This window comes from Eurytemora carolleeae, unplaced genomic scaffold (genome assembly GCF_000591075.1).
Source record: "Eurytemora carolleeae unplaced genomic scaffold, Eaff_2.0 scaffold1714, whole genome shotgun sequence".
Lineage (NCBI taxonomy): Eukaryota > Metazoa > Arthropoda > Copepoda > Calanoida > Temoridae > Eurytemora > Eurytemora carolleeae.
Window position 1 is genome coordinate 2,807 of NW_019397642.1, and position 50,862 is coordinate 53,668.

Here is a 50,862-nt window from a genome sequence, read left to right on the forward strand (position 1 = left end):
ACATCATTTGATTTATAGTTATAACGGAAAATCATCGTTTGTAAAGTGGAAGGCATAGAGTCTATGTGAAATGATCATTGGTCAATTATGAAACCAGCCTATTTCATAATTTGGTTTTCTTTTAACAATAATTTTAGATTTTTTATAAAATGATATTCCAGGGCCCAAAAAGTTATATAGCATAAGTATGTGAAGTACACCTGCAGTATGGAAACAGTACAACAAAATGGCCGTTTTACACTTTTTTCCATTAAATTCCTCTCTATATATTCTATTCTCTATGGATTTAACGAAAGGTTACCGTCAAAAGTTGAGTTTTTAGAATTGTACGATGCACACAACTATGGAGTGCAGGTGCATCTCGAAGAAAATCTTTTTATGGTTTGATATTTCAATAAACTTTCGACATATTCTTGATTGTTTTTATTTTTCTCCATTTGATATTCTTGAGACGTTTTATTTCCTGGTTTTCTTTTCTTCCTGACAGTTGCTGACAAAAGAAATTTCCTAGATTTTCAAGATTTATATATTTATTCGAGATTCTGGCATCATCTGAGGTGGGGGCAACAGTCCATCCCCCCCCCCCTGAGTAAAATCAGAGAGAGGTATTCCCCTCCCAATTTTTCAATATTTTTATTTTTTTAGAATCATCCAACCCCTTTTCTCTGTAGAGATTGAAAATTATACCCATCTTTATTTGAACCAGAAATATAAAGCTTAAATGACAAAAAGGCAAAAAAGTGACAAATATCTGTTAAAAAATTTCAAGCGCAAATTTTGTTCATTTTTATCCCTATGTATAAAAATTCCAGGGAAAGGTATAAATTTTGCGCTGTACCAAGATGGGATGAGAGGGGTAAAATGCATTCATTTTTTGCAACACATCATAGGGGGAAAGGGGGAAATTGGAATCTATGTCTTTTTTGGTTGTAAATTGTACTTTTCCTTGCAAATCAGGGGGAGGAGGGGGGTAAATTGAAGTATACAGGGGGAGGCTAAAGCAAAATTTCAGTGCTTCGCATGAATATTTCTTTTACCCCCAACTCCGAGTTAAATCTGCCCTTGTCTGACATCCAACATTGCAGGATCCGAACCAGTTTACAATGGTTTGCTGCCGCCGGTAAATAAACGATTCATTAGACATTTTCAAGCTGGGATTTAGTCGCCTAGCAAGGTAAATCACAACTAGAGAATGTTTTCTATCTTGAAAAACTGTTGACTTCGGACATTTTATTCATTTCCTCTCTCTACTACACTTCAACACACATCGTTGAGTCACTAATACATAGAAACCACAATCGAAAATAATCTATTTTCAGCAAGAAAAACTAGGATTTCATTTATCCAAGATCAGATGTTTATTGAGTACCGTTGTGAGTTGGACATGTATATTCTATATAAACTTTTGAACGTAGACAATTCATCCGTTAAAGAATAATAATATCACAATTTTAAAACCTACTTAAATTCATTTTATTTTTTAAACTTTACTTTGAGTTAGTGGCAAACACTCCTATTTATGTTTATATTTTTACAAAACATTTGTTCCATTTCTACAGTTATAAAACTCCATTCTTAGAAATATTTTATTCTTTCATCCCAGGTTGAAAGTGTGCTTTTAATGTTGTGAAAGAAAGGATTGAAAGAGTGAAAAGTTAGAAAAACTTTACGCAACATTTATCTCATAGCAAAGCTTTCAGTTGCTATATTTTTACAATAGAACATTGAAAAATATCTTGCGCTGCACCTATAAGAATGATTTGAATTATAATTATGTTAAAGAGCTGTACAGTATAATTTGTTTTAAACTTCTAATATTTCAATACGGTAATTTGTTTACTTTTGCTTTTATTTACCTTTGCAATATTTTTTTTCCTAAGAGAATTTTTCGTAAATTTTCATTTATAGGGTCAAAATTTGTCGAAGTGTAAGAAAAGCATCACGCACCTCTGCCCCTTTAGTAAAAGTAAATTCAGCCTATATGAAGCATAAAGTCTGATCGCGTCAAGCTTGTTGCACCGGCTAGTCCTGTTCATAGAGCTAGGTACAGTACAAACTGGGACCGGAAAAGTTGACCCGGCTCGGAAAATCAAATGTACTACGGCTGCCCGTGGCATGTTGTTTTAGATTAAACAATTTTGAAATTTGATCAACTTTTCCTTCAAAGGTCCACGACATCAATTTGCAAAGATATATATGTTGAAAATTAGAGTTTGGGACAAGAACTCATTTCCTTTCTTATTCAGTGGTCGACGTTTATATCAATACATTAAAGACGATTTTTCTATTTAAATTTTGATTTCTAACAAGCTTTTTTAAATTACAAGTTTACAATGAGAAGCCGTTAATTGACGGCTTTTCTTGGTTTCCATATGATTATGTGTATCCACTACCCTTTATTGGTTTCCTATCCATGCTGTTTGAAAGCTTGTTAGAAATCAAAAATTGAAATCGAAAGTCGTCTTCATTGTATTGATATAGGATGTAGGCTGTCCCACTGTTCATACATAGCTCAGCCGGAATAAATTTCATCACACAACTCTAAAAGTTGCATATCCAAGCTATATGTAACAAATGTAGCCTGGCAAAATCACAGTGCCACACTCCTTGATAATCACAATTTTCTGTCTAGAAAGCCCCGTTTTAAATGATATGTTGTGTATCTACTATCTAGGTGTTGTGGTCAAACAAGGAAAACTGTCTCAGTACAATATTTTCTGACTCGAGTATGTTTTTCATACTAATAATATAGATTATAGCCTGGGGGGAGAAAAAGAGAAATAATGAATATAATTATTTAGTATAATATGGTCTTGAGTTTTCTTTTGTTACAGACAACAGGTGTACTAATAAACTGTAATAAGACAGAAAAGTTAATAATTGCCATAAAAGAAAAAGCTAATATTTGGTATAAAAGGAAAAAAAATGTGGCTCATGTCCGCCTGCCTTCCCCCGGCCACTCCTGGTAATTAACTCTCTCATTAGGTTTTAATCAAGGAGTATGAAAAACAATGGAGGAGGGGTCGACCAGGTCCGCCTCACCATATTATTTTACATGACAGATAGACGGTACTCCATTTAAAAAAGAGATTTGTAAGAAAATAAAGGTCGTCTTTTTATTTGTTAAATATGGTTTTTTACTATACAAAAGTTAATAATACGGGTTTTTATTATGAAAAAATAACTCAGTGTATAATGTTGGTATTCCACAAAACATGACAGTAGCGATGCTATATCGTTTGCACTAATGTCCGATTGAACTAACGCACTTTTGCACTAAAGTCAGCTGATCAGTAACAAATGTGTTGACTTACTGAATATCCGGTTGGTAAGGTTAGTTTTTTATTGTTTAAGTATGACACACATTTTTCTTGCCCCCCCCTAAAAATGTTTAAGGGGGGGGCAAAAAAATTTTTCGCGCTTCGCGCGAAATATTTCCCCCTAGCCCCCCCCTAACCAAATGTCTAGTTGCGCGCCTGCACAGATTGTGTACATCACAAAAAGAAGGATAGACTGATTAACGCAAAGCAAATACATTTTCTGTGATGCAAACATACTGGCAACCTTTATGTAATTTATATAATGAAAGAAATCAAATTTATTTATTTTGTTGCACTAAAACCACATATTTAAAAAATAAATAGAAATGTTTGTTCAAATAAAGGACCGCCTGTTTAGCAGGTTTAATCATATGTTGAGTCGAACCTGGTCAATGACTTCTCCATTTTATTCTATACTCCTTGGTTTAAGGTTTTATTCTATACTCCTTGGTTTAAGGTTTTATTCTATACTCCTTGGTTTAAGGTTTTATTCTATACTCCTTGGTTTTAAGGTTTTATTCAATCCTAAAATCTACTTTTGCTAGGGATGCAAAAGTAGATGAAAACAATCTGGCTCCCTTAGCGAACATTCTTATTTGAATTGTATGAATAAATAGTTTCCCAAGGGTACCATATTCAACTTTTTAATTCTGTAAATAATTTTATTTACAAAAGCATGTTTTCCTTTGAAACATAAATTTGTTTGTTTTCATTTAGTTTTTCTTTTAACATTTTTAATAGATTCAACCAAATTTTCTTGTTTTTAATTCTTATTTCTAATATAATTTTTCTAGGTTTAAAAGTGTTTTTCCTGTGAGACCCCACAATTAAAAATATTCAGTTTTAAAATTTATTAAAAATGTATATCTTACTTGATCTTGCGTTACAGGGTTTGTGGCTAGAATTCATATTTTTCCTCAAACACTGCACATTGTTTATATCCTTGACTGATCCAGGAGGACACCTTATCTTTAATTAATGTCATTTTTTATAATTTTGTTTACAAGCTGTTTTATATTTTAAAAATCTTACTTTCCAGAAGTCACAGAAAATGAATATTTTTATTCTTTTGAACAACAAATTTTCTGGACTTAATTCAAGAAATGTGCAAAGTCAGCTATGCTGAGTTCACTCGGTTCATAATTTTGAACAAAATGTTTGTGTTTTATAAATTTTCTGTTTTTGCAAGATTCATTTAATGAAATCTACATATTAAAACACATTTTTCAGGAAAGCGCAGTAATCCACCATGCTTTAATTAACTGATAAATATATAAATTCTTGTAACTAAACAGAAATAGATTTCTGTAAAATGTATATCATTCGTTAACCCTAAACAGGATGGGGGGGGGGGCGTTTGGCGCCCCCTTTGTAGTTTCTTGTCCTATCACTCTCATTTTTGACACTATCACCATGAAAAAGCAATTTAGGACATTTTATTAATTTTTTTTTTAAAAAATAGGGTAGGGTACACGGCAGAAAAATGTCTGGTCTGTGCAAGGATGTAATGCAAGGAAAGTTATTTCAGAAAAATACACATCTTTTGTACTGCAGTGTACTGTCTCTGGGCGGTAATGTAAACACAAGACGGATGTCAAAGTCTAACATGGGATCCATCTTTCACATAAAAAAATCAATGAAATATTCTGGTCATAGGAAACTATTATGTGAATTATCAAAATTATCAAAATTTAATGCTTTTAACCTCCTCGAATACTGAACGAAAACTGATGCATCTATTCTTGTTTACAAATTCCGCCCAAAGAGAACTGGTTTCAATGTGTACGCAAAGTACACACGACCGCAATTAACTTTCCTTGTATTACACCCTTGGGTCTGTGAAAAAAGCTGAAACAGACCATAACTTTTTTGTTACTAAAGCTACAGATCAGATCTAAAAACTATTTTTTTAAAAAGCCTTTGAAAAATGCATGTAAAAACATATGTCACACTTTGATATTTATTTAAAACAAAAAATGTGATTTTTTTATTTTTTTGACTCTTTTATAGACATTTATTTCACCCCTTCCTAGCACCCAAACTATTAAAGTTATCGGTCTAATTTTTTTTCTATGAACTGGCCTTGAAAAATTGGGCTATAAAAATGCATTTCAACTCTATACCTATTCTCTAAGGCCTTTTTTCTAGGGGGGGGGGGGCAAACTCCCCCCCAGACTATACACAGATTCAGACCCCCAGCATTTATACGATTAAAGGTCAATGAAAGTTGTGATAGATATACACTCATATGTTTTAGAATCCTTACGGTTCTCTGGGGTCCAGTCCGGGACCCTTCAATGCCATTTTCTAAGTTGTTGGATCATTGAAAGACTCTGACTCACTTTATCATAGAAAAATGTGATGAAAATACGTATTGCATATAAAAGTTCTTAATAAAAGTTCTTTGATGTTGAATAGTAAATCTGTATACAGCCGTCATTGATAACAGTAACTTTGTACGATTGTACCAAATCAAATCTAAACTTGAGATAGATAGATATTTTAAAAACCTAATAAGCGCATATATAAAGAATATCGTCGTCCAAAAAACGAGCCTGTTAATTAGTCCAATATAATAGGGGATACCCTGTAGGTTTATTGATGTTAATTAGTCAGTATAATAGGGGACACCCTGTAGGTTTATTGATGTTAATTAGTCCAATAAAATAGGGGACACCCTGTTGGTTTATTGATGTTATTAGTCTAATATAATAGGGGACACCCTGTAGGTTTATTGATGTTAATTAGTCCAATATAATAGGGGACACCCTGTAGGTTTATTGATGTTAATTAGTCCAATATAATAGGGGACACCCTGTAGGTTTATTGATGTTAATTAGTCCAATATAATAGGGGACACCCTGAATGTTTATTGATGTTAATAAGTCCAATATAATATGGGACACCCTGTAGGTTTATTGATGTTAATGGGATAAGTTGCTACCTTATGGTTTGGCCTAGTGTTTTTATTGATCAACTTTTTAATCCCATAGCACCCTTTAATCACTCTTGAGGGAAATTTACGAGAAAGTAATAAAAAAAAAATAGGTCGTCCTAAATCTAAATGGGAAATGCAAAAATCATGCATAGTTACTTTCTAGACTTTCTAGGCACCACTCTTATAGTAACAATTTTAACGGTTAAATGTTGCTTTTTAAGTTGCATTTTTTTTCTAATTGCAAAATTTTAAATTTGTTAAAATAATTATATATAATAAAAGTTTTGTTTATATTAAATAGTAATGATTTTATATCAAACTTAAGTAAATTATTAGAAAACATGTTTTTGACTAAATTCTTTTATTGATCGAGCTTTTGAACTTACATCAACTTCGTTTACTTTGTTCATACTTGCCTATTAAATCAAAACTGGTGGGCTAACGCCGTCACAAAGTCGTAGCAGTAATGTAGCTTACATTTGACCTTCTCTAACTTTTCTAGTTTAAAGTGCTGTCGAACTTGCCAAAAACAGGTTTATTGTGATTTGTAAATAAACAGCTGGTTGTAAATTACGCATCTTTTTTGTTTCATCTTTTTTATAAAACAACTTAAAACTGTAACTCAAAGATTTATAAAAATAGAGAGAAAAAAATTAAATTTTTTTCTTCATTTTTAAAGAATAAAGATGTTTGATACAGTGATGAAAAAGGAGGAAGCCTTTTATAATTAAGTTATAACCTTAAAAACACAAATGCGCAAGAGACAAAGTAATTTTATAGTTCAAACCAGGCGCGCAACTAGGGGGGGGGGGGGCAAGAAGTCCACCCTGTTTTGCAATTTAGTGATTCATGAATTCCTGGGAAAGGGAGAGGGGGTTTATTAAGTATTTTTTAGATATTTTCACTATCAGTTCTGCCACTTATTATGATATTGTTTTAATACTGCAGTACAATGTTAAAATAATCCTACATATTCACCACAAATATTGTTTGATGTGTCATTTAAAAAAATATTTGTTATGTAAAATCATGATTTTTTAATGTAAGGCATTTCTTGTCATTGTCTGAGTACAATGTACGTATTTGATTTATGGATGAATAATGAATATATATATATATATATATATGTAAATGTAATGAATATATATATGTAAATTGTAAATTAATTAATATTGTAATTTATATTTACCAGAATAGATTTCTTTTTTATTTCATATCAGATGTGTTCACTTACTGAATATCCTCAGCACACATCACATCAAGCTGCAATCTCACCGAGACTGAGGCCTTATAGATAGGAGCGAACCTGCTGTAAAGATGCTGCTAACCTTCATTCATGCTTTCAGTATGAAGCTCCAACTGTTCCCTATTCTTCATGATCATGATCACCACACTAATCAAAAGTACATTTTATTTTCCAACCTTTTATTTTGATGCCTCTGTAGGAAACTACTTTTAAACTTTTTATGTTTTAAATTCAACAAAGTTACCGAATAGCTGACTTTTATGTCAAAAAACATATATACATCATAACATACACCCTGCCAGGTAAAGAAATTGAGTTTTTGTCCCAAACTATTTTTTTACTCGTCCATTTATCGTTGATACTTTAAACTCAGACGATTTGCTTGTCTTCGTCAAAGCGGCTGAACCGATCGGGCCCTCACGTGACCCTAGGGAAGGTTTATAGATGATCGAATTTTCAAGAATTTGCCTTAACAAAATTCGATTAAAATTTTGAAAATCCAAAATTTTTTTTAATAAAAACCGCGAAATTTTTTGTTGGTTTTGTTTTACAATGTTTATAAAGAGAGCATGTTCACAATTGAAGTAGAAGATGGGCCCAAAGCGCCCTTAATGCATAGTTTTACATATGTTTCTGAAAGCGTAATTTCTAAATCAAATGATGGCAACGCCAGATTCACAAGGGTAGCATTGAAAACTTTATCTGATCAATGAAGTGAAAGATATTTTCTTGTTTCTAGGTTTAAAAGTGTTTAATTCTGATAATTCCTTTATGTTTTCCTGCAGTAGTAATGCACTTTTTTACCAAACACACAATTGAAAATATTCAGATTTTAAAGTTTAACGCATTGATTTCTACATAATTCATTCTGGATCGGTCAAAGCTTTAAAGGGTACCGTTGTGAATCGAATTTTGGCCTCTTTGCTTGGAGGGTTACTTGAAATTAAATGGTTAATACAGTCCCTAGTCTTAAAACACAGATATCTTTCTAGATTTTGAATAATGTTAATGTTACTGACGTCACTCGCTTCTTTGTTTAATATAAATCTATAAAATAATCATATCCGGATGATGATTGCGATAGCATGATACAACTTGTAGATACTATACTAACAAACCTTTAAATTGTTGTTGATATTTCTTCCTATTATAATCATATATATATATATGTATATATATTTATATATAGCAAATAGCATTTTCAACTTTTTTCAGTTTAAATATATATTTTAGCCCGCTATAGCTAACATAAATTTCAAAATGTTAAGTTTTTTATGCTGACTGTGTGCATCAGTTTAACCACATTGCTTATATTAATGTATTCTAGAAGCAGCACTTACCAACTTTGATAGTATTGGTTCTCAGTTCATACATATTACTATCATGTTCATAATATATATTACCACAAAAGATACTTAATTGGTTTTTAGACTGGTTTTTGTCACAATACTCATCTTAAAATGCATTTTTCTTGTGTTTTATAATGAGAATGGACAAAATGAATTTATTTTGCCAATCTTTACAAAGATGGTATAAATTGTAGCTTGCAAATCAAATTCTTGAATAAAATACCCATTTTAAGGGTTTTCATGGAAACAACCAGTTTTCTATTGGATTTTAGAACTTAAACTCAACATTACTACGGCAAAGAAACTTCCCTAAAAAAATTGCATAAGTGACCGAGCCTTATTGACTTAAATACAATTGAAGGTAAGGTTTATAAGGTAAACTCAATATTGCTAACCCCCTGGTTCCTGTGGGGGTGGAGCAGAGTTTATAACTTTTATTGTTGGTATTCATCTCACTTTATCAAATGGAATTTGAAATAGAATAGACATATAAGATCTTTCTGACGTCTTTGTGAAGAATCTGAAATTTTTTTACCAATACGCTTTTCGTTTTGAAAAATCGTTTTATTTTTAATAATATGTACCTAATTATGCTTTACTTAAAGAGAATAAATCGTTGCAATTTATTTAATAACTCACATTTTGTCTAACTATTATAACATCAAATAAACCCGAATGTCTGTAAATGATACCTATCTGTAGTAATCCTCCATCTTGCAAATGTTGTGATTAATTTGTCTCCTAAAAACAAGGATAAATATAAAGGATAAATTATAATCTCATGAATATGTCATTCCAATCTATATATAAATACTTTGTTTGTCTGGGTTTCTGCCTGGTTGTTTGTTTGTGTTGTATCCAATAAACGTCAAAATCCGCAAATTTTTGGTTGGTTTTTGTTTTATCATGTATACAAAGAGAACATGTTAGCAATTGAAATAGAAGATGGACTCAAATCACCCTAAAAGCCTAGATATATAAAAAGCAACATTTCATCTTTGTTGTGAAAAACGATTAAGGTTCAGAAATATATATGTTTACCCGCAAAAATCTATGATGGAATATCAAAAATAGATTTGGTATTTTTGCACTGCACACTAAAAATAGAATTAAAAGTTTGTTATATAATTTGGCGCCGAAAGACACAAGCTTTCATCTGCATGGAACCCTAACTCTGTGTACAAAGTCTGCATAAATTCTGTTCAATCGTCTTTAATACCCTGTATATTGTTTGTATATATATATATTTATAATTTTTAAATATATATATACAAAAATTAAATTTTTTCTAATCTAATTGAATTACACAAAAGTACAACATACAATTATTTGATAATAAATAATTATTTGATAATTGTACTGTATGTAAGGTTGGAATCTCGTATAACACATATTTATAGTGAACCGTCTTAATTGTACACTCCAGCTAACGTATATTTGCAAATACGTAGACAAGTATTGCCCCCTCCTATTGCCCCCTTTCACAACTCTCAGAAAAGTTGGAATCGATTTAAACCCCCAGAGCCGATAATTTGATCGTTGAACGAAACACCAGAGTTTTCTTATAAAACTAACAAACACTTAAAACAATATGCCATAATAAAAAATATTGGGTTATGTACAAAACCTTATAATTCTTTCCCATTCCTGAACCCCTGTTTTCGATACTGTTTCAAGTTTTGGGAGAGAGAGAGAGAGAGAGAGAGAGAGAGAGAGAGAGAGTGCATATCAGATGTGTTCACTTACTGAATATCCTCAGCACACATCACATCAAGCTGCAATCTCACCGAGACTGAGGCCTTATAGATAGGAGCGAACCAAGAGAGAAAACCGTTCTATCCTCCAACACGGAGAGAAGAGAACCAGAGTTCAGTCAACGGAGATTTCTGGAGTATACAGGAATCAACCGGAGACTTCCTAAGGGATTGTTCACATGTTTGGGTAATGTTTCATGTACCAATTATTCAAGAAAGAGTATTGGTTAATTTTCTGATGTAACCTGAAACAATTGCTTTCATCTGGTTTCTGAAAAGGTTTTTGGTCAAATGGTTTAAATAATGAATTTTAAAGAAATTGATATGTTTTTAACAGTACACAGAGCTGGGGACTTTAGTGTTGGATATTCACAATTCTGATCGCTTGATCTCGATATCTAATCATGGGCACTTTTAATTTGAGGATCTACAAAAACCGATATATTTCCGTATCTTTATTTTATTTATTTCTCCTCATATCAAAACTTACTTTCCATCCCTGACAGGCACATTAACCATGCGGGATATCGAATGAAGATTAAATTAATCTGCAGATTTACAAAAGATCATGATCAAGAATTGATCTAGATATACACAAGAATTCTCGGCTGAATTTAATGATTTTTGCCAATAACAGAATAAACATTTTATATTTAAATAAAGATCAAATCTGGGAAAAATTGTTCTTGCATTGCAGCCCATCACAAAAATTTCGCAAAAATTTCGCAAAAATGTTGCAAAAATCTACCAAAACCTTCTAGCTAAAAGAAAGATATTGAGATGAAGAAAAATCGTGTAAATACATCTAGAGATCTATTTTCAACTTTGAATGCAAGGAAAGTTAATTGCGGTCGTGTATACTCTGCGTAAATGTTGAAAGCAGTTCTCTTTGGGCGGAATTTGTAAACAAGAATAGATGCATCCGTCTTGTGTTTACATTACCGCCCAGAGACAGTACACTGCAGTACAAAAGATGTGTACACTTGTGAAATAACTTTCCTTGCATTACATCCTTGAGTATAATAAGCCATTGTTTCAAGAATATGTAAACGAATAAATATTCTTTTAATAATTCTTGATATTGTGTTCACTTTCAGGGGCAGATTCTTCCCGGTGGAGGGGAGGGGAGCATGGGGGTAAATAATTAAAAACTATTGGCGGAGAAGTATTTATCCCCCACCTTACTTAACATTTTTGACTAATTTTGGACTGAATTTGGTCTTTTATTCTTAAAGATAAAAAGATAAAGGTATACAGTTTATGCCACAAACTCAAATGTTCTAATTCTTATATCTTTGTAACCTGGCGGTGTAAACCTTTGAGTTTTAAAACTTTGATTATTTGATCAAACAGAATTCATAACATTCTACGACATTGGGATGTCAAGATGAAGGTATTAGAAAATCTGAGTTTGTGACTGAGACTTTAATCATTGATGGAGCCAACCCCCCTTTTATAGACATTTATTTANTAGAGGTCTAATTTTTAAAATCCTCCCTTGCACCCTAACCATATAAGATAGAGGTCTAATTTTTAAAATCCTCCCTAGCACCCTAACCATATAAGATAGAGGTCTAGTTTTTAAAATCCTCCCTTGCACCCTAACCATAAAGATAGAGGTCTAATTTTTAAAATCCTCCCTTGCACCCTAACCATTTAAGATAGAGGTCTAATTTTTAAAAATCCTCCCTTGCACCCTACCACTAAGGATAAAGGTCTAATTTTTTTTTTAATGAGCAGGCCTTGAAAAGTTGGACAAGGGACATGTATCAGACTCCCTTATCTTAACTCTAAGGGCAAAATCAAAGGGGGGGGGGTGTTTTACATCTATATTGGACAAAAATAGCCCAATCGGAATAGAGTTAATCGATGTAATGTATCTAGTTATCTAAAATATAACGGTAAAATAGTGTGTTTCTAAAAATATAGAAATATTCTATTTCAGAAAAATGTCGGGAAACTGTACTTATTTAACGGCAGCTGCTACCGCCTCTTTCTATATAGGAACATTGTTATCACAAACTTTTAAAAACGATTGCTATGCAAATTTTGAAGACTAAGTAGACTTTGAAGTGTCGCAACCGCCTTTGGCCTTTGATTTTACATCACGACTTTTATGTAGCCCTAGACATTTACATTTTAAAACCCTGGTGCACTTGTTTTTAGCTTTTTAGTGTTTCAGACGTAATTGGCAGAATTTTCATCGATTTTTGCGTTAGAGCTTAAAACCTTTGGATCACTGTGTACTTTTGTAATCCATTTAAAGGGAGAGGCCGGCTATGTAACAAATTTGAGCTGAAAGTGCAGTATTGAAGAGAAATTCTTTAGCAATTATTTGATACCAATTAGACATTTTTACGTTGTACAATTTTTAAATAAGAGCGTAAAGTCGTTTGTAATATTTCACCAGTTGTTTCAGCCAACAGAAGAAACATTTTTTTACAATTATTTAATAATCCGGACAAGACATGTAAAAACATTAATTTATAATCTAATTTTCTGTTTAGGAACATAGAAATAGTAGAACTGTAGAATTAATATTTTCATTATCAGTTTTACCTGCTTCTTTAATTTTTTTCGCAGATTTCTTCTAAATTTCTTTTTCACAATCAAATAAGAGAATCCCTCCAACAAGCGACCTTAGCTGAAAGAATTTGAATAAACGTGCAAGATTTTAAAAGGAATCAAAAAAACTTATTTTTCTCAACCTGTTTGTAATTGTATACATTACATGTAACTATATGTATCTGTATGAAAAGTATTTTTTACATGTTTTATCCATGTTATTTAAGAATTTAAAAAAAACCGCATGTTTCTTCTGCTGACTGATACAACAGGTGAAATATTACAAACGACTTTGCGCTCTTATTTACAAATTGCACACTGTAAAACTGTCTCATTGATATTAAATAAATCCTAATGTTTTTCACTAAAATACTGCACTTTCAGTTCAAATATGTTACATAGCCGGCCTCACCCTTTAAAATTTAAGTTCTCTTCATTCTGAAATCTTAAAACCACTTTAGTAATTTTGCAAAAGCTCCATTTGAATTAATTACATTTGATCCAATTTACCCGTTTATAAATGCAATTAGGAGAACATAATTTCATTTAGATTGAACCTGGTTATCTTTCCTCTTTCATTCATTTAAAAAGATGGAAAAATACCAATATATGGTTTAGAAGAGCTAAAATAGATTATTTGGCTAAATTGATATTGCCTCTAGATAGAGTGTACAATGTGAATTAGCGATGACTACAGAAATTGATGATTTTAAAAACATTGTAAAATATAAATAAAATTGCAAAATATAAATAAAATTTGATACAAAAATAAATTGAAAATATATCCAAAAACTTAAACTTCAGCAAAATTTGATTTAATTCTTGTTTAATTGATAAAAATGTTTTCTGATCAGAGGGTATAATAATACCTATAGTTGGACTCATTGGACTACTGGGGAATCTAGCCGCCATCTACATACTCAGGTTAGTAAATCAAATTAAAATATATTCCACAAAATCCTTAGAAATTTAATTTTCATCCTTGCAATAGATGCAGCTCTTTAAAATTTTCAAAACTCTGTTTGGATACAAAAACTTCGAAACTCACTGGAGTAAAAAAGTGGGATAATAATTTCTTCAAAATTTAATAAAAATCTAAAAGTTGCATGATCGAAGCCGGTACATCATGAACTGTCTATATCCGAGCAGGTGCAACTTGAACTGTCTATATCCGAGCCGGTACATCATGAAATGTCTATATCCGAGCCGGTACAACATGCACTATCTATATCCAAGCCGGTACAACATGCACTATCTATATCCAAGACGGTAAAACTTGAACTGTCTATATCCGAGCCGGTAAAACATGAACTGTCTATATCTGAGCCTGTACATCATGAACTGTCTATATCCGAGCTGGTACGACTTGAACTACAACTTGAACAATCTATATCCGAGCCGAAACATCATGAACTGTCTATATCTGAGCCGGTACAACATGAACTGCCTATATCTTAGCCGGTAAAACATGACTGAGCCAGTACAACATGAACTGTCTATATCTTAGCCGGTAAAACATGAACTGTCTATATCTTAGCCGGTACAACATGAATTGTCTATATCCGAGCCGGTGCAACATGAACTGCCTATGCATTCAGTCGCAACGTCTAGTCTTCACTACTTAGCGTAATATTGACCCAGCACGTATTAAACAACAAATGTAGTCCGAATTTAATGAGCTGCGTCTCAAATCCGACAAAAACTGTCTAAATTGAGCGCCGGCTTAACTCTTTAAACCTTGAATACATTAATTTTAAGTGGCCGGAACCAACCATATTTGAGCCGCGACTGAAATTTAAGCCGCGGCTCAAATTTTTTAAATTCGGCCTCTGGCAAGATATCTGTGCATGATATTTGGGTGTAGTATTTCAAAGCAAATATAACAATAACATTTTTATCAAACAAAGCGTAATCATAGAAAAACAAAATTCCACAACAAATTTCAATTTGCAGGCAAATTTGCGCGGAATTGCAGGATTTAAAAAAAATTGCACTGTATTAAAATTAGATTATCCTGTAGATATACAAACATATCTCATTTCACAGTTTATCTTTCAGAATTATTACAGGGACATTACAGTTTTGAAAAAATTACAAAATATACTCTGCAGACATATCTTTATTATTCCTTTTGATAAAAGGCATTACAATATTCCATATTTAATATTTTTGTAGCAAAATATTTTACTGGATTCCTGTGGAAAATTGGACGAAAATTTTATTCGAAGTTTTGAAATTTATAAAATGACGGACCATAAAATTTATTTTTTATTTGAAATATTGAAGAACGATTATACTTTTCAAAAAATCTCATCCTGATTATACATTTTTATTACTTTTGTTTAAAGATCATATTTTTCAAACTATTGGACTGACCTGTATAATGTATATTTTTTTGGCTTGCAACGTTTTATATCCATACTCTTTCTCTATCAGCTTCACCCCGGCCCCCCACATCTAACAGAAAAAGTTTTAATAAGATCAAAAAGAAAAAATGAAAAAGAAACATACAACTTTTTAAGAATGACAAACATAAGAAACCTGCTTTACATAATGTTTTGTTTGTTAAAATTTGTCATGAAAACTTACCAAAAAGTACCTTCATTAAACAAACAAAAAACAGTGGTTTAGCTACATTTACTGTGGATGAAAAGTCGATTTAAAATTGAAAGTTTAAACCAGAGCTTTTTCAAAACCGTAGTTTTTACTTTACGATCGTAGATATCATCATTTTCCTAACTAAAATTTACTATTTTCAATTTTAAAAATGTTTTTTTTTACGGACAGGCCATTCCATAAAAAGAAGATAACTAGAAATCTGTTTATCTGTTTATCTGTTTATCTGTGTATTTGTTTATCTGTTTATCTGTTTATCTGTTTATCTGTTTATCTGTTTATCTGTGTATCTGTTTATCTGTTTATCTGTTTATCTGTTTACATCTATAGTCCCTTTGACCCCTCTTATGTGCACAGAAAATTGATGAAAATTGATGATTAATATTTTGGAAAAGTTCTATTAAAATTGAATGAGTTTGTTTATGCTTCAAAGGGCTTGGAAGAAAATTAGACCGGCCTGGAAACGTTTATTTGATAAAAAATACAGTGATCACCAGAAAACAATGAAAAAGGAAAAAGACATTCTAGCATTGCTCTGTTGCATTTGATATTGTAACATAGCAAATAGTCTTACTAAACAGTTATTCGTGAAAAGGTCTGTTTACACTGCACAATTGTTGTGTATCATACTGATGAACTTTTTAGATTATAATAGTCTAAAAGTCTTCTTCCTGTTTTAGTTATTACTGAGTAAGCTCTAATTCTCGTGAATTTAATATATCATGAAAACTAGACTGAGACTAATTTTTTAAATTAATATATAATTTAATAATCAGTAAATCACCTGCACAGCTTTTTTAAGTCGGGTCTAACCCAATCTTAAGACGCGAGACTAAAGGATTTAGAAACAAAACTGATATTTCAAGTCGGACGGACATTGATCCATTTAAAAATAACATCAATAATTTTTTCCTATTTTATTAAATTTTCCTTAAAATTCTTTTAAAATCTAAGAAACCCCGAAAAAGTGAACGTAAACATAATTTCAGAGACCTCAGATGCGCCATGATACCAACAAATTGTGGATTACTTGCGCATTTCTACTGCAAAAAATACATTAACAAAATTATATACTTTTAAACCTATCTTTCACATCATTGATAAGTTAAAGGTTTTAAAGGTACCGTTGTGAATCCGGCATTACCATCTTTAGAAGCTACTTGTAATTACGCGTACAGTCCCTTTAATATATTTCAAAATGCTGATTTTGTTTTTGGTAATCTGCTAGCCGTGAATTCATGGAAAAATCTTGAAGTCGTGTTGATGTGGCAAAAACCATTTTTGCAATTTTACAAGTCTGCTGAATGAAAATCTATCATCGGAGAGTCCCCGTCCCCCCTTCTTGTTTTTTTTTTTGGGGGGGGGGGTTAAATAATTTTTGTTCTGAAAGGTACTGCAAATGTCTTAGATAAAATATTAGAAAACTAAAGTTTCAGTTCTTTTTGTGACCATGAGAAAGGTTTCTTATACAAAAGCAGTTAATGAGTTTACAGATACTAGACTATTAGTGCGCTTCGCGCCCATCTTATATTTTTACTTTTAACTGTGGCTTTATCTGTAAGCATCTTCTCTTTGTACAGTGTAAAAAAAACATAAAAAGAAGTTTGCGGATTTTATAATGTTTTTACGCGCATTTTCGACATTTTACAAAAAAAATAAAATTTTTTAAATCCAATAACATTTTTGTAAATTTCTTATTCTTGAAAATGCACCAATTAAAATAGAAAAATGGCGACTTTCTGACTATACTAAACAAAAATTGTTATATTGTATATTTACCGAATTTTTATACAAATCCTCTCCATTGATAGAATTCATACATACTCTGAGCATAAGCTTTATATTTAAGCAATTTTTTCCCTTTTAGATAAGCCAAAATATTTAAATTTTAATGATCTATTATCTATGGTTCTGGTACCCCACATTCAATAAGATGATCATTTTTAGATCAAATTTAGAAATGAGATTTTATTTTAAATCAAAAAGCAATTTTGAAAAAACTTTTTGATTTTGTTGGTGTTTTACTTTAACTCCAAGAAAATTGAGTTATACAGGAATTGAATTTTTGCCCATATTGCCTAATACCTACATCTTTGCAACCTAATGTTGTATCTTTTTTATTTAAAAATTAGACTATTTAATCTAACAAAATGTATAGTTTAAAAATCAAAGGTCTACGACATCGGGTTGCAGAGATATAGGATTAGAAAATTAGAGTTTGTGGCAAACATTCAATTCCTTTGAGATCAAAATTTATGCATCCTGAAATCCTAAAACTCTAAAAAGTTACTTAACTCCAAGTTTTGTTTGTCAGAACCAGAAAAACTGCATTAAAGTTACTTGTTGTTTACTAGGGATAATCGAGAAAAAAATGCGAAATAAATAATTTTTCTGAATCGTCCGTAAGGTTTTTATCCAACAATTTAATATTCGAGAAATCACTAAAATGCTCCCAAAAAAAATTACATGTTACACCTCATTTTTTTTAAATATTCATGCTATATTCATGCTTGAAAAAGAATTTTGAAAAATTTAAAATTTTTTGAGTTAAATTACCAAATTCACTAAAAACAGCAAAAAAGTCAAAAACACTTTAAGTTTGTGGCGAACCCAGGGTTACCCTTAAAGGATGAGACTTCAGAGACGATTGTACAGAATTTATTAGTCAGTTTCCTTATATTTATGATTCAATGCAAACACTTTTTTCTTTATTAAACGTTTACACAATTTGTATTAAAATAACATTGTGATTTATTTCCTCATGTTTTATGTATATTTATAGTTTGTAAGATTTGAAAGTTTATGCACACTGCACAGTGCGCAGGTAGAAATGCGCAGATATTTAGGCCAGTAGGAGTTAAAAAGTTAGAATGGAAACATCAGGCATTTTATTTGGATTTAAAGAAAAGTAAATCAAAAGCAAACATTCAAAGAAAATTGATTTATCAAATTTGTTTATTTGTTTATCCAAAATGAATGTGAATTTAGGACTGAAGAGAATGGATAGGAAAGAATAAAAAGATAGAATTTGTCCAACTGATGTAAGTAAATTTCTAAAAAAAAAATAATAAGAAGATAATAGTTTATTTCAAAATATATATTGAATATAGATTATCCTTAACAAATGTATGTATATATGATAATTTCGTAAATATTGTTTTTTTTTCAGTTGAACCTCATGATTAAGAAAATAAAGAAGAAATTAAAGAAGAATAAATATTTCTTATGAATAGTTCTAAATCATTCAAATTAAAAGAAGAAATCCTATTCCATTACACAATTTTGACTTAGTTTTGAAATTGAAATGTTTCCAGCATTTATGAAAGCACAAAAAGCCGACCACATGTTTAAGATATTAAGGGTAATTTTGAAGTGTTCTTTAAAGAGTCATATTGGTTGAAAAATTGTAATGAAGACGACATGAAGCTTTTTCATTATCATCATGGTTGGTGCATCAGACTAAAACAAACTTCACAGACTGAACTGACTTAGAGATTTCGCATTAGATTTTTCCTTACTTTCAAAGTTCACTTTTACTTTTCTGAAGACATGAACATAGCACTTAAACATATTTTCTTTTTCTTTTGGGCTCCAGTAATATAAATTAAAGGGGATTGTTTATTGTGACGTACTGTCTCGTTTTGCCTTATTTTGTCTGTATGTGTACTATACAGCTTGCGCTGGCGTGTTCAACGTCGGCCCGATACTTAAAATGAATCAGTGGTACCTAGGGGTGTTAACGTTTTCATTTTTTGAAAACTATCGTTTCGTTACGAAAACGACGACAAAAAACGAAAACAAAACGATCTTTTTTTAAAAAAGTTTGTTTTTATAAAGCTCGCCGTTTCGTTAATGAGGGGAGAGGAAACCGCCCTGAAGGGCATCGGTACTTATCATTGAGCAGTTTTAAAGGAAATACCAAGATGTTTTAGCTCCCCCACAACTTTTTATCTACATATAAGACGACATGAAACGATCGTTTTGAAAACGATCGGAAAACGAAACAAAAAACGACCGTTTAACGATCGTTTTCAAAAACGATTAACAAACTGGTACCATGGTTGTAATGCAAGGAAAGTTAATTGCCGTTGCGTATACTCTGCGTACATATTGGGCGGAATTTGTAAACAAGAATAGATGCATCAGTGTTCGTTTAGTATCCGAGGAGGTTAAAAGCATTAAATTTTGATAATTTTGTTAATTAACATAATAGTTTCCTATGAGTATGACCAGAATATTTCATTGATTTTTAATGTAAAGATGGATCCCATGTCAGGCTTCCACATCCGTCTTGTGTTTACATTGTCGCCCAGAGACAGTACACTGCAGTACAAAAGATGCGTACACGTCTGAAATAACCTTCCTTGCATTATAACCTTGAGTGGTACCATGGTTCCATCAAGAAGATTAGAATTTTAATTAAATATAGATTGTCAATTACTTGATAATCTAGTTGATTACAACTCTTCTCAATATTTTTTATTTGGTTGTTGGAATCCACCGCTAGTTAAAACTCTTTGCAACTTGACGATGTAGACCTTTGATATTTCAAACTAAGATTTTTAGATCTAACGGCACTCATAGTTTGAAATATCAAAGGTTTACTTAACTGGGGTGATAGATAGTGGGATTAGAAAAATAGAATTTGTTTAAAGAACTCAATTCCTTTTTCCTATGTTGAGAAATATTTTTTCTCTAAAAACAGGTGAACAAAGGGTAATCTAGTTTGTTGGAGATCTAATATCATAACCCGGTGGTAGATTTTCAAACATCCTGCAAATCTTCCAATAAGATATATAAAAATCTGCGAAACCAAATGAGATTAGCACTAGAAAGGGAGAATTTAAACAAGTCTGTTTTATATTTTTGTTATTTTTATCATTATTAATCTTTTTATTATAATAATAATAGCGTATTCTATTTCTTTAGGAAACCTGAGATGAAATCGAGTTTTAATCAGCTTTTGATCACCTTATCCATACTAGGGAAACATTCATTTATTTTGTTGGGGTTAAGAAGAAAGAGGAAGGATGAATGAAAAAATGAATGAATGAATAAATGAATAAATGAATAAATGAATAAATGAATAAATGAATAAATGAATAAATGAATAAATGAATAAATGAATAAATGAATAAATGAATAAATGAATTAATGAAATGAATAAATGAATAAACGAATAAATGAGAAAATGAATAAATGAATAAATGATTAAATGAACAAATTAATGAATGAATAAATAAATAAATGAATAAATGAATAAATGAATAATCGAATAAATGACAAAATGAATAAATGAATAAATGATTAAATGAACAAATGAATAAATGAATAAATGAATAATCGAATAAATGACAAAATGAATAAATGAATAAAATATAGGATGAACAAATGAATGAATGAATAAATGAATAAATGAAAGGATGAATAATTGAATAAATGAATAAATGAATAAATGAATAAATGAATAAATGAATAAATTAATAAACGAATAAATGAATAAATGAATAAATGAATAAATGAATAAATGATTAAATGAATAAATGAATAAATGAATAAATGAATAAATAAATAAATGAATAAATGAATAAATGAATAGGAATAAATGAATAAATGAATAAATGAATAAATAAATAAATGAATAAATGAATAAATGAATAAATGAAAAAATGAATAAATGAATAAATGAATAAATGAATAAATGAATAAATGAATAAATGAATATATATATAGATTTGTGCTACCTAATAATGACAGTCTGGGATTACAGCGCTATCAAGGTTTTCAAATACGAGCCAGTGGTAAGTTTAGGTTTAGGTTTAGGTTTAGCTTTTGGTTTAGGTCTAGGTTTAGGTTTAGGTTTTGGTTTTGGTTTTGGTTTTGGTTGTTATGGTAAAGTATTGTTGAATAACTATGTGTATAAAAATATTGTTCTTTTTATTTATATTTTTGATATTAACAGTACCTATTCAATCATTTTATTTGATCTTCAGTGTTCTTCAGTATAGTATTCAGATTAGTAGGAGTTACCAGTTTGTTATTATTCAGGGTTTACACCTTCAGAAGGATGGTTGGTGGGGGCAGCATTATAGTATTCAGATTAGTAGGAGCTACCAGTTCCTTGTTATTCAGGGTTTACACCTTCAGGAGGATGGTTGGTGGGGGCAGCATTATAGTATTCAGATTAGTAGGAGCTACCAGTTCCTTGTTATTCAGGGTTGTTATTCAGGAAACCTAAAATATAACTATTCTAACTGTCATATTGGATTTTATGAAATGATATATATTCTAAGAATTGACAAGTTACCTTAAAGAAGGCCAAATGTTGACTGGCTGGGATCCCAGGCCTGTTGACATCCTCAGTTTCTCTCTGGTATTGTTGAATGTCGTCTTCCCGTATTGGAAAAGAAAGCCATTCATTCTCCTGAAACATTTCTAAAAGAGCTTTGTTGTCGGAAAGGAACAAGATTCTGACGATGAACAGATAGAACAGAATAACCCTCAAATCAAAATCGATAATGCAGAAAACTCTTTATTTCCTAAAAAAAATGAAATGAATAATGATAAATAATTATTACAATGGTTTACGAATTTTATAATGAAAAGATTCTTACGATCTATTTGAGTATCTGTGGGTTAAACTGTCGGGGAGTCCTAAGACGTTTTTTTATACATTAAAACTTCCGAAAAGAGTGACAATTAAATGTTAAGGAAAGTCACGAATTCTTTATATGAAAATATTCTTTGCTTAACTTTGAAGTGGTTCACAATTAATAAAAGTGTTTATATTCCGTTGTCGGAGAACAAAGAGAAGCGGGCTGAAATTGTTTGGTTTGGTTTCTCGTCTCCGAGAGGAGCTTTTAGGTTGAAGACAACATTACATAGAGGGGGGGGGGTCTTGAAGTAAATGGTTGACAAGCTTATTCTTCAAATTAAACTAGTTTTGGTAGAAACTTAAACATGTCATCTGTTCTGTATCCACTGTATATTCAAGCTATCAAGATTCTAGATCACCAAAGTCAGATTGCATTGATTCCAGTTGTTGTTGTCTTCCAACGGAAGAGACCATTTTTTGCTGGATTTCATATGAGTAAGATCAATAAGTTCTGCTTTTCTCTAATCCTTAATAGTGTTGTATATTAATGATAATGATCTTTTTTGGTGACTAGTGAGGAATAAAATATATATCCCTATTTTCTGTTGTAAATATTAGAGCGGAAGAATTCTAATTGTTACCGATTTGAGAGGCCCGAAGGAATCCGGGGATTTCCAATGGGGAGTTCACCTGGTATTTTGGCAAAATTAGGGATTCCCGACGAGGGCGAGCAGGTCAACCTGTACAGAAACAAGAGTTAGTGGACGATGAGTTTACTAGTATTTGATCAGTCCAGAATAAAACTTTGATTTTCTTGGTTTCCAGTAAATGTGTGTATGTGTTCTGTGTTAAATGTTCTCAAGTATTCCTACCATTATTAGACCAGACTAAAAATCTATTTGTTGATTATTTACATAAAAGTGTTTCTTCTACATAAAAACAATTGAGGAAATTCATCACTATTTTAAGCTAGTAATACGCTGTAAATGGAGCGTGCCTTTCTAAATATAGAGGGTTCTTTGAAATTTGTACAGTCTCTTTATAGAAATAATTATAGACATTTGGTTAGTCATGTATTTTATTCTTATCTTCCCAATTACCTTTAAATTGGATTTTTTAGAGGTTTTATTTCACTTTTAGAACATTGAACAAAATAATTGAATTGAATTGAAATTTATTATTCAAATGTGCAGTGAAGGCAAAGAAGCATTTATCATTATTTTTAACAGATATTGGGAGACATATTGTGGAGCGTTGGGCTTAAGAGCTACAATAGTGGTTATTTCATATTATTAATAATAAAACCTAATATTGATTTTAAAAATCTAAAACTTCCATCATTTTAAAGGTCTTAAACTTACCAAACCTTGAAATTATGTAAAAATTTGGATGCTATTAATAATCCAGAAATAGGGGATTCTACATCCCTCTTTAAGCCCCCCCCCCCATATCCCCTTCTTGAATGTCATGTTATGTTTGACAACTACCTACTCACGCATTCCTTATAAATATTCTTGCGGAGTTCCTTAACATCTAGAAGTAAAATAGTCATCTTCAGTCTTATCCCTGATAGTTATACAAGGCATGCACAACAATACCGATTTTTTATTCGACCAGCTGTGAGGATTGGACTGCTGTGGAAAATTCCTCTCAATGGGGCTTTAGGGCTTACAACTCCCCATTTTACATAAGGGGTGCAGTTATTGGTTTCCTTAATTCCCCTAAACTCGGAAAAAGTATAATAGAAAGAACACAGGGAGTAACCCCCTATACCCTTCCTCCTACAAACATCCTTATCTCTCTCCTACCTGCTCCGGGACTTGATGTCAAAAAAACTAGTTGGAGAGGCCTAAAAGTGTAGAAAAAAGAAACAAGGAGCAAGAAGAAAAAAGAAAATTGAACAGGAAAAAGTGGAAGGGAAATCTCTTAATATTAGAGATAAGGGCTTGGAAGACGTCCCCCCCACTGGGAAGGGGGAGGGGGTTGAGACTATCGCTCTCCCCACCCCCAAGAACATATTAGGAAATTGTCTTTTTGCTCAGTCAGGTGCAATTCAAGAGTAAACAATTCTATATAGAGTTATGAGAAAGAAAGCAAGATCCTCAGCTAGTTCAATTAAATACATGGTTCAGCAAAAAAGCAAGATCCTTTAAAAATAGTTCTTTCTTGTAAATCCCAAAAGACATCAAAAAAAATTCTTTTCTTTTTATTTTTAAAATTAGCCGCATATGATTGAAAGATGTATGAACAAGAAGAAAAAAAAAAAAAAAAAAAATAGAAATCTCAAAATATTTACATCTGATATCATATAAATATTTAAAAATATTGTAAAATTTTATTAAAATAAATTATTAAAGTTAAAAAGAAGTAAAATAGATCAAAATAAGCTACAGTCGTCGTCGTAAATATCAATACAATGAAGAAAACTTTCTATTTCAATTTTGATTTCTACTAAGGTTTTAAATAGTAAAGATATATATACATGGAAACTATGAGAAGTTAGTAAGAATACGAAATTTGATGAATTCTTTCGATGTATGGCTTATTTAGGGTTTAGGTGGATATAATCACTGTATATGTCTCCAATGGCTAGAAAGATTAATTCTATTTCTCAAATAAAAATTTATTTAAAAATGAATGATAATTATATCGAACTAACATTATTTTAACATTAATCTAGGTGTATGTCTACATGTTCCCGTACTTCTGGTACCCTGTAAAGAACATTTTAATGTCTTGGACCACCTTCTTGATCATGGGGATTGCCACAGAAAGATATCTGGCTGTTTGCAGGTAAGCTAAAACCACAAAGTATGGTTAACTCGATGTGAATTCAAAATTGCTGGGGTCGACAACACAGTACATGCACTAAGTACGGACTAGGTAGCCTAGACCTTCCGGTACGAGTAAATGCCTTTTTTATGAAAGAAGGGTATGATGATAAGGTGTAATTCTAAAGTCAGCATGCATTATTTATAAATGCTGTACAAATTAAATATGTTTGTCCTGAGGTCTGTCTTGTACTTTAAATGAGGAGCAGTTTACAAAATGGCCTCTTTTCTAGCTAAGTAGAGTACACTTACATTAAATTAAGCTTTTGGCGTGTACTGCAGTGTTTTGCTGTGTACTGACCGAAGCTGAAGAAATAGTAGAGTTTTGTCAAGGATGTAATGCAAGGAAAGTTATTTCAGAGGTGTACACATCTTTTATACTGCAGTGTACTGTCTCTGGGCGGATGTCAAAGCCTCGACATGGGATCCATCTTTCACATAAAAAATCAATGAAATATTCTGGTCATAGGAAAATATTTTCTAAATTATCAAAATTATCAAAATTTAATGCTTTTAACCCCCTCAGATACTAAACGAACAAGGATGCATCTATTCTTGTTTACAAATTCCGCCCAGAGAGAACTGGTTTCAATATGTACGCATAATATACGCAACTGAAATTAACTCTCCTTGCATTACATCCTTGAGTTTTGTGGAGAGTGGCACACTTACCTTAGTGGAGAGAGACATTTACAAATATGGTTTTACACTTTATAGAACTTTTCTGTTCTTAACTTTAGATAAATTTACAAAATTTTCCTCTGATTTTAATAAAACGTTTAGTTTAACAAATAATGGAAGAAATTTTCCAAAAAAAAATATTACTTCCCTGTTGGTAACTGAACCCCCTCTCCCCCCTGAATTTCATAGTTTTCACTTCTCCTGTGGGGGGGGGGGTTAGTCCACACAGCCCCCCTCCCCTCCCAGTTTGAGCAGAAGTTATTAAAGTTTAAGCAATAAATCTCAATTCAAGTTTCTAACCAGTGAGTTGAAATACACTTTGGTCAAAAAGCTGAACTGATGAGGCCCAATTTTTTTGAGGCAATCCAGAAGACCACTCGAAAGGTTATAGACGGTCAGATTTGAAATTTATTTTCTCGGAAAAGTTGCCTTTTTTTTTGGAAAATCTACGAACATTTTTGTTGATTTCCAGATTACCATGAAAAATGGGGACTTGAAGAGAAACAGTTAAAGGATAACATTGTTAGTAGAAAAGAGACGCGAAAGCTTACAGTCATAGATAAAGATAGATTGCGCATAAGACGACATTTTTCATCTTGAAAGATATAAATGTACAGAGATGTTTTAAAGATATTCCTATTATATAGATTAACTAGGTCGGTTGTGAACATTTGCTGTTCTTATGTCATCGAGTACTTGTGGTGTACATGAGTTCTGTAGAGAGAAATTTAAGTTAGTTTAGTCCTTCTCATGTCCTTCTTCAGTTCTTGTCAATATGATATATTGCTCAGTGAAATATTGTTGTTCAAGTAGTTCCATTCCCGGAGTTATTTTACTGCACTCTATTATGATGAAATCCATTAAACCACCAAACCACCTCGCTTATCATTGAAGTACACTTTGACCCCTAGAAGTATGAGTTCGCGGACTGTACAATTCTTAGTGATTTTGCGTACATAAGCTATCTATGTTTATTTATTTTTCCATGCTTTGCAGTACCTGTTTTATATATTTCGTTGGAGGCCCCAAACAATGTGAGACAGCTTTCTTAATTGAATCTGTAGTAGTTTTGACAACTACATTTACACAAGAAAAATATCAATTCCTCCAGATAAATAATATCTGTCCATATAAATGGATTGGAGGCCATAAACATGTGAAGCAAGAAGAATTCTGCTCTTGAATTCAATCTATTTTTGCTTTATAACTTTATTATACAGTACGCACCAAAAGCTTATTTATACAAGTGTTTAAAAAAATAAAAATGAAGATATTTTAAACATGTTTCTAAACGAATATTTTAAATACATCTTTTCTAAATTCTTGAGATGAGGTTGAGCTGACATTTTGGCGTTTTTTTGCCGCTTTTCGCACTAGGCTAACATTTCTTTGCAACTTAGAACAAAATAAAGTTTATTAAATCATAATTTGAGAAAGGGTTCAGTCCCTAAACTTTTTTAATTTAAAACTTTAAGCGAAGGAAAATATAAAACCGCACACAGAACATAACCAAGGGTTTTTGTTTTTAGATGGACAAATTATGCAAAATACGACCGCTTCCGGGAAATGTCTCATATCTATTTGTTAAATTGAGCATCAAGGAGAAGCTATAACAGTTCTTAATCTTACTTTCATGTTTTCTTGAATTTTTTTAGAATTTGCGAAGGTAGATTATTATAAAGTACTAGCTGAAGGGCCCGTGGAAAAAAAAATTTAGAAAAAAATATTTGAAAAATAATTTTACAAAAAATTCCAAAAAAAAATTCCAGCCCAATCGGTCCACTTTCCCGTTTTTGAGTATAATGCGCTTTTTACAACTAGCTCACTTACATAACTTACAAAATAAATCACTGAAAGTAAAAGTTAACTTAAAAAGACTAAATAAACTGTTAAATTATTTCTAAGATCGTTGTTTCCCCATTCTATTTTTTAAATAAAAGGACAAAGTTGATTTAATTTCCCGTATTTTAAATAAACAATTTCCCGCATTACTAGTTAAATTTATATTGTAAAAACAAAGTTATATTAATATTTTTATTTCACAATGCTTTAATGGTTTTTAAATTAAAAAATAACAGTACACGTAAGTTCGTAACTGCTTGAAAATTGACATTGATATGAATTCGAGGAACTGTCTCAAAACCAGGATATGTTCCAAAAACACGACATCAGCTGAAAATTAAATGTCGTTTTTGTTTCAAAATAGGGAGGAAAATGAAATCAAGTATCATCAAAAACTAATACTCCCACCTTCTTATTAGTTTAAAATTGACATTTTTTGTTTCATTATTTAGTCTTAGCCATTTTTATAAATGTATGGTGTAACTCCCCTTCGATTTATAGATATATACTTTTGGAAAAGATAGCTTGTAGACTTGGTCCATGTTCTAACACTTAGTGTTAGAAATAGTTTTGGAACTAATTTCCCCTGAATTTAACGTCCATTTTCAAAAAAAGGGAATGCCCAAATTATACTCTTTAAAACTATATCTAATAAAAATGTCACTTTTCCGGCATGAAAAGTGTTTGATTTGGATTGTTTAATTCTACCATTATAATTCAAGCTTTAATTTGATCATTCCCTGGTATCAAAGGACCGTTTAAATTGAAACAAAGCTTGAAATTGAAACATTTTTAGAATTTAACAAATTAAATTAGAATTGTAAGTCGAATAAATACTTAAAACATCTGAGTCAAGGATATAATGCAAGGAAAGTTATTTCAGAGGTGTACGCATCTTTTGTACTGTATTGCACTGTCTCTGGGCGGTAATGTAAACACAAGACGGATATCGAAGCCTGACATAAAAAAATCAATGAAATATTCTGGTCATAGGAAACTATTATGTGAATTATCAAAATTGTCAAAATTTAATGCTTTTAACCCCCTCGAATACTAGACGAACACTGATGCATCTATTCTTGTTTACAAATTCCGCCCAGAACGAACTAGTTTCAATATGTATGCAGAGTATACACAATTGCAATTACGAAAAATCCTCTTTGGAAACGATGGCTCTGTTTTTAGAGCGTAATTTCACATGACCCTCCGTACATAGTTGGCAATGCCCTTAAAAGCTTTGTCTGATCAATTATGAATTAGATATCATTGTTTATAGTTTTAAAAACTGATTGTTATCTATTGTGGATTTAATTACAAAAGTGACTTGCATTAGGAATGATAAAAATTATGAAACCAAAGGAAAACAACAATATTTTCTACATAAATGACGAAATAAAGGTTTAATGGGTATCCTTGTAAATAATATACATTGCAATCTTTGCTGGATTGTCATTTGAAATTACGCTTACAGTCCCTTTAAGCTGGAATGCCAGCCAATAGAGGGCATAACTAAACTGTGCTTTGAATTATTATTTATTTGAATTGAACTTTTGTCATAGCGAGAAAATGTTCAAAATCGTCAGGTTTTTGGTTGTGATGCAATGGTTGGATTCGAAGTAAACTTGTACATTTCGCCTAGTCACATTTTGCCTAGTAACACTTTTTGCTTAGACACATTTTGCAAGTAACACTTTCTTTAGTAACATTTGCCATAGTAAAATTTTCTCTTGGTAAATATTTGCCTTGGTAACATTTGTTTTGCGAACATTTTGCCTTGGTCAAATTTTGTCTTGGTAACTTTTTGCCTTAGTAAAAACTTCCTAAAATTTTACATTGAACAATTTATTTTGAATGGTGAACCAGCAGATAAACGAATTGTAAAGATAATACAAGTTAGGATTAGCCGGGCACAAAAACTATCTATCACATTTAATGTGTCAAATTATTACTTTTATTAAAAACCTCAGTCAAAATTGTTTCTTCCGGAAAATAATATTACATGTTTATATTATATACACATGTATATATAAGAATACTAAATATATGTTTATATTATATACATGTATGTATAAGAATACTATATATTATATATGCTTATAAAACAAGTGCGTAAACCTAATTATAAAGGAATAATCTTATTATACTGATTGTATGCCGGAAAAAAATCTAATTTTATGAATAATTTGATAGATTGCAATTTCAATTTACATTACTTTTTTAATTGACCCTCCATCCAAGCAAAAAAAGAAATGTTTGATTGAATATTTAATCTGATCAAAAATGTGATATAAAAGCTAAAAGTTTACAGAGAAACTTAAAAAAAACAGTTTAAATAAACAAAAACACGCACATATCTAGTTCATACATGATCAGAATAGGGTACCGTTGTGAATCAGACATATTTGAACGGAGGATCACGTGAAATTACGCTTACACTACCTTTAAATGCTATTTCGGCCAATTTTATAAATCAGAATTGTTCCGAATAAAATAATATTATGTAGGCCCTGGCTGTACCGCAATCTCGAGCAGACCCACAGTATGATGTTTCGTGTATTATCCTACACCCTGCCCTCACTAGCACTCTCCCTTCTACTCAATATACCAAAGTTTCTAGAGGCTAGGATCGAGTATAAGGTAATTAAAAGTTTTAAAGTTATTCAAAAAATGACCAGGGTTACTCACAAAGGATGAAACCTTTACAGGAATTTACACCGTCTGTTTCAATTATAACTCTCTGCAACTGTAAACAGGTTTAGCTCTTCGTCAAATCATTAAATAAGCCTTAAAAGACTATATTCAAGGCAGGAGATTTAATTTAACCTTAAATCGTCATGTTTAGATAGTTTCAGGTCGTCTTTACAATAGTATTCTTTATGGATAACCCTGTAATAAACAGGGTTGAGTATTTATGAATGAGGGAGTGATCTAAACTATGTGCGGCTGATCCAAACAAAAAAGTCTAAAGTGACTGAATACTAAATTTAAAGTGACCCTGTCTTTGTAAAGTTAGAGATATAAGATATAAGTCAAATCTACAAAACAATTTGATTTTACAGCATGTAATGTAAGCAAACATTCAGAGCAAATTTTTTATTTTTTTATTTGGAAGTCTCTTGAAAGCACCCGTGTAGGGTCGCTGAAGTGGTTTGAATCCAAGTTTGAATAAGCTCTTGTAAAATTTCAAGAACTGCACATGCATGTTTTAATACATTGGTCACAAGGAATCTAGATCTCTCAAGAATAATTTTATGAACCATGAATTGGAATTAAAAATCAATATCTTGGGTAGGGTAGCCGAAGCTGGTTCAGTCATGTTAAATAGTAAGGGATGTTTTAAAGTATTTTGTAATCAAATCAAAGAAAAGTTCCCAGGTTTGAGATTTGAACGTCTTATTAGGTAATTTCCTATTTCAAAGCGTTTTTTTTCTGGTAAGTGTCAAAAATGATTTTGAGGGCAAAAAATGGGTTGTTTCTTTTATCTTTCATAACATTTTATAAATACATATTTTTGGCCTTGAATCTCACTTAAAAGCATGAAAAAAGTAATGCTTTCTAAATGCCAGTTCATGGAGTATAATTTTTCAATGGAACTATTCATATATAAAAAAATAAAAGTAAAAGCATCAAATTCTAAATATTTTGAAATAAAGATGACGTATACCAAGACAGCGTAACATAATGTACCCATAAAGTAAATTGAAGTAATATGAAATTTCAATAATAACCTGGCAGCGCAGATAAATATACATGTTTTTTTTTGAAAATTTCAAATTAATAATCTTGTTTTTAGACCTTCAAGGATGCAGAAAACAATGAAACGGCTGAACCGTATTATGCTCCGACTGAACTGCGTCTTGACACCGACTATGTTTACTACTACATTCACTGGACCAGGTTGGGGGCTATTTTTTCCTTATATTCATGAATCATGCAATTTAAAACCTTTTCCTTTCTTTGCCGAATCAAAAAAGGTCCATAAAAAGAGTATAACCAAAGCAGAGGGCTTAATTCGACCTTGGAATCACCATGTTTAAATGGAATGACCGGCAATTTATGGTAGTTGTGTGGTAAATACCTACTCCATAACAAGTTCTCGTAGCGTATTTAAAAATTTCTCAATAATACTGCAATCTCAGTTCAACTACCATACATTGCCGGTCACTCCCTTTAAAGAGTTTAATGTTTACAGGCAGCCCTTTTCTTTGTGGGTTACCCTGCAGTTTACTCTGAAAAGAAAAAAATATCAAAATCTAGGAAAATGATAAAATCATTATCTAGTTACAACTCCCCTTATGGTAAATCCCATTTTTTAAATCAATGAAAAATCTTTCTATACACCTGGGGGTTTCAGCACAAAATAACTTGAACAATAATTGTTGAATGTCCATTAAGATTTCATATTTTTTTATTTGATCCAATTCCCCTGTAAACAGCTTAAAAGATCGGGCACAGGTTTTTTTGTGGCAATTTATATGTTGATTGCAAGGAACATGGCTGGTCGAAATTGAAAAGCTTTGCCATAAATCAAAATAATGTCAATTTTCACGATGCTTGAAAATCCACCAATTTAAACAAAATAGTCCCCAATATTTTTCTTTTTCTTCTAAAAAGTTGATAAAATCATTATTTTTTTTTGTAAACAGAGGCCGAATTTAAAGAATTTGAGCCGCGGCTTAATTTTAAGCCGCGGCTCAAATATGGTTGGTTCCACTTAAAATTGTATTCAATTTTAAATTTAAGCCGGCGCTCAATAAAAACCAGTTTTTGGGGGGTTTTGAGACGCAGCTTAAATTCATTAAATTCGGACATTGTTTAATTTCAAAAATAATTTTTCATTCACTGATTTACAAAGAATGATAATAAATCTTTGAACTCAAACATATCTGTCAAAATAAATTCTTTTTAATTCTGTTCAGAGCAAAGATTTTCATAATTTAAAGAAGCTAAGAAACACCTTTTAGATACAAAACCATTTCATTAATTGGTCTAATAAAGATTTCACAAAAATTTGCAAATTCCATACCAAAAACTAATTTTTAAAAAAGAATTTTGTTGTCAGAAATGCATGAACTAAAATTTCTTAAATTACAATATTTGGTTTACATCGCAAAATAGAAAAGTTTTTATCATCTTTTAGGATTCATAGTTTTTGGGAAAAGTATTTCTGTTCAATATTTACTTTATTTCTTTTGCTAAATGTTTCATGATATAGTGGGAGAAAACTTATAACGTTTTTATAACATATATTGGTTCCCAGGAGAGAGAAATAAATAAAAAGGGAAAAAGGAATTATATAGAAATACAAAAAATCTTTCATAATCGTACAGGTAACTCCTTAAACTCACTCACTAGAAATAGTCACCTATATGTGAACTACATTTACTCTCTTGGCGGTTTCATTGTGATCGGCTGCGCGTGGGTCCTTTCCCATACATTTCCCATACCTTTCCCATACCTCTCCATACCTTTCTCATACCTTTCCCATACCTTTCCCATACCTTTCCCATACCTTCTCCATACCTTTCCCATACCTTTCCCATACCTTTCCCATACCTTTCCCATACCTCTCCATACCTTTCTCATACCTTTCCCATACCTTTCCCATACCTTTCCCATACCTTCTCCATACCTTTCCCATACCTTTCCCATACCTTTCCCATACCTTTCCCATACCTATCCCATACCTTTCTCCTACCTTTCCCATACCTTTCCCATACCTTTCCCATACCTTTCCCATACCTTTCCCATACCTTTAATGCTTTAATGCTTAAAGGGACAGTATACGTAATACCAAGTGACCGATTTTTAAGCATAGCCCCAGGTTTTCTGGTTTATTACAAAAATGTAATCAAACATAATTTGAAACATGAAGATGTCCCTGTACATCAGTCTTGGAGAATCCCAATTTTCTTATAACTTTTAGATATATACCAGAGCTGAAAACTTTTGAATCGGATACCTTTAATCCCAAATGCTTAATCTGAATATCCAACGTGGACACTTTTAATTTCCTCCTTAATCCGCTCTTTTTCTCTTTCTGGATATCTGTATATGTTTGACCAATGAGAGTCCACTCATTAAATGGCGGGCAAAATTTCAAACTTCCCGGCAGCAATGATTGGCTGTTCCAGTCACGGCCTGCTTATTTATATGCTTCTTATCTACCGATCTATACTATTCAGGACCAGCGTACATGTAATTTTGTGGGTGGTCTTCACAGCTGTTTTATCTAAATGGACCCTGGATTTTTTTTTGAAATTTTTAAAATCTCTGCATAGTGTACTTAATGTTTCACTCCAACAAAATTTCATTCTGACTATTGTTCATTCTATAAAAATGATTTGTACTTTTAAAAAGTTTGAAGTGAAGTTCAGGGTCTAAAATAGAGAAGAGCTTTGCATAGTAGATCGTGGGCCCTGGAATCAATGGATTTGAATACAATAAGATTGTAGATTTTTAAAATCCTTTCATTTCTGTACAATAACTTTTTTGTACGAGAATAAATTAATAAATAAATATATACAATTTTCTATCAGGTTGATTTTGACCGGCGTGGGTCCGTTCCTCTACCTGTCCGCCATGAACCTGATGATCTACTGCAGGATGCAGAGGCCTACAACTGTCGTCCAGGTACAGAATGAGTTAAGCTACTTAGACTTAGATGAACCACTTCTTTCCAACTCGAGTCGGCTCATAAGGGAAGTGGTTCAACTAAGTCTAAACGGAGTTGGTACAAAACACCTAAAAACTTAACTTCTGAATCACCTAAAACTCAAAATGTGTAAATACCTTATTTTCAAAACACCCGAAGATACATAACACCTAAATTTCATTTTTAAGTAAAAACATCTTAACTTTTAGCTTTGAACGAAACATCATTAAATTTTAAAACGTTCATTTTTAAATCACACAAAATGTGTAATCACCTTATATACATAACACCATACATAACACCTAAATTTCATTTGAAGGTAAAAACATCCTAACTTTTAGATTTAAACGAAAACATCATTAAAATTTAAAACGTTAATTTTTAAAGATTTAGCTGTTTCTTTTCTAAAATGAAATTTAGTTTTTTTTACTTTTAAATGAAATGTTTATGTCTTGTACACTCACAAAAGTTCATTTTAAAATTTTGATGTCTCTTTCCAAAAATAAAAGTTAAGTGTTTTTTTTACCTGTAAATGAAAATTATATGTTTTTACCCTGAAATGAAATTTACGTGTTTTTAAAATTTAGGTAGTTTAAAGCGTGGGTGTTTTGTACCCACGCCGTCATAACAATTTCATCTCGCCAAGGGCGTCGACAGAAATAAATCTGGGGGGGGGGGGGTGAAATATGTGAGAAGCGCAAAAAAGTTGTTTGCCCCCCCCCCTTGGGAGATCCTTTCTAATTTTCTAATTATATAGAGACGATCTGCAGCTGCAAAGAAAGCGGGAAACCTTGCTTCAATTCTTCTAGTCATAGGTACATATATTTCTACTAGTCATAGGCACATATTGTTCTACTTGTTATAGGTACATATAGTTATAATAGTCATAGGTATTTATTTCTACTAGTCATAGGTTTATAGCTCTACTAGTCATAAGTATATAGTTCTACTATTCATAAGTATATAGTTCTACTAGTCATATGTATATAGTTTTACTATTCATAGGTTATAGTTCTATAGTCCTAGGTACATATAGTTCTACTAGTCATAGGCATATAGTTCTACTAGTCATAGGTATATGGTTCTACTAGTCATAGGTATATAGTTTTACTAGTCATAGGTATATAGTTCTACTAGTCCTAGGTATAGTTCTACTAGTCATATGTATATAGTTCTACTAGTCCTGGTATCTATGTAGTATGTACATATTACAATTCAAATTTGAAACAATTGTTTAATTCATAAACTTTTCATTTCTAATCTAATCTAATCTAATCTAATCTAATCTAATCTAATCTAATCTAATCTAATCTAATCTAATCTAATCTAATCTAATCTAATCTAATCTAATCTAATCTAATCTAATCTAATCTAATCTAATCTAATCTAATTAACATATATTATTGGCTAGGTACATTATATGAAGTGTATAGACACATTATGAATAGTAAAATTACAAATACATATATGTGTAAACATAAGAAAAAGAAAGAGAAACAATGCTGTTTAAAACACAACAGAAATATCCATTTTAAACTTTTCTTTGACACTTACAAACTTTTCAAATAAATACTATTGTTTCTTCTTTGCTCAAAGAAAAGTTATTACATTTAGAGAAAAACCTTTAGAGAGACGAAATATTTTTTGTCTATGGGGCGCAAAACAGCAATAATTACTCAGCCGCTGCTAACGAGACTGCATTTCATTATTTAAATGGGACTGTTTAGGCAGTGCATTATCTGAAGAAGTGCTCCGAAATATTATTTGCCCACAATTTTCTACAACCACCTCTAAAGTATCGAATGTAAGACCTGTTAAATGCTTGAATTTGCAACATTTTTGTTACAATATGATGGCAGTCAAACATTCTATTGAAATTTACAATAAAACGTCTGGAAGCCTAGATAGAAACTATGATAAGTTTGAATCATTTTTGGCATTTAAAAAAAATTTTGTATACTTTTCCATTAAATGTAATGTATACACCATTACACATACATTTCTAAATTAATATTTCAATATATTTTCTATAACATTTTGCTTTTTTATGTTTGTTTGTTTATCCATTATTTGATATGTAAAAATCGCCACCACCCCATAATATCGATACCATCACCCCCTTCCCCACATATAAGTAGATGTTTACAGAGTTGGTAGCATAGTTTAATAACAATACAGATAGAAAACTAGATGTCGTCTTTTCAAGATTTAGGGGTTTTTCATTCACAATAACCCTGAGACAGAAGCCTAAAGGAGTAACGCGCATGCCGCGTTGAATGACAAGACAGAGAGAGAGCGTAACTCCTTTGGGCTTCTCAGGGTTATCATGAACGAAAACCCCCTAAATATTGAAAAGACGACATCTAGTGTTCTATCTGTATTGTTATTAATATTGGTAGACACAATATAATGTATTTGATTATCTGGGTTTTAAATAAAATCTATAGAAATCCCAATTCTAATTGTCCTTTTATAGTGTAGTTTTTTTGTTGTTTTTTTTTCAAAGTAAATGAAAAACAACTGAACCGATTGGGCCAACATTTTCTACAGAACCTCACATGACCACAGGAAAAGTTTATTTGTGGTCGAAATAAAGGAATTTTCCATTTATAAAATGAATTTTTTTATCCGCCAGTGAAAAAAGAAAAATTTTCAAAATCTGAAATGATCAACTAAAAGATTAAAAAATATATAAATATCTGTACTTTTGTTTGTATCCAAAAATCGTCAAATGTGATCTACACTATCGTCGATTTTAATACAAACTTATCAAATTTATTTGCTTTTACAACCACACCAGAACATTCATGAAACATACATTCCAAATCTGTGGGGGGAGGGGGGGGGGGGGCACGTTAAATTAAAGTAAATTACACATCACGGCAAACTAGAGTGTACAGTGTACAAGAAAATATTCAGCTGTTCGTTTACATAAATTTTAGAACAATATAAGGAGGCTAATCAAAAACGTTATCAGTTTGAAGTTGTAAATTTTCTTTTCGCTAAAGCTCGGGACAAATTAAAATCTTAAAAGGCTTCTCGATACAGAGAAAATTTAAGTCAAAAAATATATAGCACGTCGTGAAATAATAATAGTGTTGTAGGTAACTTATGAAACATTTGTGTACTTGTCTTACTGCAATGCCTATTTCTAGATAAAATAAGCTTTTTAAGAAAGCAGAAAAAATATAAAACTTATTTTAATTTTATTTTGATCTAATTGAAAAAATATCTTGGAATTATCATAAATCGTTTTGGAGAAAACCCGGGAACCAATCAAAACGTTATTGCACACGTCCTTTAATGTATAGCTAATTTAACTTTATAGCACGACGATTACTTTATAGTAAGTTCATCATTAGATTCACCATTAAGTTATTAAGAATGATAAAGTACACAATGATTGTTTAATCAAATTTCAACCTTTTGTGTAAATTAGTTTAACATATATTGTGTAAATTAATAATATGGCCACGATTGAAATTATATGATAATATATGATAATATAACAATAAAGTATAACTTCTATTTGTAGTTCTGGTTTTCTTGGTCTCTAATGTTCCCAGGCTTATTGTAAACCTAGCAGAGTTCTACTTTCAGAATCCGGAAAATGGTAAGTTTAAAGCAACGTTTAAAGGGACTGTACGCGAAATTTCAAGTGACAGTCAATTTAAAGGGACTAAAAGCGAAATTTAGAGTGACCCTCACTGCCCGACTCACGGTTACAACGGTATTCTTGAAACCTTTATTTGGATAAGAATGTGCAAGATATTGTAGATTAAATATAGTGTTTCATCATGATGATTCCTATATTTATATTTTTTTTGCATTAGTAGTTAAAAATTATAATCATGGATATATATTTATATATAATTCAAACTTGAGCAAACAACTTCTGAGATATTTAGACAACTCTGAAATTATTCATAACATTTTTGGATTTACACTCGCTGATACTTATACTTATACTCGCTGATACTTTTTAGTATCCCTAGACATGTAAGTTTTTAAGATGCAACATGATTGTTGTTAGCTAAAATCTCAGAGGAGTTATCGACAAAATACTCCTCAATTTTTGCTTGGGAGTGTGCACATCTTGGTTTGCTGTGCAATGCTTTTAAGGGTATCGTTGTTAATCGGTCGATGCCATATTTACACGAAGGGCCCCTTGAAAGTACTCGTACAGTCCCTTTAAAGGCGACTTTAGTTGGAATTTCAAGTGACGTTCCATATAACATTGGAAACTTGGCAACATTTTCATCAGTTTCATAAAACATTGGAATCTTGGCCTCATTTTCATCAGTTTCATAAAACATTGGAAACTTGGCAACATTTTCATTAGTTTCATAAAACATTGGAAACTTGGCAACATTTTCATCAGTTTCATAAAACATTGGAAACTTGGCAACATTTTCATCAGTTTCATAAAACATTGGAAAATTGGCAACATTTTTATCAGTTTCACCGTTTTTTGCATTTGTATCTTCTCTTAGAGCTGAAATTGGGCAAAGTGTAGAGACAGTAAATTATAAGAATAAATAAATTTGAAATTCGTAAAACTTTTCAAATTATACGGAACCTTTCTAATTCCAAATTTCTTAAAAACAATAAAAAAAACAAAGCATGTTATCGCTAATTTAGATGTCATGAATGTATTGTAAAGTGTTCCAAATCACTGAAAAATATTATTTTTGGGATGATCCAATTTCTTTTATTAAATCAGTTGCAAAAATATTATTCTTTAGAAGACTGTGTAAGTCTATATGAACAGTTATGTAAGATGCCGTGTTTAAACATCCAAAGTTTGTTTACTTCAATAGGCTCCTAATATTTTGGAAAATATGTTGCAAAATGTTGCGCTTAACAAGTTTGCTTTTACATTATGAAACATTTTTATTCTAACCTAAGATATTAAACAAAAAGATTTATCAAAACAATTAGCAACAATGTTTTCAAAAATTGTTTTAGTTAGATTATTTTGGCCAAAAAAAACAAGGGCTTATACTGAAAGTAATCTATACCCCCTTTCATTTTTTGCAAACATTCCCTTTCACTATTTCAAGTTTTAATTGAGTCTAAAAGTCGTCTTCCTATTCCAGAGTTTTCTGGTTCTCACAGTACGTTGAATATGTAATTAATTTATTTTAGGATACTTCTGTGATCCAGTTTGGTGGCAGATTTTGATCAGTGTCAGCCATCTTTTCCTCACTCTAAACAGGTAAACTACTTATGTTTCAAATTAAATTGAATTAAATCATTTTAAATTCAAATTAAATTAGATTAAATTATTATTTTACCTTATTCCAAATAATAATTTTTATTTCTTGCAAAGCTTATTATTTTCCAAATCATTTCCTTTTAAAGAAAGAAATTAAATCTTTGCCAAAAACTCTGATTTCTATATCTTTGCAATCCAATGTCGTACATTTTGGATATTTAAAGCTATGAATTCTGTTAAACCATTTAATCTAAATTTGAAATATCAAAGTCATAGGAATGACAAAGTTTGAGTTTGTGGTAAAGACTCAATTCCTTTTGTCGGCATTAATCGACCTTTGTGATGATGTTTATCTTTATAACTCTATTGTCCAAACTTATTGAAAATGTTATTTCAGCTCCTTGAACTTCCTGATCTACTGCTCTGTTGGTGAGAAGTTCAAGAAGATCTTCTGTAAGAGTATCAGGAAGATAAAACAGTTCTCTAACGTCAGTAAGTTTTTACAAAATAGATTCTTCAATACTCAAGGGATGACTGTACGAATTTAAAACTTTATCTGTATGTTGTAGAATAGCTAAAGTAAGCTTGTCGTTGCTCATGTAAAAAAAAAAATCTTGTAAATTTTCCCAGTCTGTGCGGGACTAAACAAATTATTTTCCTAGACTTTGCGGGAATAAACTAATCATTTTCCTAGACAGTGCGGGAGTAGACTTATTAATACTCCCAGACAGTGCGGGAATAAACTAATTATTTTTCCCAGACTTTGCTGGAAAAAATAATTTTTTTTTCCGGACTGTGCGGGAATGAACCAATTTTTTTCCAGATTGTCCAGGAATAAACTAAATATGTTCCTAGACTGTGCGGGAATAAACTAATTATTTTCCAAGACTGTGCGGGAGTAAACTAATTATTTTTCCCAGACTGTTCTAGAATAAACTAATTATTTTCCCAGGCAGTGTGGGAATAAACTAATTATTTTTCCCAGACTTTGCAGGAAAAAATAATTATTTTTTCCAGACTGTGCGGGAATAGACTAATTATTTTCCTAGACTGTGCGGGAATAAACCGTGTGGATAGTGAAGAAGAAGAGGATGAGGGGGAAAATAAAAATAATATTCCCCAGGTAATACACTTTTTAAAAGATGGTTCAGTGATGGGAAAATAAACTCCTTAAAGGGACTGTTCGCGTAATTTCAGGGGACGCTAAATGCAAAGACGGAACAGTACCCGGCCTTTAAACCTCTGTGTTTAAATATCTAAAAACCAATTGAATTCCTGTAAAATGGGGTGTATGCAAAACAATGTGAACTCAACATAAAAGAAAGTAAATGTTAATATCTTTAAAACCTTAAACAGCTCGGAAACAATGTGTTAAACTTTGCATGGAAATACAAATACAAAAGATCAGGTTTTGTTTGTTTATTTATCTGAACATAACTCATGAATCCCTGAACCAATTGGGCATTTTTGTTGCCTGGTTTAAAAAGTTGAGTCGAGTTGACATCTAACTATTTCATACATATTTGACATTTTTGGTCGTCTTTCAATTCTCACTTTTACTGGGACACACTTTAGCGAACCAGCAAAAAATAGATTATATGATTTATTTAATTACAAAAATTTTCATTTAAGACAGTTTTCAATTTAAAATTTTTTATGAAGCTGTACGTTATAGAACGTGTGATATAAAATTTTGATTGGTTCCCGGATTTTCTCCAAGAATTTTAGAATATTTCCAAAATATTCTTTTCATTATAAATGAAATTAATTTTATATTTTTATTTCTGCTTTATGTTTAAAAGCTTATTTTATCTAGAAATAGTCATTGCAATAAGACAAGTACACAAACATTTTATAAAATTACCTGTTTCTCGCTAAAGCTCGGGACAAAATATAATCTAAAAAGTAAAAGTGAAAATTTCTGTCTAAATACTTTATAGCACTGCGAACTAAAATAATAATGTCATAAATAGTTATCATTGAAATAACATTTGTCTAGGACAACAAGGAAATGACTGTCTGCACTGACGTAGAAATTCTTGAAATAGGTAAATTTTTGATTTTTTTTTCAATTCTTTGTTAACGGCTTGTTAAGTGAACGTAACGGACAGGGCCATTATGATTATGATATCTTATATAGATGTATTATTGATCAGATAAAGGTTTAAAGGGTTTCGTTTTGAATTACTGAATCACACATGGCCCTCTTCGAGATCCCATGAAATTAGACCCCAGTCCCTTTAACTCTTGATTAAAGAGTTTTAATCTTGAAAGTTTTAACAAGGATCTTATCTGTCATACTTAGCACACACTGGACACAACCAACTTACTTAGATAACTAGATATCTAACAATATTAAAGAAAGTGCACTGTAAGCGTAATTTCAAGCGAACCTCCAATTAAAGAGCCGCAAGTCTGGTTTCCAACGTTTGATCATTGGTGACGGAGGATCCTTATTTTTCGGACTCAAAATTGAAAAATCCATATTTTTGAAAGGAAAATAATTACTTTCCGTAAAATATGTCAAAATTTTGAAATACAATAAACTTGTACATATACATAACCATCAACAGATCTTTAGTTTTTCTGTGGATAAATGAAGAAAGCAGTTAACACTCAATTTTCAACCAAAAACAAAAGAATATCTCCTTCATTATGTTTGATCAGACAAAACTAAGTTACCGTTGTTAACTGGACATGCCACTCACTAATACAGGGTGTCCCACGAATCACAACCCGTGAATAGTTTACAATGTCTTCTTCCATAATTTGTTAAGTTGTTTGATACCAAAAAAAATAATAAAAATATTGTATGGGAGTCATGTTATAGTAAAACTGAGTTCAAAGAAAATATATATAAAAACAGAAGAATTTTTTAACGAAATAAACTAAAAAAAGCCCTTAATATATAAAACAGTATATGGAAGACGGCATTCATAATTTTTTTTTTCGTGGGACACCCTATTGTCGACCCTTTTAAGTTGTTCATGATAGGTCTTAGAGGAAATCTTCAATAATAGATCTTGAAGTTACACCTTAAGTACAGCGAAAATTTTCGTTCGTATTTCGCAATGAATGAAGCGAAAAATGCGAAAACGAAGTGAAATTTCGCGAAAAAAAAAATCGTCTTGTATTATCAAAATTTTGTCTTTTTGAAGAATATTCGCAAAAATTTGCATTTTTTAAAAATTCCATATTTTATCGCGAAATTTTCGCATTGTTATTTTCGTGAAAAAATGCAAAAAAATCGCGCAACAGATTGAAGCAAAATTTCGCAAAAACTTTTTTTAAACGCAAAAATTTTTTTAACAGAAATTTTCTTTTTCGTTGGAAACCCTAAGCCCAATTCCATCGATGGATTCGAGAATCTAATTGAATTCCAAATGTGAAAAAATTAAGCGTTTCCCATCTGATAGTAGTTGAGAAAAAAATAGGCTAAAAAACACGTTGCATGTTACAAAATAATTGGATTTTTTATTTATTATTTATTTTTGTTTTCCGTCGTGTCTTTATCATTATGATTGTCTACTTCAATTAGTAAAATATAGTAATGTTTTGTATAAATAATCAAAAAAAAACTGTCTTGGTCCATAGAAATCATAAATATTAAACAAAACAAAAAAGTGGTTTAGAATCAAGTATTTTAAGATAGAGTTGCACACAATATTATGTACGGTACTATATCTATACTAGGCTTTAGGGTGCTTCTCGGCAATCCTCTATTTTAACTTTTGATTGTGCTCTTTCTATATTTGATATTTCACAACAATCCATAAACCTTCCCTGCTAGGTCCCACACATAATTTGGGCCTAAACGGTTCTGCCTCTTTGACGTTTATTGGAGGCCAACGAACAGACAAACAAATAGACACCCGGATATATATAGATTGTTGTATTATATGAACCTATATGTGCACAGAGACATAAAATAGACACCCGGATATATATAGATTGTAGTATTATATTAACCTATATGTGCACAGAGACATAAAATAGACACCCAGATATATATAGATTGTAGTATTATATGAACCTATATGTGCACAGAGACATAAAATAGACACCCAGATATATATAGATTGTAGTATTATATGAACCTATATGTGTACAGAGACATAAAATAGACACCCGGATACACATAGATTGTAGTATTATATAAACCTATATGTGTACAGAGACATAAAATAGACACCAGTGGCCGAATTTAAAGAATTTGAGCGGCGGTTTAAATTTAAGCCGCGGTTTAAATATGATTGGTTCCACTTAAAATTGTATTAAATGTTTCAAGATTTAAGCCGGCGCTTGATTGAAACCGGGTTTTGCCGGATTTAAACCGCGGCTCAAATTCTTTAAATTCCATCTCAGGATACATATAGATTGTAGTATTATATAAACCTATATGTGTACAGAGACATAAAATCTTAGAAAAGGAAAAGTCTTTGACACAAACTAGAACTATTTAATTCTTATATTTTTATCTCCTCACGGTGAAACCTTTTGATGTCTAAAAATTCGATTATTTGATCTATTGTATAATCAAAAAAGGTCTACGACATCGGATTGCTTAGATGTAGGGGTTATAAAATCAGAGTTTGTGGCAAAGATTTAATTCCTTAATCAGAAATTATTTGAAACCTTTTCCTTGAAGTAGACATAATCCTTCTGTTTCTGAAACCAAGTACGTAGAAATTTATTTTGCAGCCTCTCAGTTTATTTCACTTTGTTGTGAAGATAATTAATATTTCTTTCATCTTTCCCATCCTAAACTTACTGAAAACATGAAGAACATAATGTGTGTCCTAGAATACTAAAATCCAGAAACGGTTTAAAAACCGTCTTTTTAGCATCAATACCTTGTGAAACTTGTGTTCTTTAGCATCAATACTTTGTGGAACTTGTGTTCTCTAGTATCAATACTTTGTGAAACTTGTGTTCTTTAGCATCAATACTTTATGAAACTTGTGTTTTTTAGAATCAATACTTTGTGAAACTTGTGTTCTTTAGAATCAATACTTTGTGGAACTTGTGTTCTTTAGCATCAATACTTTGTGAAACTTGTGTTCTCTAGCATCAATACTTGTGTACGCTTTCCTAAATAATTATGAAACTTTGAAAAATACAAAGATATTGGAAGTTTAGACGATTTTTGTTTATTAAAAAAATTGAAACCTTAACAGTATTCCAATCCAGCAATTTAAAACTTATAGATTAATAACAATACAAATAGAATACTAGAAGATGTCATTTTTTTCTTTTCGTTCACAATAACCATGAGGAATTAGAACAGGCTCTCTCTCTGTCTTGTAATTCATCGCGGCGTGCGCGTAACTCATTTAGGCTTCGGCCTCAGGGTTATAAAATTTCTTCAGTTTTAGACTCACAGGATTGACAAATATTAGCATTGTTTCGAGAATCGCTAGGACTAAAAATTTATATTTACGAATTGATGCCGTAATATTTCAATAATTAAATTATAATATTTTGTGGCACCACATTTTTAAAAATTATTTTTTCTTGCATTCATGGTTCCCTGTAGGCCAAAACTAGTTTATTTGTTCTAAATCATTTTTTAAACCATTTAAATTATGAAGGAGTCGAGTCTTTGTCATATACATAAATTTTTAAATCCCTATATCTTTGGAACCTAATGTCGTTGGTGGCAGAGATTCAATTCATTTACGGCAAAAAACCAAAATTAAGCTTTAAATCGTCATGTTTTGGGTCGTCATTGCAGTCTTATTCTATGCGGGCTTGAATTGTTCAATCTATGGAAAGATTTTCGAATAACTGTAATCTGAAATTATGCGCAAATTTAAAATACATTTCAATCCGATGTTTTCTAAAGCAGACAAGTTTAGAATTATTCACCGAAATAAAATTCCTAAAAATAATATATGCTATAATCATTTTAGATCGGAAAGATAAAGCTGAGAGAAACAATGACCTAGAAATGAAAGCTATTGAGGTGAATAAATATATTTTTTAAATCATTGGGAAAAATAGATCAGTTGAATACTTTATTGAACAATACCCAAAGTTTTTATTTGAGAGGCATCAAAGCCTGGTTTTTATATGACACTTCCTGCTATTTCAGTTCATTCAGCTGAGACACAACCTAATTTTTTAAAACTCAAAATTTTTTTTAAAATTTTTTTTTTTAGAATTAAACTAGGGGGGGGGGTAACTTATGAACAGCTTGGGGTATATAATTTCTGAAATAATTGGATCAGTGAGGAAAACTTCGAAGTCTCCAATTTGAAATGGGGGGGGGGATTTTTTAATAAAGTTAAATCTGTTGTGTTTAGACATGTGAAAGTACAAGCACTGTACTGGCGTATATTTCTCCTGTATCCAACTTTGACACACTGCCAAAGGTAGTTCTTAGCCCATTTAAAAGGGAGGGTTCCTGAACTTTAAAGAGGGACTGTTTTTTGATTTTTGCTAATCTGAGGACAAACTTTTTATCAAACTATGTTTTACATTACAAAACTAGAAAACCCCCCGTCGACACTGATTGGCTTTTTAGATTCTCCTGAAGTAACCAAAATTAATGACCACTCCCTTTAAAAACTAATTAAAAATTGATTCTGAACCTTGTAGGCACCATACTTGACTCAGTATGAGAAAGAGAAGGAACCCATCAAGGAGGATACAGACCTGGATACTGATGAACCAGAGACCCAGAGAAAACATGTTCTTATCCTGTCACAGAATCCGGAGAAGATAAAGATTATATACACCTCAAAACCAGAACAAGTTCAGCTGAAACAGATATCAGCAGATTAAATACTCTACTCACCAGATTACGTAATTTAAACACAATAATTACGTCATGTTTTTGTCATAGTGCCAAAGTCTAGTACAGCCTGATCAGACGTTATAATTATTGTATTATGAATCTCAAATTATGCATTGATCTCCAACATATGCAGATCTGCGCATTAATTCAATTCCTCTTTGATATCCCATGGTGGTCATACCCTGCAAGGATAGCTTTAGTTAAGGGATCAAGCAGATATCCTCAAATTTTGAATTGATGAAGCATTTAAGATTGAGTAACTTTGATTAGAGTTCCATACAATGCTACCTACCAGGATTAAACGAAGGAACTGAGTACTTGCCACAAACTCTGAGTTTCTAATCCCAAAATCTTTGCAACCAAGTATTGTAGACCAAAGGTATTTCAAACTATAAATTTTGTTAGATTGAGTAATCCTAGTTTGAAATATCCGAATTTTAAAGGTTGCAAAAAGTCAATTTCATGAATTTAGCTTCACTTTGCACAATGGTTTTTTTTCCATCAAAACAAAAGTGGATCTTAAGATCAATTAAACTATAAGGTATTAAAAAAAAATCAAAATAATCAAAAATTTTTTTTTCAAATATAAAAATTTCTGTTGATAAAATATTAGTTATAAAAGATCAATGAAAAAGTCCCATTTCATTAAATTTCTAAATTATTAACTAAATTTAGTCAAACGTTTTAAGAGAATAATATAAAAATATTCTGACAACTGTATTAGATATTCTTAATAGATGTCAAAATCTAAATGAATGCATTTGTCGATATACTGTCATAATCTGTCAATTTTACCTACTCATTATAGAGTAAAATATCCGCTTATAGTATTTTACTCCAATCATATTGTAAAGATATTAAATCCATTTAAAAATGTTTAACCCTCAAAGGTTTGTTCAAGAATTTGAAGACAGTGATTGTTAAAAAATTCTAATTTAATTTATGATCATAAGTCTTTATTTATTTTATTTTAGAAACCTTTTAAAGGTAGACAAATCAATAATTATAGAAATTTTTGAAGGACGGAAGTATTTTTGATATTTATAAGAATTATTAATTTTGAAAATTATTCGAATCGAATCCCGCTAAATTGAAACATGACATTTACTTTCCATCTGATCAATATCGATTTTTAAACTCATTTTCAACAATCATGAACGTTCCTTTATCTCAGTTTTGCTTCGTAATAAATGTATTCGATGTTACTTGTTGTAAATATAATGGTTTAAATATTACAGCTGCTGATTCAAGCTCAAAAAATATTATTTTTCTGAAAAATTAGTTGTTATTTAAATATTTGTTAAAAGCCATTAGAGTTGGGAACTCTTGTTTTCAGAGCTAAAACTTTAGAATGAGATATCCTTAATCCCGATTACTTAATCTGAGTATCCAATGGACACACTTTTGATTTTCTTCTTAAACTACTCTTTCTTGGATTTTGCAGAGAAAAATCAAAAACCGGTTTTTTAAATTAGAGATTCCCTCCCGTTACTGTATATATTGATCTTAAATGGCACGCAAAATTTCAAATTTCCAGGCTTTTCCAGGCTTCTTAAACGCTACTCTGATTGGTTGAATTTTATACACTTTTCAGGATACAAGTACAAGATTAAGCTAGTCTTGATATTAAGAAAAAAAGAGAATCAAGCATTAATCTCGATATCCACAATTCTAAAGTTTTCAGCTCTGGATATTTTGTTAATCTGTAGATCAATTTTGTTTTTATTCGATATCCAGCACATGGTAATCTTACCCAGTCAGGGGTTGAAGGGAGCTTTAAGTATCCAACACCAAAGTTCCCAGCAAAAAGTATATTTTCACTTAGAAAAGATTAGAAAAATGTAATTTTGAAAATGGTTGAAATGTGGGAAATTTCTCACGCAGTCTTAGACTTAACACAAAATTGCTAAAGCTATATTATATATACAGTTTGAATTTGGAAAAATTAATCCTTAAAAAAATTGCCAAAACGTTTTTTAAAAACTTAAAAACTTCAAAGTATTCATTTTCTTTCACCCGGTTATATAGGGTTAACAAGTTTTTCTTTAAAAGTAAATTCTCTAACCCAAATTTGTACAACACATTTGATGGTTTACAATATTAAATATTTAAAAAAACTCACTTCGCCCATTTAGATGTAAACATATGTAATCTATAGGTACGCAAAATTTCTACAAAAATTTCACATGCATGGCTTCTCTTCTACAAAACATTTATTTAGTATATCCTACATTTAAAAATGCATTTTAACAAAGATACCCTTGAAAATGATCAGAAAAAAATTAAAAATATATTTTTAAAATTGATCCTATGGAATATGTATCTTTCTACTATGTAGACACAAATGGTGAGCTAAAAGTGACTTTATTTAAGGATTTTAAACACAAAAAACATTGGATATAAATAAAAAGAATAATCAATGTTTTTTTAGAAGAAACTTGATTTCTTAAAATTACGGTTTTCTTAAAAAGGACTTTTGAATTTATACCGCAGAAAAAAGAATAAAGATTAAACATTTTTGCCACAAACTAAAATTTTCTAATTCCTATATCTTTGCAACCTGGTGTAAACTTTTGAAGTTTGAAATCAAGATTATTTGACTTAACATCTAACTGATCTGACATCTAGTCTCACAGATGAAGGAATAAGAGAATCAGAGTTTGTGGCAAACACTTCTTCTTCAAGACAGACAAATGAAATCATTTCTAATCTGTTTGAGGGTGAAAGGGTTTTCCTTGTGAATTGTAAATGTAACGCTGCTATCACAAATTCAAGTTGCTGTATTAGCCAATTACTGAATGTGATCCTTTAAAAGTGGATGGGTACTTTTTATTTTCTTTAAAAGTCCTCCGTGTTGAAGAATATCCTTCAATGTCGATTCAAACTGGTGAATTTTCCCAGATTTTCAGGCCCAATATTTGAAAATTTGACAAATAAAAAAACAATTGCTAAGAATCACCCTGTATGATTATTATCTTTGAAACTTCATGTTGTAGACTTTTGATAGTTCAAACTAAGATAATTTGATCCAACAGAATGCATAGTTTGAAATATCTAAGGTCTACGACATTGGGTTGCAGAGATATAGGAATTAGAAAATCAGAGTTTGTGTCAAAGACTCAATTCCTTTTCTGATCTTTTTCCTTCCTGTCTGTCCCAGTATTAGAACAATAAACTTCATCACATCTAATCAGTATAGACATTTATATTTGTTTATAAATTGTAAAAATAATAATGTTTTTAGTTTTTCCATTTGTTACAATGTATTCACCACGTCAATAAAGTATATTTGTTGTATAAACACATCATTTATTTATGAAAAACAGTATTCGAATTTTCAATTTCTTTTGAGTCTATGCCACAAAATCTGATTTTCTAATCCCTATATCTTTTCAACCCAATATTGTAGATCTTAGATATGTCAAAATATGAATTTAGTTAGATGAAATAGTCTAAATTTATAATGTGACAGGGGTGTATACCATTAGGTTGCATAGATATAGCGATTAGAAAATCTAAGTCTGTCACAAATTGGAGTACCAAAAAAAATTACAAATTTTCAAAAATGATTGAAAAAACACCATACAGAAGAGTTGCACAAAAAGGTACAATTTTGCACCAGGCGCCGCAAATCACGCTTGTTTTTTGACTCACCCTGTATTTATGAAACTACTGTAGGATCTTAACGATACCAATTAGACGTTTTTACGATGTGTAGTTTCTAAAATTCGTTTGTAAAATTTCACCATTAATGATGGTCCACAGAAGAAACGTTTTTTCAATTATTTAACAACCTGGATGATAAATGTGACAAAAATTCTATTGTAAACCAATGGCATAAATAAAAACAGGTTAAGAAATAAAAATTAACACTTATTATCGAAATTTTTTTGCAAAATTAAGATTTCATGATAGTAATAATGAAATAATTAATTTTACCATGGTATTCATCACTAATTGATTTTATAAAACTTGTTCCTGACCAGCATATTAGTTTGTATAAAAATCCAACTACGATCTCTCTCTTTACCATAATCTGATTTCTAAAAATAAGGTTAAAATAAAACGAAATTTTAAAGTTAAAAATATAAAGCCAAGAATTAAAAATTTTGTTTGCGTATTGTGTACTTCTTTTCTCCGCCCTTCAGCCCAAACAAAATCTTGAAATTTGTAATTTTTCTAAGATTTTTTTCTTGAAGAATGTGCATTTAGAAAATATGCCTCCTAATATTCTGGAAATCTTTTCAAATCTCACGGAACAGTATATTCTTGTTGACGGAAAACAGCAACACGCTAGACAAATCCGAATAATAGGCCGGTTAGGATTCTGGTGGGGGATATCGATTATCCCCAGACAATTCTTTCCCGATAGGCCGCACGAATACACACACAACAGAGTAACCCCGTCTCAGAAATTCGATAACAAAATCTTTATTTCCTAAAAAATAACATA

The 50,862-nt window shown here is 31.1% G+C and overlaps 1 protein-coding gene and 1 long non-coding RNA gene across 3 annotated transcripts; one reads left to right on the top strand and one right to left on the bottom strand.

The window, feature by feature from the left end:
- Positions 1–12,547: 12,547 nt before the first annotated feature.
- On the top strand, positions 12,548–47,061 carry LOC111715310 (FMRFamide receptor). 2 transcript variants are annotated; one of them, XM_023490618.1, is made up of 17 exons: positions 12,548–12,611; positions 14,027–14,096; positions 20,718–20,773; positions 21,522–21,589; positions 25,064–25,176; positions 30,242–30,374; positions 31,531–31,634; positions 34,277–34,370; positions 35,150–35,207; positions 37,928–38,005; positions 39,541–39,610; positions 40,008–40,102; positions 40,660–40,733; positions 41,610–41,658; positions 45,523–45,575; positions 45,916–45,984; positions 46,211–47,061. In XM_023490618.1, the coding sequence occupies exons 1-17, from the start codon at positions 12,557–12,559 to the stop codon at positions 46,394–46,396; spliced, it is 1,425 nt and encodes a 474-aa protein (XP_023346386.1). In that variant the 5' UTR covers positions 12,548–12,556; the 3' UTR covers positions 46,397–47,061. The 2 variants fall into 2 exon arrangements, with proteins under 2 accessions (XP_023346386.1, XP_023346387.1); XM_023490619.1 differs by lacking the exons at positions 12,548–12,611; positions 14,027–14,096 and adding an exon at positions 18,311–18,829 and having other exon boundaries at positions 46,211–47,060.
- Positions 21,709–22,273, bottom strand: LOC111715311 (uncharacterized). The gene is made up of 2 exons (XR_002768203.1): positions 22,096–22,273; positions 21,709–22,022 (listed from the first exon to the last, which is right to left on the bottom strand). It is a non-coding gene; the product is annotated as an uncharacterized LOC111715311 (long non-coding RNA).
- Positions 47,062–50,862: the final 3,801 nt, after the last annotated feature.

Bases quoted from the DNA above. Each gene is read 5' to 3' on its own strand.
- LOC111715310 (XM_023490618.1), top strand. From the start codon at position 12,557: ATGTCGGGAAACTGTACTTATTTAACGGCAGCTGCTACCGCCTCTTTC. The intron at 38,006-39,540 runs GTAAGTTTAAAG...AATTTATTTTAG, and splicing joins CTTTCAGAATCCGGAAAATG to GATACTTCTGTGATCCAGTT. The intron at 41,659-45,522 runs GTAAATTTTTGA...TAATCATTTTAG, and splicing joins CGTAGAAATTCTTGAAATAG to ATCGGAAAGATAAAGCTGAG.